Source organism: Mustela putorius, unplaced genomic scaffold (genome assembly GCF_011764305.1).
Source record: "Mustela putorius furo isolate JIRA1106 unplaced genomic scaffold, ASM1176430v1.1 tig00003875_pilon_pilon_pilon, whole genome shotgun sequence".
Taxonomy (NCBI): domain Eukaryota; kingdom Metazoa; phylum Chordata; class Mammalia; order Carnivora; family Mustelidae; genus Mustela; species Mustela putorius.
The window spans coordinates 116,573-188,504 of record NW_025422026.1 but is presented as its reverse complement, the minus strand read 5'-3'; the positions used below and the strand labels follow the sequence as shown (position 1 = coordinate 188,504).

At 44.4% G+C, this 71,932-nt stretch overlaps 2 protein-coding genes across 21 annotated transcripts in view; both read right to left on the bottom strand.

Annotated features, from left to right (window-relative positions):
- Positions 1 to 9,393, bottom strand: part of LOC123388122 (piggyBac transposable element-derived protein 5-like) — a 10,932-nt gene extending 1,539 nt beyond the window's left edge. The window contains exons 1-2 of the mRNA XM_045067263.1: positions 8,810 to 9,393; positions 8,019 to 8,212 (exon numbers count right to left, since the gene is read on the bottom strand). Of these exons, the coding sequence (XP_044923198.1) occupies positions 8,200 to 8,212; positions 8,810 to 9,129 (333 nt within the window). The 5' untranslated portion in view covers positions 9,130 to 9,393 and the 3' untranslated portion in view covers positions 8,019 to 8,199. The remainder of the gene's footprint in view (positions 1 to 8,018; positions 8,213 to 8,809) is intronic.
- A 23,763-nt stretch (positions 9,394 to 33,156) lies between these two features.
- LOC123388103 (conserved oligomeric Golgi complex subunit 2-like) lies at positions 33,157 to 64,856 on the bottom strand. 20 transcript variants are annotated; one of them, XR_006602647.1, is made up of 7 exons: positions 44,090 to 44,194; positions 42,375 to 42,478; positions 41,078 to 41,390; positions 40,022 to 40,128; positions 39,073 to 39,252; positions 37,297 to 37,424; positions 33,157 to 36,518 (listed from the first exon to the last, which is right to left on the bottom strand). XR_006602647.1 is itself a non-coding variant. In XM_045067203.1 (6 exons), the coding sequence occupies exons 3-6, from the start codon at positions 41,405 to 41,407 to the stop codon at positions 36,476 to 36,478; spliced, it is 522 nt and encodes a 173-aa protein (XP_044923138.1). In that variant the 5' UTR covers positions 41,408 to 41,461; positions 42,375 to 42,478; positions 64,729 to 64,856; the 3' UTR covers positions 33,157 to 36,475. The 20 variants fall into 20 exon arrangements, 9 of the variants coding, with proteins under 9 accessions (XP_044923138.1, XP_044923141.1, XP_044923140.1 ...); XR_006602651.1 differs by having other exon boundaries at positions 41,237 to 41,390; XR_006602648.1 differs by lacking the exons at positions 41,078 to 41,390; positions 44,090 to 44,194 and adding an exon at positions 64,729 to 64,856.
- Positions 64,857 to 71,932: the final 7,076 nt, after the last annotated feature.

The following is a 71,932-nucleotide window of genomic DNA, read 5'->3' as shown; positions in this document are numbered from 1 at the left end:
CCTTCCAAACCGTCTACAGCCTCAAACCACCGACGTGCGGTTCAGCACCCATCTCCAGAGCGCAGGATGCACGTGGCTTCCCGGCACCCTTCCCTGGCCGCTCCCAAAAGTCACCGTGGGAATGTCGCAGCAAGGAGGACAGGGAATCGATTTTTATCCTCTGGGCTGTCTTCCCTCGTAGCCCCTCAGGAGGCCCCACGCAGCAATGCCGCGTGGGCCCGACTGCTCTGAATCCACTTCCCCCGAGGAATCGGCTTTTCTTCAGCGTCTGTGTCTGCAAACCCGGCTCCTCTAACACCCCCCACCAAACGTACCAAGAACCAACTGGGGAAGAAGTTCATTTCTGGCCGACAAGCCTTTAATCCCTGAGAGCTGTGGCTGATGCGGGAGCAGCTTTTCTCCAAATGGTGATTTCGATACGAGGTCCTTTTGCCTGCCGGCCCCCAACATCCCTGACGTGTGGCTCCCAGGGGCCTCCCGCGGCCAGGCCTGAGAGTGGAGCCCACCCTTGGGCTCATTTTCCACCGCGCTGAATCCAGGCAGCGGCCCCGTCTCACTACAAAGGGTGCTGAGTAACGAGGTGCCGCCACCAGGAAGAGAGGCAGCAGGTCAGACAGATCTGGAGAATGACACTGGCCTTCAAGGGCCCCTCACAAGGGAAATACCATTAATTAGCAGATCTGACCAGATATACTGTGTTCCACATTCACGCCATAAGGATGGGGTTTCCTCGAGCCCTAGTCAAAGGAACTCTTTCACCCGAGATCACTTGACCAATCGGTGACTCAGTTTCCTTATACTAAAAATGAGGATAATAATACCTCACAAGATTGTTTTGAGGAGCACACACGTTACAAAGTGTTTAGAGGCACCTGGGTGGCTCAGTGGGTAAGCATCTGACTTCAGCTCAGGTCACGATCTCAGGGTCCTGGGATAGGGCCGTGTCAGGCTCCTTGCTCAGCGAGGAGTCTGCATGTCCCTCTCCCTCCCTCTTCACTTCCTGCCTCTCTCTCTCTCTCAAATATATAAATAAAATCTTAAAAAAAAAAACGAAGTTCTTAGAACACTATCTGCACATAGTACAGGACACACAAGCACTTGTTAAACAGATAAAAGGGTACAAGAGGCTGGCTTCCCTTCAGATTTCTAATAGGCTCCTGTCTGGGGGTCTCTAGCTCTTAGGAAGTGGGCAGGCCACAGAAGCCCAAGGTTGTAGAGTTCCTCCAAGGCCAAGTTCAGTTTTCTATGCAGGACAGAAAACCTGTAAAATACATCCCAGACTTGCTTCGCTGCCTTCCTAGTAGGGAATCCGTTCCCTCAAGAGTGGTCCAACCTCTCTTCCACTATTTGGGATGTAGAAAACGTTTAGACATTTCTCCATTGGTGCTGATTCCATCCTCATTTTTAACAAATCTAGCTGTGTGTTCATCTGGTCTTCTGTTAGTTCCTTTATTCAACAAACACAGAGGACTCACCGTGTCCTAACTGTGACCAAGACATCCAGCATCTCATCCCACAAGGGAAACATATTAGCAAATGTGGCAGCAAAGAGGGATGGGGGTAAGGCAGTGACATCTGAATCAAGACCAAACTAAACAAGCAGAGCCCTGCCATGAAGAACATTCCAGGTATGGGCCCCATAGGCATGAAGGCGGAAATGAATAATAGATTATGTGCAGACAGCAGGACAGGGGACTAAGGGGACACTGGAAAGGAAGGCTGCGGAGCAGCTGTCGGCATTGGAGGCCTTGCGAAGGACTCTGGAATTCCCTTTGGTTTCAGCCGGAAGCTACATGAAGGTTTAAGCGGGGAATCATCAGATTAGCCTATATTTGTAAAAGATCGCTCCTCTTCCACAGAAGAAATGGGGATGGGGTGGGGGTGTCCACGAGCCTAGAAGCTGGAAATGGAAGCAGATGAAGTTTCCAATATCCTGGCCAAGGAGTGAGTCTGTCGCAGTGAGAGTGTCAAGATTTGCAGTTCTAAACTTTTTAGTAAAGTGGCTTATTAAACACACAGCTAACTATTGCCCGGGGTTCCTACTTTTGTAATAAGTTTTTTTCTGAAACTCAAAAAGGGGAGAGGGGCTCTCTGCACCACGTGCCAGTCGGGGCGGAACATCATCGTCACATTACAGGGTGTTTTCAGAGCCTGTTATCCTTTTAGTACGACATCCCTCCCACCCCGAGACAACACCGTGCCTCTTTCCGCCAACAGAAGTTGAGTTTTTCCCTTTCCCTCTTCCTTCTTTTGAGGGCAGAGCTCAGGGCTTCTCCAGAGATTCCATCCTAAGTTCATAGATCTCACCGAGCCGACCACATTCCCCTCCCTGTGGGCGCCAGGAAACGCCGGAAACATCTGTATCTGCACCTGAACATGGGACCTTGGATCCCAGCTACAGTTACTTGTGCTGTGGTAACAAGGACATCATGTCGCGTTTCAGGACATTTTCGTATATAAGGCCTCGGGTCGGGATGCTCAGGGTAGGAAAAGGGTGGGTCCGCCCCTGGGCAGAGTGGCATACCTTCTCTCTCCTCCTGGCCTTTGCCCGAGTTGGAGATGCCCTGTTCCTTCCTCTTCACCTGAGTAATCATTATCTCTGCTTCCAGAAGCAGCTCAGGGGGCCACCTCCACCAGAGGGGCCACCTTCTCCCCAACCCCACTGGACCAGGTGGCCCTCCCCAGAATTCCTTATAAATCCCTGTTAACGTTGATCCCACTGCTTCCCAGAGGCTCTTTCTCCTTGTCTTTACTTTGTCTCTCCTGCTGGACCCCAGGAGACAGGTCTCACTCATCATTTTATCCCAGCAGGGTTCAGTATGTTGCTGAATTAACACATGGCATGTCCTGCACATCACTGGCAACTGGATGAACTGGAACACAGTGTGGCAGCATGTACTGAAGCAGGGATTCTCAGAGCACCAGGGGGTTCAGTCGGTGAAGCATCTGCCTTCGGCTCAGGTCATGATCCTAAGGTCCTGGGATCCAGGCCTGCACCAGGAGCCCTACTCAACAGGGAGTTGGCTTCTCCCTCTCCCTCTGCTTCTCCCCTCCCTCTCAAATAAATACATAAAATCTTTTCAAAAAATAAATTTAAAATAAATTAAAAAAAAATTAAGCAGTTGTTCTCAGCTGCAGGTGATTTGGCTCCCCAGGGGACATATGGCAATGCCTGGAGAAACATTTGGTTGATGTAACTGGAGGAAAGGGCGCCACTGGGCATTTGGTGGGGAGAGGCCGAATGGAGGTGGCCAACATCTGGCCATGCACAAGGCAGGCCTCAGCAAAACATCACCCAGTCCACGAGGTCGACAGGGGAGACCTGCATCTAATCTAGGACCTGGAAAACCTTTTCCTAGGTTTACATGCTCAAGGGAAATGTATCTGTCCATCAAAACCACAAGAATGTCTGAAGCAGCTTATCCTCAGAAGCCCCAAACTGGATGCCATGTAAAAGACCATTAACAGGAGAACGGATAACCGACTACAGTACCTACGTGTTGGAAGACAACAGACAATAACGAAATTTAAGATGCCACATACGCGACAACAAGAAGGAATCCACAGATGTCCTGAGGAACCGAACCACCAGAGCAAGGTAACAGGCAAACTTGATCGCTGATGGAAGAGAAGCAGGGGGCAGGTAGTGACTGACTGGGAAGGAGCAGGAGGGAACCTCTGGTGTGCTCAGAACATTCCTGATCCTCATCTGGGTAGTAGTTACACACAGCGTGCCGCATGCTAGGACTCACGTGCTGTGTGTGTGTATTACACCTCAGCAAGCTTTACCAAAGGCAACGGTCCTCTAAGAGCCCCAGCGGGCAGGAATCACACACTGGAGCAGGTCCTCCAAGCATGACTTTCTAAGGATTTCGGTGCACAGCCAGCAGGAGCATTGTAGATATGTTTCTGGAGACCTATTTCACCACAGACACCAAAAACCTTACAGTGGGTCCTTGATTCAATTCCGCTTCGGTCATTTTCTGCTAAGGATTGTGCTACAGATGTGCACACAGACTTAGGTTTCAAGAATATTTATCACAGCAGAACAAATACAAGAGGGAGGCAGCAAAAATACCGACCCAGAGGAAACTGTGTGATACCGCGGACTCATTAAAATCGACATTTAAAAATGTAAATGGAAAACGACTACAATATATTAATTACAATTAAAGAGCAGGTCACCCAACAAGGTGACACCTAAGATATATGAAGAATATACTCAATATGATTAGCTATGATTAGCTAAGGTCATGAGGGGTTATGGGATTTCTTAAAATTTTATCATTTTTTTCCCTAAAATGTACATATATTACTTATTAATAAGAAAAAATACACAATCACACTTCTTAAAAATAAAGGTGAGTTTTCAACTCTAAAACTGAGTACCAGGGGCGCCTGGGTGGTTCAGTGGGTTAAAGCCTCTGCCTTCGGCTCAGGTCATGATCTCAGGGTCCTGGGATCGAGCCCCGCATCGGGCTCTCTGCTCAGCAGGGAGTCTGCTTCCTCGTCCCTCTCTCTGCCTGCCTCTCTGTCTACTTGTGATCTCTATCTGTCAAATAAAATAAATAAAATCTTTAAAAAAATAAAATAAATAAAATAAAACTGAGTACCAGACCCCACACAACCCCCAGATTCCCCATGGATTCAGAGCCCTGCTGCTTGCAGAAGCGCTCTATCCACGCTCATCACAGTGGCTGAGACAGATTAAATAGAGATAACATTCCAGATTTCCTGTCTCTTATCCGACTGTGCAGATTGGTTACACAAATCCAAATCCATACATGCATTAGACCTCACTGAACTGCGTACGCCCTGAGAAAAAGTTACAAGCAATTCCTGTAAAAATACAAAAGTATTTCTGACAGCAAAAGTTTTCAGATGCTGTAAAGAAAAAAAAAAAAAACTAAAAAGGCACGACCTTCCCTGATTAATCAAGTCTCCCTCGAGAGAAGGCTACCACTTCCCCAGGTCATCACATCGCCTCAGACGAAACCATGTTTCTCTGTGAAGTGGAGGTGATCGCGGCTCTCTCGGAGTACTCGCAAAGGTTTGGCGTGATTATGAAACGGAACACTATGACCGGGGCCCGCTGGTTGTGGTGACCGTCATGCCCACAGCCTGAACACCACCTCCCTCCAGGAAGCTCCCTTCTCTGAATTCTGTGTGGTAGGGGCACGTGGCTGACTATTAGGGAGCACTGCATAAGGCGTACCCTGTCGCTCGCCCAGACGCCCAGCTCCTCCCGGAGCCACTGAATGCCATACAGAGCTAAAGCTGGGAGCAGGGGCTCACCGTGGACACCAATGACGAGGGCCCAGGTACCTCAGCTCACAAACCCATTACGAGCATATACATTTAACTCTAGCTTTAAGATGTTTCTCCTCTTACTTCTCAGTCAAAAAAGACTTTAAGCCGAGTAAACCAACAACAAACCCTAAGATAAAACATTTAACCATGTTAATTTCCAAAGCCCTATGGTCGTCTTCAGCTTCTCAAGGTCACACCTCCCTGCTGAATGATTACCGAGGGTTGCTGACACGGTACACAGAGAAAAAAAAAAAAAAAAAAAAACTCTTAGGATGTCCAGCCTCTAAGAGAAAAAGCAAACAGCTCAGAATGCAGCCAGCCACGGCAAAGGAACCACCGACAAAGCCAAACACAGAGGGGCCCCTGAGCATCTGGGAATCTGCCTGTTCCTTTGCCTCCTCAGAGGGAACGAGTCACAAGACTGCTCGGAATGGGAAATGAGAAGGGCAGAAGCCTGGAAACCAGCACGTCCTGAATTTCGTGCTGCTTCCAAGGAGTGAGCCCACCTGCTGTTTCAGTTATTTACACAGTGGGCAGGTGAGGCTGACAGCTTGAAGGGGTTATTTTAGAGGGAGAGCTGTAAGTCTGATCAGGAGAAGGTTCTGGACCCTGGGGTCCCAGCACGCATCTTCAGCTTCCAGGCTGATCCTCCCTTCAGACAGGGTTTAAGAGGCAACAGGGCAAGCATGGTCTTTGTATTTAAATCACCTCAAGGGGGCCCATATCTCCAGGCACAACCAGAAGCCAGGGAGGAGAGGGAAGGGGAGGGGGAGAGGGAGAGGGTACCTCCACTCCTATCTGCTGGCTGCACTTCTGGAGCGCCTGATCCAGGAAGCTAAATGCGTGGACAGAACAGAAGGAAGAATCTGGGAAGACTGGAAGACTAGAAGAGCTGCTCGCGGACTAGTCTCAACCTGAACCACAGAAACACCTCTGCCTCCCTCCCCTCCTCCCCTCGGCTGGGCACCAGGTGCCTCCCTACTCACTCCAGATGCAGATCCGAGCTCAGGGGTGCCCAGTGCCGATGCCTCTCTCCGGCGCAGGGACTCTAGGGCATCAGCGGGACTCCTAGACAGCACCTGTGATCTCTAATTTAAAACCAAAACCAAAATCCCCAACCAGCCCAAGCCAGCACAAGCAATACATATTTATGTGTAAGACACCTATGCACACATACACATTCACTTATCTACACACACACACACACACACACGCTTTTGCAGCAGAAAGCAGGCATGAAACCTGTTCCCTAAGTCCTTTGCTTTCCTCATCTGCTTCTAGCAGCAACAGCCATTTCTGCTACAGATTTTCCTATTCGAGGGTTGATCACAGATCCAAATGCCACCATCCTGTTTGCCACCGTTTCCTTCCCCACCGGTCTGCTGACGTCTGTCAGTGAACCAGGGAACAAAGATGGAAGACAGGCCCAAGCTGCCTTCCTAAAGTGGGGTTATATTTGACACTTTAATAAACCTCAGAGCCTGAGCCTCTCTGCTCTCAGACTGGCCAGGGTCCATCTCTCCCCCCCCCCCCCCCACCGCGGGGCACAAGGGTTTTCTCTGCCCGGCATCTATTTCCAGGCCCCATAAATCATATCCCATTGTTCCAGGCCATCTGAACTCATGCTTAATAAACCATCCACATCACCCTTCCGCCACCACCCCGAATTTCCCACAGGGAAAGACTGTTTCAAGAAGAAAAGGAAATTCTTCATTAGGGCTGGATTTTAAAAGCAAGCTTCCACAAAAAACCGGAAAACAAAATTGGGTATAAATACCATCCAATAACCACTAAATGTCTTTGGTTAAAGCACCTGCCTGCCTGTGATTCTCGGGTCCAGATGTGAGCTCAGTGCACATCCAAAGGAAGCAGAATTTGAACCTGATGCTAAATGACAAATGATCCTGATCTTCATGACCATGTAAGTGCCACAGTGGCTAGATTAAATTGCTCTGATGCAGAATTTCTCCCAAGTATAGGTTACTGAGAAACATAATATTGCTTGAAAATGTATTTAGGTGCGCTCATCCTTCTCAGACCAACACTCATGGCTCTTAGTCATAACCAGGCTTAAGCTAACACGATTCCCCTATTTTCCCCAGAGAGGGAGGGAAACAAGAGGACATGTCTCTCATGTTCCAAGATCAAAAACTGGATCACAGCACTCACAGCATCAAGTCTGCCAAACCAGAGCTCTGGGTTCGTACAATTCTTAAAGAGCTAATTGAATGGAAAAGAGCCCTCTGGGGTGGAAACCCTTATGACATTCTGGCAAATGTATGGGGTTTAAAAGGATTATGCAGTCACATCCTTTCCATGGGAGGTCTGCAGACCACTCCCTGCTGAGAGAGTCCAGCCAACCCAATCAGCCTACCAGCAGGCTGTGGCACAAGGTCCAGATCCAAGCCCAGGCACCAGCCAGGGTTCCCTTTGGCCTGCCCTCCTATGGTTGAACAACAATCATGGAGAGCCACAGGGAGAGCGGCATTGGGTCCAGTAGGGCCACTCTCTGGTCCTCCACAACACTGGTTGCACACTCTTCAACACAAGAAAATGGTGTGCAGAAACAAGGGCCTGCCACAGTAGGCTGTCGAGCAAGGAACAGAAAGCATCAGGGGACAGGGGGGACTGCTGGCTGGTCTCCACCTCTCCCAGAGGGCAGAGGCCGCAGAGCTTCTGCAGGCTAAGCAGAGACGTGTCAGAATTACCTTCCCAAAATGAAGGCAGTAAAGGAGGACTTCAAGCAGCCACAACTGCAAGCAGGCCTGCGACCTCCAGATATCAGGGGCTTGACCATGACCATGTGGGTAAGCAGAACACACAAGTGCCTTCTGGAGCCAGAGCAGACAGCTTAACGCTGATAACTGGTCCTCTCACTCTTCTCTGCTCTCAGCAAGTGATCCTGAAAGGGATGGACAAAGTTGGTCAGATTCACTGGAGAAAACATGAGCCAGTGAAGACGTCCCGGCTCGCACTAGGCCTCCCTCCAAAGGCTGGCTGCCCCACCCCTGGCACCTGGGTAACGCTGCTCTGGGGCCATCCACACAAAAAACGATTTACGTACCCCCCCACCCCGCAACAAACACACACACACACACAGACACAGACACACACACACACACACACACACACACAAGCTGCATCGGGCTTTAGGAACCTAACTCAAACGCACCCCTAACGAGCAACCCCACAGGTGTGACTGGGTTGGACACTCCCAGCAAGGGAGGGAAGGCCCCCCCTTGGGTCCTTGCCAGCGGCAGGGTGCCACCTGGGCCTCCGCCTCATCCTCTCCATCCGCGGGGAAGTCAGAGCGGCCCCCACCAACCACCACCACGCAACCAGACTGATTCTCCCACTTCAAATCCCCGCTGCCAGGGCCCCATCTGTGTGCTGACCTAAAAGCCGCCCTCAAGCAGCCGGCCCGCGGAGCGTCTGGAGTTCTCCCAGCCCGCGCTCACGCCTCCCCAGGCCGCCCCCGCCCCCGCGGGCCGCGCCTTACCGCCAGTGTCCACGAAGTGCGGGGGCGGGCGGTCCCGCAGCGTGGCACTCCAACCCAAGCTGGCCTCGTCCTCGTCGGACTCCTGCGCTTCGGGGGAGTCGGGAGGCAGCAGGGGGGCCGGGGCGCTCCTGTTCGGCGTCCGAAGAGGCGGCTGAGGAGGAGCGCGAGGCGGCGGAGGTGCTGTAGAAGGGGTTCCCGCCGCTGTCCGGGCCGGACTCGCGGAACACGTCGTCCCAGATGTGCAGGCTCTCGTAGCGCGCGCGGGCCGCCTCGAGCAGCGCCGGCGCCCTCCTCCGCGCGCTCCCGCCGACCTGGGCCATAGCCCCGGCCGCCGCCCGCGCGCCCGCCCCCCCAGAGCGCCTCCCAGCCCCACGCGCCGGGCACCGGGCCCGCGCCGCGGCCCGCCGCCCCCAACCAGCGCAGCCCTCAGCACAGCGCCCGCCGCCCCGCGCCCGGCCGGCCCGCAGTCTTGGCCGCCTCGGGCCCAGTGCCCGAGGAAGCGCCCTCGGAGCTCGGGCGCCGCAGGCTGCAGGCCGCCGAGGGACGCAGGGCGCGAGGACGGGAGGCAGGGGCTGCGGCCGGGCCCAGGCGCCGCCGCTACCGCCGCCGCCCCGCGCTCCTCTCCTCGGCGCCCGCTGCGTCCCCGCGCGCGCCCTCCCGCGGCACCCCGCGCTCCCTGGCCGACCTTCCCCGGGCGCGAGCCGCCAGAGACGGACCCCGCCTCCTCCTCGCACCTCCGGCCCGCCGGCCAATGGGGAGCAGGCCGGGGCGGGGCCCGCGCGGGGCACGCCCCACACCCCTCGGCCGAGCGGGGCGAGGAGAGCAGCGGCAGCGGCGGCAAGGGGGAGGGCGGCCGGTGGCTTCCTCGCCTGCGGGACGTGTGGCCCGGGACAGCCACCCGCAGGCCCCGCGCGGCCCCGCAGGGGGAAGGGAGGAACCGAGTGGGTGTCGGGGGTTGGGGGGGACGCAGCCGGTCTTCCCCCCGCCCCAGCCGGCTCACGGAGCGTGAAGCCCGCGCTCTCGGTCCCCTTCCGCAGTCGGTGGCGGCGGCGGCGGGGAGCTGTCCGCCCCTGTGGTTCTGAACCAGGCGCTGCGGAAATTCCAGGTAGGCGCCGGGCCCGAGGGTCACGATTCCCGCGGCTGCTGTGGCTGCTGCTGCTTCCGTGCTCCACAGCCGGCTGTGCCTTGAGCTCTTGCAAGCACAAGGGCTATCTGGCTTCCGGGAGCCTTGCTCTAATAAGGAGCCCGCCTCGCCGGTTCATTCCTGGGGTCAGGTGGTGACTCAGTTTTGCTTCAATACCCCTGTAATTTGAGGGGGTCAACAACCGATCTTAGTCATTCCTCCCGTCTTTGACCTTTGACATCTTTAAACTCAAAATATTCATTACCTTCCAAATATTAATTACTCTAACACCACCACTGCAACATCTTCACCCATACATTTTTGACACACTTGTCTGTTAAAATACGGCACAATCACCCAGGCTTCAGTGTTCTGATAAACAATAGATCAGAAAGGTTTCATCCATCCCTCTGCCTTGGCCAGGAGTGCGTGGCACTCATTCCATTGATGACGATACACATGATCAGGCGTTTTTTTCTTGCTCCTCTCTCTCCCCCACAATAATGCAATAAGTCACAATGATGGTAATTGGGCCATAAAGTCACTTGCACTCTGAAATAAAATAAATCCACAGAGATGTGAAGGGCTTGCAAATCCTACTGGGTATTAACTAAATAAGGATTACACGAAAGGGAAAGGCATATTGCTATTTCATGCATAAAGGATGCAGATGCATAAAGGGTGAAGATGTTGGGACCACCAGCTAAGGTCAGTTCTAACAGCAGGTGAGCAGCTTCTGCTCTCGCCCTCCCCTCGCAAGCCCCTGTTTCCTCCTCCCAAACCAGAGTCTCTGTACCAGCATGAATTCCTGATCATCACTGAAAGATGATATATAAAAAGGAAAGGATTCACATGACATTGCTTTGTATATGAATTGGCTGATATACGTGAAATTGTTTGCAAAGCATTTCAACTCCGTTGGAAGAATTGTGTCACAGAAAAGAACTGGTTTCCAGCACTTCTCTATACTGTGTTAACCAGGGAAAGATTCTGAAGAGAGTTCATACAGGTAATCAGACTTAAAAAGGTCAATGACACATAGATTGAAGACGAAAAGTAAGACTGCGTAGCTCAAGTTCAAATTCTGCAATTAGGAATTCTGTAATACTCCTGTAAAATTTAATGATATATATTTTAAAAAATAATTGAAAGGGATCAAAACACTGAAATACATAGGCAAGAACTCCTTCTCTTCTCCAGGCAGCCAATGAAAAAGTCAGCAGCTAAAGTGAGTGTGTATTTTAAAAAACAGTGGCTTGCTTTGCTACCCAGAGGAAGCAGGAAGTAGAGCAGTAACAGTTACAAGGATGGACACAGTCTTCCATTGTCCCAAATCTGCATTTGTATGGTGCTAATCCCAAAGAAACCTTAGAGTCTTTGTGCTTGTGAGCTCTCAAGTGCTTGTAGCTCACAGAGCATGCAACACTGGGAGAGGATTATATGGTCACAAAAGAAACAGACTGGGAAATCAAATTGTTATCCAAACCCTGGCCCAACAAAAATCAGATGGCTATGTCCATTTAGAATCAAGGGCTTAGCAACCAAGTGCTACTTTGTTTAAACAAATGTTTCTGACCAAGAACAGTAAAAATACTTCAGCTTTTAAAAACAGGTGGCTGATTCTCCTTGTGAAAGGAGGGGAGGAAAGGGAAGAAAACAACTGGAAAACAAAAACCAAAACTTTCCCATCTGCTTGACAACCTCCTACTCGATGCTATGATTATGGTTCTACATCATTAAGTTTTACAAGTAATGTCTGGGAGGATAATTATAGAACCAGCATTATACTGAGATCTTTTAACTTTGAATCATTTAAACACATCTTCTAAATAATACAACTTTGTAATACAATTAATTTTAAGATTAATATTGAGCGTTTGGTTCATAGTCTGCACAAAAGGCTCCAGGGTAGTAAGAACAATCCATTTCTGTAGTAGATTCCTTAGGCTTTGTTAAGCCAGAGAGGTTCATGCTCTTGTGAAACTGGGGATAATAGCCATATTTCATTGAGTCTTGGCCTCCTTTCCTGGTATAGTTTAATAAGAAACAAAAAAATGCTACCATTCAAACTATGATACAATGTTTTCTTTTCATTAATATTTTAATTTAAATGTATTCAAAAAGCTCTTTGGTAAGTATTTAGACAGATTTTTATCACGTATGGCCTTAATGCATACATAAAAATAAAAGTTAAAATTTTTGGTTAACGTTTTTCCAAACCTCACATTAAGAATCTCACTACTTTTATTTACTTTCTAACTGAGAGATTTCAGTGCCCAGATTTTTCTCACAATAGGTTCCTCTGAGCCACGCTTCTGTCATGCTGCACTTAAAAAATTATTATTAGACATATAGCTGACATTCAATGTTAAATTAGTTTCAGGTGTACAACATAGTAATTTGACAATTCTATACATTACTCAGTGATCACCACAGTAAGTATATCATCACATCACCATATAAACTTATTATAATATCATTGGCTGTATTCCCAATGCTGTACTTTTCATCTCCAGATGAGAACAGGAAATTATTTTATTTATTTTATAACAGGAAATTTGTACCTCTTAATCCCCTTCACCTATTTCACCCATCCCCCATCCACCTTCCCTTCCATAACCACCAGTTTGTTCTTTGTATTTAAAAGTCTACTTCTGTTTTTTTTTTTTTCTGTTCACTTGTTTCTTTTTTATATTCCATATAGAAGTGAAATTACAGGGGCCCCTGGGTGGCTTAGTGGGTTAAAGCCTCTGCCTTTGGCTCAGGACATGATACCAGGTTCCTGGAATCGAGCACCGAGTTGGGGTCTCTGCTCGGTGGGGACCCTGCTTCACCTGCCTCTCTGCCTGTCTCTCTGCCTACTTGTGATCTCTCTCTCTTTCAAATAAATAAATAAAATCTTAAAAAGAAAAAAAAAGGAAGTGAAATCATATGTTATTTGCCTTTCTCCATCTGACTTATTTCTCTTAACCTAATACCTTCTAGATCCAGCCATGTTGCCACAAATGGCAAGATCTCATTCTTTTTTATAGCTGGATAATATTCCATTATATATCTATATACACCATATCTTTACCCATTCATCTACTGATAAACACCTGAACTGCTTCCATATACTGGCTATTATAAATAGTGCTGCAGAAAACCTAGGAGGGCATATATCTTTTTGAATCAAGTGTTTTTATTTCCTTTGGGTAAATATCAAGTACTAGAATTACTAAAGCATATGGTAAATCTATTTTTAATTTTTTGAGGAACCTCCATACTGTTTTCCACAGTTGTTGCACCAATTTACATTCCCACTAAAAATGTACAGAGGCTCCTTTTTCTCCACATCCTGGCCAACACTTGTTCTTTCTTGTCTTTTTAATACTAGCCATTCTGACAAGTATAAGGTGATAGATCTCCCTGTGGTTTTGATTTTATTTTCCTGATGATGAGTGATATTGAGCATCTTTTCACATGTCTATTGGATGTCTGTATGTATTTTTTGGAAAAATCTCTATTAAGTCCTCTGCCCATTTTTCAATTGGATTATATGTTGGGGTTTGGGGTTTTTTGGGGGTTTTGTGTGTGTGTGTGTGTGTGTGTTCTTTACATATTTTGGTTATTAATCCTTTATTATATTTATCATTCACCACTATCTTCTCCCATTCTGTAGGTTCCCTTTTGGTTTTGTTGCGGGGTTTCCCTTACTGTGCAAAAGCTTTTTATTTTTTGTAGTCTTAATAATTTATTTTTGTTCTTGTTTCCCTTGCCTAAGCAGACATACCCACAAATAATGTTGCTAAAACCAATCTCCAAGTGATTACTGCTTATTGTCTTTTAGGAGTTTTATGGTTTCAGGTCTCTCATTTATTCATTTAATTTTTTTTTTTTTAAGTAAGCTTTACACTGAATGTGGGACCTAAACTCACAGCCTCAAGAATAAGAGTCACATGCTGTACAGGCTGAGCAAGGCAGGCACACCTCAGATTTCACATTTAGATCTTTGATCCGTTTTGAGTTTCTTTACGTGTATGGTAAAAGAATGTGGTCTAGTTTCATTCTTTTGCATATGGCTCCCCAGTTTTCCCAACAGTGTTTTTGAGGAGACTTTCTTCTGTTACATATTCTTGCCTCCTTTGTCAAAGATTAATTGACCATATAATTGTGGATTTATTTCTGGGCTCTCTATCCTGTTTCCATTGATTTATGCGTATATTTTCTCCCAGTACCCTACTGTTTTGATTACTATAACTTTGTAGTATATCTTGAAATCCAAGAAACTGATACCTCCAGCTTTGTTCTCCTTTCTCAAGATTGTTTTGCATGCTGCACTTCTTATAAAAGTATTCTGAGGTCATCCAAATTGCCACCCCTCCGTTCTGCTTGGTTTGATGCTGGTGGGGTTTCTCTTTTTTTTTTCTTTTTTATTTCCTTATCTGAGATTTTCATATAATAACCAGTTAATTTTCTTTCTTTAAATGGTCCTCAAAAGGCCTGTGGCTTGGCATGCCAAGGGATGTAGATGATCAGTTGTGCCCTAGGAGCAGTAACCACATGGCACAGGGTCAAGCTGTGGTAACTTTATAGGGACTTCCACCTGCTCAGCTTCAACTATAAGACAATTCCTGACATTGGAGATGTGAAAGAAAATGGGAGGGGAGGGGCATCTTAAAATCCATAAAATATGGCATATTGTCTCCTGTTTGTACTTTTACAACTTCTGATTTTGCAAAAGGCCAAGCTGCCGCAGGGAACAAAAATGAGGTCCTAAGGTGGCAGAGACTGACCTGGCCAGCCCTGTACTGCACAGGCTATGTGTTACTGGATCAGTATGAATGGAGAAAGCAGGGGTGAGTCAGGGCAGCTGCTGCCTCTCCCTACATTGCCTTTATCACCCACAAGGAGGGGGCCCAAAGCCAAGGAGGACCTCCTGGAATTGAGACAGGGGATGGGAAAAGAAAGCTGAACGATGCCACAGCTGCTGAACCATGACCAAAATATGGCGGAGAAGGCTGGAGGCAAATGTGCATGGTACACCGTGACATTTGGAGTCCTAGGTGACATAGAAGCTTAAGGATCCAACCTTGCTCAAACTGATTTTACATGATGATTTTATCTACTAATCAACCCAGAGATGCAGAGAATGAAATAGGGCAATACTATAGAAAATGCTTGAGAGAAATCTCTCTTATGATTGAGATAACCTGATATTTCCATTGATTCATTCATTCATTCATTCAACAATTATGTACTGAGTATTATGTATCAAATCCTCTTCTGAACACAGAATAAATCAGGAAAAAAAACCCCACAAATACCATTTTTATAGCACATGCATTCAAATAGAAGAGAGAGAACAGACAGTAAATAAATAAATATATAATATGTCAGCTGTTGATAAGAAGTCAAAAGTAGAGAGGGACAGAAACTATGTTGATTGTGATGGTGCTGGTGCTGGCTGTGTGTGCAGTTAGGGGAGATTACTCTGATAAGAAGACATTGGCAGATCCTTGAGTGGATTCAGAGAACAAGACGGGTACATTTAAGAAGAGGAAACAAGTGCAACCCCCCAAGGGAGGCACGCACTTGCTGTACTCTGTTAGACACTAAGGAGGCTGGTGAGCGGAGGCAGAGACAGCTGAGTGAAGAGGTAGGAGATGAATTGAGAAGGAAGTTGAGTGTTAAATTTTGTAAGACTGAATTTTGTATTGAGTGAAGTGGGGAGCCATTGGAGATCTTAGAGCAGAGAAATAACAAGGTCTGACTTTTGTCTTAAAAACGGATTGCTTTAACTGCTGAGTGGAAAATAAACTAGAACAGAGCAAAAATGGAATCCAGAAGACCAGATAGGAGACTATTACAATAACTCAGGCTATAGAAGACGGTGTTTTGGACCACAGTGGGAGTAACTGAAGTGTGGAGAACTGGTCAGATTTAGAATATATTTTGAAGATAGAATCCACAGCTTCTACCAAAGAATTAAATGTGGGCAGTGAAAGAAAGAGATGAATCAAGAATGACTCTACAGTTTCCTGTTTGAGCTATTGCAAGACCAGCAGAGCTCGAGAAGAATAAGAGCTTGGTTTTGAACATGTTGGGTTTAACTCATCTAGGTAGATCTGGAAAGCAGGCAGTGGAAGAAAGTTCAAAATCCAGGTCTGGACTGGAGGTGGAGATGTGGAGTCATCAGGAGACAGATGGTAGAAGAGGGACAGTCACCAAGGACTCAGTGTAGACAGAGGAGAAGTCTGAGGTTGAGTCCTGGAGCACATTCATACTCAGAGATCAGGGAAATGAGAAGAAACCCCAAGTGGAGGGGCTTGTCCTCACTCAGAAGGGATTGGAGTAAGGGTTCCACCCAGGTAAACTTAGTGGGATTCTGTGGGTCTTCTTTCCTTACCTTCAAGATTTATTTGACAGAGAGAGAGAGAGAGAGAGAGAGAGAGAGAGAAGGAGCACACACATGCAGGGAGAAGAGACAGAAGGAGAGGGAGAGAATCTCCATCAGATTCCCCGCTGAGCATGGAGCCTGACGTGGGGCTCGATTTCATAACCCTGAGCTCATGACCTGAGCCAAGATTCACACGCTTAACCACTTAGCCACCTACACACCCACCCAGTTTGTTTTTCTTTCTTTTTTTAAAATATTTTATTCATTTATTTATTTGACACAGAGTGAAAGAGAGAGAGAGAGAGAGAGAGAGAGATCTCAAGTAGGCAGAGAGGCAGGCAGAGGGAGAGGGAGAAGCAGGTTTCCTGCTGAGCAGAGAGCCTGATGCGAGAGTCCAAGACCCTGAGACCATGATCTGAGCTGAAGCCACCCAGGTGCCCTCAATTTACTTTTCTCAGTGAAGTCATCAGAATGGTCGGTCATCAGCTGTATCTGATGGAAGGTGTTCAGTTCTCACTCTGAACAAAATGGCTGTACATTAGAATCACTGGGAGAATTTTAAAAGCACACTTATATCCAGACCCTAATTGGATATTAATCTAATTGGTTCTACACCAATTAGATCAGATCCTCTGGAGGTGGGCACTCCTGTGTTTTAGTCGTCCAGGTGATTCAAAAGTGTGGCCAGTGTTGAGAAGCCCTGGCTTAAGGTTGGAGGAAAGAAGATGTGAAATAGTCAAAATATTTCACGAGAAGAGTGGAGATTCTGTCGGTCAGAGAAACATACTTGGATTTGTGGCTGAGAATTTAATGTGAAAGGGGCGCCTGGGTGGCTCAGTGGGTTAAGCCGCTGCCTTCGGCTCAGGTCATGATCTCAGGGTCCTGGGATCGAGTCCCACATCAGGCTCTCTGCTCAGCAGGGGGCCTGCTTCCCTTCCTCTCTCTCTGTGATCTCTTCCCTTGATCTCTCTCTGTCAAATAAATAAATAAACTCTTTAAAAAAAAGAATTTAATGTGAAAGCTTCCAGCGTCGTTGCTTTTCTCACCAACCACGTTCAGCTGCCAGGGGCAGACGTAGGGTGGACAGAGGGTTGGGTTTTTACCAAGGTGGGGTTTTATCAGGTATGTATGATGTATGATGGAGGTGAGAGTATGGGACAGGGATTATAGTTATGGGAGCGGACTCTGTGCCAGCTGCGGAGGCCTGTGAGAATTTGGGGGAAGGATCAAGAACCACAGAAAATGAAATAGGGGGACGCCTGGGTGGCTCAGTTGGTTAAGCAGCTGCCTTCAGCTCAGGTCATGATCCCAGCGTCCTGGGATCAAGTCCCACATCGGGCTCCTTGCTCGGCAGGGAGCCTGCTTCTCCCTCTGTCTCTGCCTGCCGCTCTGTCTGCCTGTGCTCGCTGTCGCTCCCTCTCTCTCTCTGACAAATAAATAAAATCTTTAAAAAAAAAAAGATTCTCTTCAAAAAAAAAAAAAAAGAAAATGAAATAGGTAAATGGCTTCTTCTGAGTGACTTAGATAATTAATACTTCTTGAAATAATTTAGTGCAGCCATACCCCTGCAAAGCAGCACAAACAACTCTGATGAGTGCTTCAATCTACCATTTCTTCCCAGGGCTTCAATCAATTGCTTTCAACTAGTGAACATTGAGATATTTAGAGCAAAGGAAAAAAATACATATTGGAAGTTTGCTTTTTTTTTTTAAGATTTTATTTATTTATTTGACAGAGACACAATGAGATAGGGAATACAAGCAGGAGGAGTGGGAGAGGGAGAAGCAGGTTTTTCCGCTGAGAAGGGAGCCTGACGCGGGGTTGGATTCTCAGGCCCCTGGGATCATGACCTGAGCCGAATGGCAGATGCTTAACAATTGAGCTACCCAGGCTCCCCTGGAAGTTAGCTTTTTACATTCTTGGAAAATGGGATTTTGTACATTTATGTCCTTTTTCTGTCCCCTTGTGGATATTTTCCCTCTTGAAACACACCCAACCCCTGCTCCACAGTTGTCCAGTAAAAGAAAGGGATCTGAGTGCCATCCCCAAAGTTCACTTGCGATTAAAGGAGAAACAATCCTGGGAAGCTGTTTTACACAAAAGAGTAGATTGCTCAGTTGTAGAAACTCAGGTATTATAAGAAAACGGGAGAGATATTCCTTACTAGAAGGGGGACCTGCTCAGCGTTTCTAAATTCACATTGGTAGATTGTTGAACTGTTGTAGGCTGAGTGTTAAAATCACATCTTTCCCTCCGTTTTCTTACAGAGACAATGATGGTTCTTCCAAGATTGTCTGTGAAAGGCTAGGCACCTGCAAAACCACACATTTGACCTGAGCCATCACCCAAGTAGAATGTAATCCGCTCTCAGATCATAGGAGAAAAAAAGAGAGAGAGAGAGAGAATCCCAAGAAGAAAAACACTCACGTCAGGATTTTCATCAAATTTAGTGCACGTCTCACCATTTATCTTCATTTGCGGTAATTTTTTAAATAAACACTAATGTCGAATTGCCCTGCGTTACAACGAGCAACTCAATTATCAGAAAACCACGAGTCTCCAACGTTTGTTCTAATTACTAAAGCAGAAGAGCGGACAGAGTTTAGAAAATTTTCAACAAGGCTTAAACAAGAGAGATTTTCCACTTTTTTCTAATCAGGTCAACATAGATACCACTTTCCCTACAACCTTGTAGGCAGTTGGTATTTTTTCAGAGATATCATTTGGTTCTTTATAGAAGGCTTAAAGTTGGAGGTCCATAAAAACGATAATCAACTTTTATGTGTGCCTTCTATAGGCCAGAAACTGTGCTAAATGAACAGTATCTAATTTAATCCTCCTAATAAGCCCTGTGAAGTCAATACTACTGACTATTCTCACTCCAAGGTGGGGCAAAGCAGATGCTTCGAGAGTTGAACTCAGTTTTCCAAGTTCATACAGCTCGTATATGATGGAATCAGGACTTGAGCTCAGTCTAATGCCAGGTTGGACCCTCAGTGGCAGCTACTGTGTAGTTTTTTTTGACCGTCACCTGCTTCCCTCCCCCACCCCCGCCCCCATCTCATTCCCATTTAGGGATAATCAGCCATACCTAAATGACAGTGGCCAGGCAGGAAGGGTGGCTACTGGGTTTAATTATTTATATCCAGGGGGAAGAGCCGCCTCGCCCCATACATTCTGCTTAAGCTCTTGCCCTGCCAGAGGAGTAGCCATCCTTCAAACCATCAGTGTTAATTGCTGGTGAGGGATGAATTAGGCGGCAGGGGTCACACACAGTTTACTAGTCATGCATATTTCTTTCAGAATACCTAAGTACCATTCCCTTGGAGATGAGAAGAAATGATGGGAGGGATGTTAAAAGGAACTCCCAGAAATATTTCTGGACCAGTCATGATCACTAGCCCTTATGATACTCTTGGAGTCATTTTACTGGTTCTTGAAATGAGTGCACTTGCCCTAAGATGGCTTGGCCCCTCCCAGTAATCAGAAGCTCCCAGGATGGGTCAAAGATTACTTTATTTGCTATAATTCTGCAAGTTGAATGTATCTCTCAGCCATTTCCTGAGAATGCTATTATGGGGCAGGCACAGGAGGATGACTATGGGACAGAAACATATCAGGTGAGAGGGATCCTATGCTTTTGTATGAAGGAGAATCCCATTCTCCTTGGTGATGGGAGTTTTCCTTCTGCTCTGACTCCTGCCCAGCCGGGATCAGTGGGGAGCCTCCTCCTTTGGGCGACACAGGTCTCTTTCTTTCTAAATCCTCTTTTTTTGGGCCAAAAAGCAAGACTACCCTTCTTTTCATCTTTCAGCTTTTTCATCCTGGCCAACGACACTCAAACACCCTCGCCCCCAATTTGGGCTGCTAGACTATGCCAAGAGGCACACATACTGGGTATATTACCTCAGGCCCAGTGTTTGGACTTCACTGAACCTTAATTGTAACATCTGAGAAGGGTTGGGGAGGCGGATGTTGTGAGGATTCATTAAGACAATGTTAAATTTTTATCACGGAGTCAAGGAAGATCTCTTGTTAGGAATGTGTTCAATCTTACCAGGATAGAGGGCAAAATAGCATTTTACATATATTTTTTTAATAAAAGTATTTCTTTTTTAAAAAATTATTTATTTGACAGAGAGACAGAGCAGGAATACAAGCAGGGGGAGTGGGAGAGGGAGAAGAAGGCTTCCTGCTGAGCAGGGAGCTCAATGTGGGCCTCCATCCCAAGACCCTAAGATCATGACCTGAGTGGAAAAAAGACGCTTTAAGGACTGAGCCACCCAGGTTCCCCGTAAAACAGCATTTTTTTTAAAGATTTTATTTATTAATTTGACAGACAGAGATCACAAGTAGGCAGAGAAGCAGGCAGAGAGAGAGGGAGAAGCAGGCTCCCCGCTGAGCAGAGAGCCCGATGCGGGGCTCCATCCCAGGACCCTGGGATCATGACCTGAGCCGAAGGCAGAGGCTTTAACCCACCGAGCCACCCAGGCGCCCCCGCAAAAACAGCCTTTTTAAACAATATTTTTATTTTTATTTTATACATATATATGTAAACATAGAATTGAATGTATACATATAAATATAATTTGTAAACACATTTGATATATATTTATGTTTATCCTAGGACGCAACACTGCCCCTCCTGAGCAGCGCAAGAGGGTGGGTTTTTACAGAGAATCACCAAACAGCTTGACCCAACTGAAGGGCCAGCCTTGCGCTGCTGCTTAAGAGAAAGCCTTGAGTTGGGAAAGGTTTGACAAATACTGAGAAAAACCAGTCAATTAATATGTTAAAAACACTACCCAACCACAGTATGAACCATTTAGACATATGGCTTTAATTTTGACTTTAGTCTCCAAAGCCTAGGGGTCCCTGGGGAAAGGGGGCAGAGGGAGAGACAGGACCAGCTTCTTCTCTGTGGGCCAGGTTTCTGGGGTTGCTCCCAGCCCTGCCCCCAGAGGGAAATGCCCCCACCCAGGGCTTTGCTCCCAGAAGGGCCCCTCCCCCAGAAAGCCTCTTCCCAAAGGGCCCTGCCCTTTGGGCCACACCCTCAGAGGTCCCATTATCCACCCCCAACCCCCCCCCCCCCCCCCCCCCCCCCCCCGCCAAGCACCGCCCTCAGAAGGGTTCTAAGGTGAAGTCAGTGTGCTTCTCTCTCACTGTCTAGGAATTACTCAGTTTTATTTTTGACTTTGTGTTTTTTGAGCGAAGTGGGTGGTGTAAGGACCTATTTTATATTTTTATATTTTAGCCAGAGGCTTCCATTGAGGTTACACAATAACCTTGTTGTTTAACCCTTAAGCTGTCCCTGCTCCCCTTCTCCCAGGGGACTTACTTAAAAACAAGTCCCGGAAATCAACCTCAGGTAACAAAGCCCAAATACAAGGGTGGGTCAGGCCAGGTAAAGACATCTGATCAGTGGAGGGTTGCATACTGTCTCCCTAGCTACCAAGGAGTATGGGTCCCGCCCTTTGTGAGTCTTTTGGGCGCCAATCCTAACCAAGGTGATAGGCTAGGTCAAATGTCTACTAAAAGGTAAGTTGTAATTCAATTGGTCACCTAGCATCACTGTGCAGCTTTCTCTGTGTGTTACAATTTCATTGGCCACCTGTGCATGACCAGGCCCAACCGCATGGCCTATGTCCTTAAAAGCTAGTCCGTAAAGGAGAGAGGGGTTGACTTCTCTGTAAGAAAAGCGGCCCTGGCTGGTCAGTTTGATTCTTGATGCTTGGTGCGAAATAAAGCTTTGTTTGACCTTCGCTTTGTATCAGTCTCGCTCTTTTAATCATGGACCCATTATTGGGGCATAACAGGTGGGACAGTGGAGCACGTACATAGCGGAGGGGACAGCCCACTGTGGGTATCCACCATTCCTTGCCTCCTCATTTGCATGTACTGCTCGCCCTGCCCGGTGAGCACAGCATGGAAATGGACACCTCGTGAGTGGTGGTCAACGAGACTCGCTGACCACGTGACGTCTATGACCGAGTCAACCGGAGCTCGCCTTCCCTACAGACCAGAGCTTGCTCTGAGCACCGGCAGGAGGCGGTGGCCTCTTGTGAGCAGCCCAGAACCCTGTCTTGTCCTTTCTCACTCATGTCACCTCCCTGTGTTAGCCAAGCCTTGGAAGTGGTGACTTAGGAGGGAAGGGAAAGAAAGGCAGCCCCCGGCTCCTGATCCTGTCAAGTTCCTTACTCATCAGGAAGCCGAGGGCGGCAGGGTCGGTGGAACAGGTGTGAGTCCCCAGGTGAGGTAAAGATGGCAGAGCTGGTCTTGTGCAGGATTTCCACGGTTCTGATAAGAAGAGGGCACGTGGGTGTGCCCCAGCTGTGGAATCCCTGCGTGAATTATTTAACACTGACATTGCACCCTGCGAAGATGAATGGCAAAAATCATGCCCATAATCACATTTTAAAATTTTTATTTGCTTGGAATGACATTAAATGCAAATAGAAAACAGCAGCCATGCCCCTTCAGAAGACAGACCATGGAGGAAATGAGCTTTCTATTTTAGTACCTTTAACAAACACTTCCTCCCTGTTTTTGCCCAAAGGGCCCTATATCTTCATTTTGCATGGGGCTTGTAAATTATGTAGCCAGCCCTGGGGACAGCTGTGCAGTGTCTCAATGACCCAGTGCGGGGAATGGCAGGAGCCTCCCTCCTTGATACAGTAGTATTACACAAGCCCCTGAACCTGAAACAGAACTTCAGGATAACGTCGGTGGGGGAGGGGTCCTCAAATTTCTGAGTCATGGGCTGTCGTAAACAAAATATCAACAGCCGGGTGGCTTAGGCAACATACAATTTATTTTCTCGTGGTTCTGGGCGCTGGAAGTCCAAGATCAAGGTGGCAGTAGGGTTTGATTCTTCAAACGTCTCTCCTTGGCTTGCAGATAGCTGTGTTCTCCACTCTGTCTTCAAACGATTGTCCTTCAGTCTGTACTGTCTGTGTCCTAATCTCCTCTTCCTGTAAGCACAACAGTCCTGTTGGCTTGGTGCCCACCCCCAGTGAGCTCGTTTTCCCTTTATCACCTCTTTAAAAATCCTGTCTCTGAATACTGCCACATTCTGAGATGCTGGGTGTTAGGACGTCAACGTAGGAATCTGGGGGCATCCAACTAAGCTCATAACAATAGTCAAAACTGGATCCGAAACTGAAATTTAGACACATTTTAAAATGCTAAAAGTGTATATATATAATTTTTGTGGTAGGCCTGAGATGGTTGGTAGGCTGAGATGTATTTGTAACCTTTGAGGGAAACATCCTTTGGAATGATCAAAGAGAGCTTCTATGTAATTCCATACATCCACAATTAAACCCCAGAGCTTTCTAATTTGGAATTTGGCTGTTTTGTGCTTGGTGGCAACCAAAACCAGCCTAGGGCTTTTCTTTTGTTTTGGCAGAAAAGGAGGAGGCAGAGGACTTGAGCCTTTAGACATCTTGCTGCTCTTTGGTTTAATCATGCTTTACTGAGTTGCCCGAAACTAATTAAGCTCTTGGCTCTGTAGAGGAGAGATGATGTTCATTACATGTCATTGGCCACAATGTTCCTTTTTTTAATTGTTGTTAACATTTGTGTTATTTTTCAGTATAAGAGACAAGCTTTATCTTAGTTTGGGCCGATGTAACAAGAGCACCATAAACTAGGTGCTTTAAAGACATACTTATTTCTCTCAGTTCTGGAAGCTGGGAAGTCTACGATCAAGACCCTGGAAGATTCCGTGTCTGTTCAAGTGCCCACTTCCTGGGTCACAGATGACCATCTTCTCCCTATAACCTCCAAGGTGGAGGAGGCGAGGGATCTCTGTGGGGTCTCTCTTATGGAGACACTAATCTCGCCCATGAGGACTCCACCCTCATGACCTAAACATCTCCCAAGGACCCCATCTCCTAGTTATGTCCCTTTGGACATTGAGTTTTCAACTTATGAATCCTGGAGGGATACACTGTCTACAGTGAGCTTCATCAAACATCTTTTATGTTCAAGGCACTGTTTGGCAAAATTAATCATTTCCTACACATCCTTTGAAGCAAGAGTATTTCTGCACTTTGCCTTCCTTTAGAACCTTTCTCTAGAGAGGATCCTAAAAAGTTCAGAAAAGACGCAGAAGAAACCTGCTGGTTAGCTCGTTTTCCACAGTAGAGCAGAATTCATTTTGAAGCAGGTTAATCTTAGAAATCCAGGCGAAGACAATTCGCTTGAAAATCATCTCAAATGATCAGTTTTGTTAGTATGAGTAATAGTAACTATAAGATCAATAAAACAACTTTTTGTTCTACTGTGGGCCTACTGTACCTCAGAGCACCTGAGTCGAACCATCTCGTGATCCTTTCAACAGCCCACTGAGGGTCACACTGTCTTCTCCTCCACGTTATGGATGAGCCTTAAGTCTGGGCCAGAAATGACACAACTTTCCCAAAGTCATATTGCTACTGAGGGACCAGCAGGGATCTATGCCCACTCTGGTGCCAGAGCCTGTGATTGCAAACGTGGGCTGCACTAGCTGTTCAGAACAAAGGACTGTTCATGGGGGTGACACAGCAAACCCGTGAGACCCACCACCCTTTCCCTAAGGTCATCCCGGTACAACCTGCAGTGATAGCCCGAGTTAAGCATTTGAACTTGGTGCTGCAGAGGGCATGTTTTAGGGACAAGATTGGTGTTAAGGGGGTCTAATGAATCCCAGAGGGAATGGAAGGAAACAGGACTTGGGGAAATACCTGGGTCCCTGGAGCAGTGATCTCCTTTTATTACTGTGCACCTCTCTTTCATAAAAATAAATAAATACATAAATACATACATACATACATACAAAAATATTTGCGGACATAGCACCAATTTAAGCAAATTTTTGATAAATTATAGACTCCACTAATCTACTAAATTATTATGCACATTATAAATGACATGCAAAAGCTAAACAGTTAAATGGATGACATGAAATACGAATAAAACTTATAATATTTTCTTCCAGCCCCTTACTGGACTATGTCTCAAACTCCCTTTGGAGAAGACTTTTTAAAGATTTGTTTATTTATTTATTGAGAGAGAGAGAGAGACAACACGTGTGTGCACATGTGAGTAGGGGGGTGGGGCAAAGGGAAAAGGAGAGAAGCAGACTCCCCATTGAGCACAGAGGCCTCACTAGGGCTCAATCCCATGACCCTGAGATCATGACTTGAGCCAAAATCTTGAGTCAGACATTTAATCCACTGAGACACCCAGGTTCCCTGGAGAAGACTTTTAAGAAAGAGATAGGACACTTGGATTTATAGCAATAATTCCTAGAATTAATCTTTAAAAGTGGGAAGATAGAAATGTTTTTTTAAATTTTTAAAGTTTTTCTTTATTTATTCATAAGAGATGGGAGGCAGAGGCAGAAGCAGGCTTCCTGCAGAGCAGGAAGTCCAGAGTGGGACTTGATCCTAGGACCTGGGATCGTGACCCGAGCTGGAGATAGACACTGGAGATACTGATAAACCAAACTTTAGGGAAAAATACTGAACTTTACTGGGAAGATGAAGCAGAACAACAGCATATGGCAGCAACATGAGTTTTAGATAGCTGTTGGTCACCCAGAAGGCTTAAGGTGGAGAGAAAAACAAAAGGCTGTAGTGACCCAAAATTGTCCGAGTTGTGTAATTTGACCCAGGAACTTCTGGGTGACATAAAGATTTGTTTATTTATTACACGGACAGCGCCATGTGGGGACAGAGCGAGGGGGAATGAGAGTTCCATACAAACGTGTGAGTGGCTCTTCTCCCATCTCCAGGGGGGAAGGAAGAGATTGGGTTTACTCCAGTAAGCATGGTGATGAGTTGGTGAGGTAGGTTGACTAGATGTCTGGACACCTGAAAAAGCCAGCTAAGGGGGCTTCCTGGCCATCTTGTCAGTGTCTTATTGAAAGCTTGTCATGTGCAAGACTTTCTTTTAACAGGTTGCCAGGTGAATTGATGTACAAATCAGACTACCGGCCGCCATGTGTCATTGCTCAGGTGGTCCATGACACAATGTCCTGCAACTAAGGGGATGCACTTAGCATTACAGACATCGTTCTGTCTTTGTTATTTTTGAAATTTAGAAAATATCTTATTAATTTGTTCACTCCAAAGAGGCAATTTATTGCTTACTATGACAGTCTTTTGGTAGAGGACACAAAAACTGCTTTCTTTGTTATGAAAATCAATGTGTTACACCAATTTTCTGAAAGATGGAAATGAAGTGCCTCCTTCCAGCTGGGTCAGGACATAAGTGTACCCTATGTATTGGTTTTTCAATAGAGTCCATTTACAGAATGTACATGTCTCTCAATACAGAAGACATTTGCTCACATTTATGTGTAGAACATTCCCGAACCTGGTCCAGGTTGCGGATGAAACCGTCACTCTGACTGGCAAGGCATAACGAAGAAGAGTTTTCCTGTAAACAATATGTGGTCATGGAAGGAATCAGCACTGCAATTCGTGGCTGATTCCAAAGGCTCTAAGAGGTGGTAGATGCACAGGCAAAGTGGTGACTTTTGCAGAGGAAGCAGGCTGGGGAGAGATAGCAAAACAGAAGTTTGAGAGGGCCCTAAAATCTCCTCCTGTGGGATTATTGGCCATTGAGCTTGAGAAAGGCTATGGTGAAAACTTGAAAGAGCATCAGATCAAACCCTTGGCCACTGGAGGTTGAAACTGACATGAGCAGCACTATCTCTATTCTTGACCCAAAGCCATAGGATGACAAGCTTTGCTTTTTCAATGTGGCCTCATGTCTCTATACTCCCTTATAAAGAAATTAATACAAATAAATGCTGAGAGTGTAAAGTGTAAGCAGAGCTCCCCTTGGCCATTTCCTAAGTTTTGTCCACTCCGAAGTGAGTATCACTTTGGTGAGTGCATTGCAGGAAATGGCCTTAATAATCAATGGCAGACCTCCACTCCAGAGTGACATAAAAAGCAATCTGCACCTCCTTCCTGATTTGTCTGTAATGAAACTTGCTTTCCTCAGGTCCCAGCATTTGAGGCAGATAAATATGTTCCCTTTCGTTGGCTCTTACTCATACTTCAGCAAGATTTCCCATGTGCTTTCCTTGGCTGGCTGGAAAACTGGACCACAATTTATGGCATCTAAGGGGACAGGCACGTAGAATTCCAGTGGGATCCCAGAACAGAACCTAATTGGAGACTAGAGACCATTGCGGTGCGAAGCTTTTCTTTGAGATTGAAAGAGGTGCATGTTATGCAAATATTAGCAAGTGTAAGTTCACACTGTCTATTGAAAATTTATAGACTCATTATGGTCAAGAAGGCTGGAAGAGAAGTAGTTTTTGGGAAAGATGCAGGTAAATTCAGGGAGGTGGCAAATTACCCCAGGGAAAGTAGAATGGCTAAAGAGTATGGCCCAAACTTTTTAAAAAGATTTTATTCATTTATTTGACACACAGAGAGCCAGAAAGCACAAGTTGGGGGAATGGCAGAGGGAGAAGGAGAAGCAGGCTCCCTGATGAGCAGGGAGGCAAATGTGTGGGACTCGATCCCAGGACCCTGGGATCATGACCTGAGCTGAAGGCAGACACTTAACCGACTGAGCCACCCAGGCGCCCCCTGGCTCCAACTTCCAAAGATGATGGTGGCGCCTGGGTGGCTCAGTGGGTACCCGCTGCCTTCGGCTGGGAAGGAATGATCGAGATCAGCAACTGTCCTTGATTCTCTCTTCCTGCAGGAAGGTACTTGTGATGTGGTGCCCAGGACTTTGGAGACAGACAAAAAGATGCTTGGTGCCCTCCTTGCTCTGCCGCAGGAAGGCATTGCAACACCTTCCAGAGGGACAGCTGCAGGTGCCCTCCGGCTCTACCGGGTGCAACACCTTCCAGAGGGCAGCTGCAGGCACAGGGTCAGTCACCAGGGTCAGGGGAGGCACTCAGCCACGTACCCCTTCCACCATCCTGCTGGGTTTGGAAGAGCGCTATCAAAGTCCCTGCTGCCAAAGGACCATCCAGAGTGACATGTCCCATGGGGCACGCTGGCATTCCTTTACCCCTTCAGGTTATTGGCAGCAAGGCTGGAAATTTTTTAAATTGCCTGGGAAAATGATAGCAAACGGCTCCAAAAAGGAGTTTCAAAACGCAGACTTCATACTATGTTTTGAGTACATTTCATTCATTTGGCAGGTACTGACAGGGTGCTTAAGTGCCAGGTGCTGCTGCATTAGAAACGGACTTGAGAAGTTAACAGGAGGGGGCTCCAGCCCTCAACCAGCACAAAGTGGATCAATGGATGCATGTGACAGACAGAGCACTGTGACGGGGAGTACTAGGTGCTCTCATAAGAAGGGTGTGCTAGGAGCTAAGGGAACACTCGGGGGGAGCCAGCACCAACACTCGGGGAGAGCTGTGGGAAATATGATGGATGCAGATGGCTCCAAGGGAAACCAGAGAACTGCTCAGATCCCTGCTCCAAGTGCCCGCCGCTTCAGAGTGGGGGCTGGGCGAGCAGGGAGCTGGGGTGGGCGCAGCGATGCCTGAGTTCCGACCTGCAGCCCCTGCGCTGTTTCACCTGTCCCTTTAGGAGTACAATGACATAGGATGTCACCAAGGGAGGATCTACCCCTGCATCCTGGTACTGGGAAAGCACGCGAGGGCTGCGGAGCTGAAAGCAAGAGTTGGTAGTTCCAGCAATGTGTGCAGGGTTTTAAAAAACTATACACGGGAAAATATCCGGTCTTATTTGCATGTGTTTGTATCATGCACAATTTTTAACTGCAATCCTCCTTTTACCTTCTTCCCTGTTGTTAAGACTCTCCTCTCCTCACCGCTGTCTTTGTCCCTATAATACATGTTGACAGCCTGGTGCTTATCCATGAGCTCATTCGCCTCTACCCACGCACGCATGGGGCTCTGTCACTGTTTAACAAATATGGGCTCATTTTATCTACCTCTTGATCTAGTGCTTCCCGGTTAATAATCCCTCCTGCATAACGTCCTTCTGTTTTTATCTTCATTTTTATAAAGAATGGCTGCTCACCTTTTATCAGGTGCCTTTATTTTTTATCAAATACATTTATTGCTATGGTCTTAAGAGTTTTTTCACAGTTAATTTAGTGATGAGGTAAATCTTATTGATTTTCTGGTTTTGAGCTCCCTTTATTTTCCTGGAATGAATCCAAGTTGGTCTCAGGATATAGTCCTTTGATAGATGCCAGACTTCTGTTATTTGCTAACATTAGTTCAGTTTCTGTTAACTAATCTGTCCTAAGCCAGATTTGTTAATAGCTTCCCCGTTCCTCCCTCTCAGGTTTGGGTATTAAAATTGTGCTCAGCTTCATCAAGTGAATTGACTTATTATTGTTTAATTGCCTGTTGCCATTTAACAGTAGAATGACAGTTATCCAGCTGCAAACCTGTCTGATCTTGGAACTCATCTTCTGAATTTTCCATTCTTGAATCATTTGGATGATTTTGTTTTCCTAGGAAATCATCATTTCTTCTAGGTTATCAAATTGATTAGTATAAAGTGCCTTGCAGTTTAGTGATTCTTTTATATTATGCATTTGCTTTTATATCTCTGTTCCCAATCCTTATCTGTTTTGCAACTCTCTCTCTCCCTCTCTCTGTCCCCTCCTCCCTGAAACCCCCCTTTCCCTATCCTCCTTCCCTCTCTCCCCACCTCCTCCCACACCCCTTCTTCCCCCTCTCTTAACCTTAATAGGACATGTGAAGTTTTTTTTTTTTTTTATTATTTCATAGTCTTTCATAGAAACAACTTTGAGTTTATTTGCCCCTCATATTTTTTATTAGTTTAAAAATTTATCTTTATTATAATTACTTCCTTGCTTTTGATTGAGCTGCCCTTTTCTGATGGGTTTAAATGAGTAGTTTCTTATATTCAAATAATGTTTGAAATTGAAGACATTTGACACTAAAGTCTCCTTAGAGTATAACTTCTGGTGTCTTCTGTAAGTTTTGGTATGAAATAATCTCCTTTCCATTGCTTTCAAGATTTTCTTCAGTTGTCTTATGATTTCTTCTTTGACTGAAGACTGTATTTCTTAACTTGTATATAGTTTCAATTTTTTGTTACCAGGTTATCTAATTCTGATTCTACTGGATTGTGATCAAAGAACTGTTCTTTAAATCTTTAATTTGGAAGGCTTGTAAAGGTTCCCTTTGTTGCCTAGTATGCAATTAATCTTTACAAATATGGCTTTTCTTAGGTGTAAGAAAGAAATGTTTTCTGAGGGAAATAAGGATGTCTATTTTCTTTTTTTTTTTTTAAGATTTTATTTATTTATTTGACAGACAGAGATCACAAGTAGGCAGAAAGGCAGGCAGAGAGTGAGAGAGAGGAGGAAGCAGGCTCCCCGCGGAGCAGAGAGCCCGATGTGGGGCTCAATCCTAGGACCCTGGGATCATGACCTGGGCAGAGGCTTTAACCCACTGAGCCACTCAGGCACCCCAGGATGTCTATTTTCTGTTTTTCCCTCCTTCTAGTAGATACTTGTTTTTCCCTCCTTCTAGTAGATACTCCCATTTGAAAAGCTAAAATTTTACCTTGTTATTGCATTTTTAGAGTCTTTAGGTATTATGTTGTTAGATGTATACCTGCTTATACCTTTTACATCTTCTTTCCAAACTCTGCCTTTAAAAATGTCCCTCTTCATCTTAGTACCTATAACTTTAGACCCAACTTGTCTGCGATGAATTTTGCCATTCCGGCTTTCTCTTTTGCATGGTATCTCCTCACCTGACACATTCTCAATCCCTTTTGCATTTTAAGTATGTTTCTTGAACAGCATGGATCTGTAACCCCCTGATAGGCGCTTTAATAGAAAGTCAGTCTGTACACATTTAAATTAATGATAAACAGTCATGATTTTATTCCTCCCATCTTATTTTGTTTTTATTTTCCCCATTTTGATGTTTTTAATCAAGTTCATTCTTTTTCTACTTGATAAATATAGAAGTTCTTTGCATTTTTTGATGACAGCTTAATTGAGATATAATTCACAGGCCATAACACTCACCATCTAATGTGGACAATTTAATGGCTTTCACTATAGTTAACTATACTATACTGAACTACCTACACATTTTCATCATCCTCAAAAGAAAACTTTAGCCATCACCATCAGTCTTAGGCAACCACTAATCTACTTTCGGTCTCTGTAGATTTAGCTATTCTGGAAATTCCATATAAATCAAATTATGCAATATGTGGTCTTCGGTGACTGACTTCTCTCAATCAGCAGAATGTTTTCAAGGATCCTCTGTGTCGTTGCACATATCAAAATTCTATTCCTTTTCAAGGCTGAATAATATTCCACTGGCTGGCTGGATCACATTTTATTTATCTGTTCATCAGTTGATGAACATCTGGGTTGTTCTCACCTTTTTGCTATTATGAATAAACCCTAAACCTTCATGCACAAGTTTTTGTGTGGGCATAGTTTTTTCACAGGAGTGATATTGGTGTGTCATATGGCAACTCTGTGTTCAGCATTTTGAGGAGCTACTAAACCGTTTCTAATGTGGCTGCGCCATTTTCCAAGCCCACCAGCAATTTACAGGTTCCAGCTCTTCACATACTTCCAACACCTGCTTTTGGGTTTTTTGATAGTAGCCATCCACGTGGGTGGGAGGTGGTATCTCACCATGGTTTTGATTTGCATTTCCCAAATGATTAGTGATGTTGAACATATTTTCACGTGCTTATTGTCCCATATATTTTATATATACCTTATATGTATCTTTAAATATATATTATATATTTCATATTTTATTTATATTTAAATACATATTTAAGAATGTAAATATATTTACATAAATGTTTATATAAATATATGATAATATAAAATATATTTATATATACATTTATATATTAATGTATACATTTGAGAATATTGGAGAAATGTGTATTCAAGTTCTTTGCTCTTTTTTTTTTTAAAGATTTTATTTATTTATTTGAGAGAGATTTATTGAGAGAGATCACAAGCAGGCAGAGAGGCAGGCAGAGAGAGAGGAAGAAGCAGGCTCCCTGCTGAGCAGAGAGCCCGATGCGGGGCTCGATCCCAGGACTCCAAGTTCATGACCTGAGCCGAAGGCAGCAGCTTAACCCGCTGAGCCACCCAGGCGCCCCTCTTTGCTCATTTCTTAACTGGGTTGTCTTTTTATTTGAGTTGTAAGAATTCTTCACACAGTCTGAATGCATGTTCCTTATATATGACCTGCAAATATTTTCTCCCATTTAGTGGCTTGTCTTTTGACTTTGTCAATGGGGTCCTTGGAAGCACAAAACTGGGACGTTTTGGTTGAGTCCCATTTATTTGTTTATTATTATTTTTTAAGTTGCTTGTACTTTGGTGTTATGGCTGAGGAGCCGTTGTTAGATTCAAGACCAGTAACATTTACCTTTGTGTTTTCTTCTGAAAACTTTATCATTTTATTTTATTTTTATTTTTTAAAAGATTTTATTTATTTATTTGAGAAAGAGACAATGAGAGAGAGCATGAGCGAGGAGAAGGTCAGAGGGAGAAGCAGACTCCCTGTGGAGCTGGGAGCCTGATGCAGGACTCGATCTGGGAACTCCGGGATCATGACCAGAGCAGAAGGCAGGCATTCAACCAACTGAGCTACCCAGGCATCCCAAACTTTATCATTTTAATGCTTACATTTATGTCTTTGATGCATTTTGGGTTATTTTCTCTATATGGTGTGAGGCAGGACTCCTGTTTCATTATTTGCATGTGGCTGCTTGGGAGTAAAATACTGTTCTTACCCTCATTGAATTGTTTGGCACCCTTGTCAAACATTAGTTGACTGTAACTTATTTTCCTTTTTTTTTACCCCCCATTGAGGCATTTCACGTGCCATGTATATTATATTTCTAGGAAAAAGGAATCCCAGGATTTTCCCTCCTGCCTGGATTCTTCCTTCTTCATGGTGCATGATGCCAGAAGAATTTTTCCACGCAGTGAAACCAAACTGAGGGGATGGAAATATTCTGCCACTTTTCTAGATCTTTCAGTTATACAAGTCTAGGGCTGGTCATGCCACACTTGTTTAACTTGCCCGTGAGGTTCACAGCAGTTTTCCCAGCTCTGTGGTCATCAATAATTTCAAATTTGCCAATGTACTCATGCTTCGTCATCACAGTGAGGAAACGGGATGATGACTTTGGTGCAGGGCCTCCTAAGAACCTGGCCTTGGCCTCCCCTTTCAGCAGTGTTAATGTTCTTGAGGGCATCTGTGGGACATTTGTTCACACTGTTACTGCAGCATGGAAAGATGGCAAAAAAAGCTTTTTTCCCTTTTATTAATATTTGGTCTTGTTCTCCTTCCCTTTCTCATAACCAAATGCGTATTTCCCCTCTGTCATTTGAAAACTGCATACTGTTCTCCAGCTGTTTTCCCCAGAACGAGACCTTGTGTATCAAGAATCCTTATTTCACGGTTATTATACACAATCTTAAAGATATATGACTGTCCTCTTATTTTACACATGCATACACACGAAGCACTAAATACGGACTTTATCTGAATGGCTAAATGTTGGCCAAGACAGAAGCCAGTTGTAGTGGGAACTTCTAGGATAAAGATATAGTCTGAAGTTTTTGTTCTCTAAAAAAAGCCTTCATGGGGCGCCTGGGTGGCTCAGTGGGCTAAAGCCTCTTGCCTTCAGCCCAGGTCATGATCCCAGGGTCCTGAGATCAAGCCCCGCATCGGGTTCTCTGTTCAATGGGGAGCCTGCTTTCCCCTCTCTCTGCCTGCCTCTCCGCCTACTTGTGATCTCTGTCTTTCAAATAAATAAAATCTTAAAAAAAAAAAGGCCTTCATATTTTATTAAAAATTTTAGGCGTCTGAATTCAAAAGGTTAACAATATAGTACAAGAATAATAATAATAATAATATATCATCTAATAATAATATAATAATAATTTTTCCTGCATAGTCACTGCTGCACACTAGTAAAATGAGATGTTTCTTTTCTTTTTTAAAGATTTTATTTATTTTATTTATTTGACAGACAGAGATCACAAGTAGGCAGAGAGGCAGGCAGAGAGAGAAGGAGGGAAGTGGGCTCCTCGCTGAGCAAAGAGCCCGACATGGGGCTCGATCCCAAGAGCCTGAGATGACCCTAGCCAAAGGCAGAAGCTTAACCCACCCAGGCGCCCCGAGATGTTTATTTTAATTTGGGATTATGGAGGGGCAAGGTGTTTTTGGCCCTCCTGCTGAAGTAGGGACTCCTGTCAGTATTGTCTCCAACTTTTTCCCTAATAGTAGCTCTGGAAGATGAAGACGTCCCTCCATCTCCCAGACATGAAGGTTTGACCAGGACATGGGATGGTATAAGCTCATTGACATAGTATCATGAACTAAGCCCTGGTTTATTGGTCACAGTCATTCTCCAAGTATTTTTAGGAGTAAACTTCAGGTGTTGCCCTTACTCTAATTTTTCTTTCTGAGATTTCTGACTGCAATTGCTACTTCCTGCAGTCACTCGAGGAGAAATGAGGCATGTGGCAGCGCAACAGTGTGTTTTTCTTTCAAGATGACAGTATCACTCTTGATTTCTGTATGCATCTCGGATTTTCATATACGAACATGGATTTTGGTGTCTACCCTGAGGAGATGATACGTACGGTGTGAGGTACACTTGTATTCTCATGACACGTCACCTGGGTTATCCAGAACGTTCTGGGCCCGGCAGAAAGGCAGAAACCCGGGTGAATTCCTCATTGTTCCAGCAGGCTGTCAGCCCTCAAAGGCCTTCTGGATGTGTTTGTGCATCGCAGTGTCTGCTGTGTAAGATACAGAAAGAGCACAGTAGTTAAGGGGGAAAATATTTAGGAACACATTTTCCAGGAGGAACCAGGATTCAGTTTGGGTGACTCTTGACCATTTTTCATCTTCTGATGACTGAAAGTGGTAGTTAGTCTACAGTCATGGTTTTAACATGCATTTCGAATGTAATGTTAGTTTCCATCAACATAAAACTATAAGAACTGTCTTCCTAAAGGGCATTCGTGTAAGGCCCGTTATTTTCCAGCTTGATTAATGAAAAAATTTTTCTGTAATGCTTTCTTCCTACTCTGTATTAGTTTTCAGGACTGGATTGAAATTGATTTATTGTGGATAGGGTTATACCTGCTCCTGGAATTTTTTTCTGTTCCTGGGTTTTTAAAGGTGGCAGAGTTGACTTTCTGATTTTAACTCATCTTCACTAGATAAAGAATTCACAAATAGGACTTTTTCTTGAAATAATCATAGCCTGGGGGCGCTTGGGTGGCTCAGGTCATAATCTCAGGGTCCTGGGATCGAGTCCCACATCGGGCTCCCTGCTCAGTGGGGAGCCTGCTTCACTCTTTGCCTCCCCCTCTGCTTATGCTTTCTCTAATAAGTAAATAAATAAATAACCTAAAAAAAAAGAATTTGTATTTGACTGGAGCTTCATGTGGAGTGACAGATCAGCAGAAAGACAGAGGGATATGAGACAGGAAGCAATGAAGGAAAACACAGAGGCGCACAGTACAGACAGATGTTCCTCGGCTTATGACAGCCTCGGCTTCTAATAAACCCATTGTTCAGCTGGAAATCTCTTTAGTTGAAAATGCATGGAAAACACCTAAGCGACTGAACATCAGAGCTTAGCCCCGCCAACCTTAAATGTGTTGAGAACACTTACAGTATTGCACAGTTGGGCAAAATCCTCTAACACAAAGCCTATTTCACAATAAAGTGTCTGGTATCTCATGTAACTTACTGAACACTGCACCGAAAGCCAGAACAGGACGGTTCAAGTGTGTTGGTTGCTGACCCTCGTGATCACGTGGTTTGCCTGGGGGCTGTGCTCGCTGCCCCTGCCCAGCATTACAAAAGAGGACCCTACTGTAGATCGCCAGCCTGGGAAAAGATCCAAACTAAACGCATATCACTTCTGCACTATTATAAAAAGTCAAAAATCCATAAACTGAACCAAGGTGAAGTTAGGGATCTTCTGTACCAGGTGTGTTAGGGAAGGTTAAGCGCTGTCTGGCCAGGAACCATAGTGGTATGGGGGAAAGTTCCACAGTAGAAAGTTGTACAGCGGAGAACCACTAGGACTCAAGCACCAAGGGTCACAGTTTGCGCCAGGAAGACTGGATGTTCCTCTGTGGGCGATGAGAAGCCACGAGCGACTCAGGAAGGCTGCAGAGCTCTGGACAGGTGGGACAGCTGAGGGCTGCAATGAAGAGGGACAGGTGGAGCTGGGAGACCAGGTGGGGAGAGCCCACTACCCTTGAACAAAAGGTGACAAAGGTCTAGACTGGGATGACGGAGATGGTGGAAGGTAATGGGATATTCATGAAACAGAACTAGAAAGCCATGGAAATGAAATAAGAGAGGGAGGGAAAACCAAACATGACTTTAATTGCCATCAGTATAAAACGTGTTGAATTAAAATGAATTGGTATTTCTTTTTTTTTTAAAGATTTTATTTATTTATTTGACAGACAGAGATCACAAGTAGGCAGAGAGGCAGGCAGAGGCAGAGAGAGAGAGAGAGGGAAGCAGGCTTCCTGCGGAGCAGAGAGCCCGATGCGGGGCTCGATCCCAGGATCCTGAGATCATGACCCGAGCCGAAGGCAGCAGCCCAAACCACTGAGCCACCCAGGTGCCCCAAAATGAATTGGTATTTCTAGACCAATGATGACATCACTATAATGGAAGGAAACCAATTTTGATTTTGAACCTGGTTAAGGAGCAAGTATAGACAAGAGAAAAGCAGAGGCTCTGGAGTCACACAAATGTCACCGTTAAGATTCGTCCCCACTCTTCATTCCCTTTCCCTGTAAACCCAGGCAAGCGACACCTGCCTCACAGCACTGGTAACAAATAGGGAAGAGCACACGTTCCCACGTTCCCGGGTCAGACAGGACAGCCAGGGATCAGCGGCACATGAGGAGGTGACAGGTAGTCACTAAACTGAGCTCAGGTGCATACACAGCAGTTTACGTCACCTTGAGATGGCTCCTCCTGTGACCTCTCGAAGAAGACGGCAGTGGTGAGGAACGAACTCCAGGAGCTTACTAGCATACATGATCTTCAGGCCATCCGGATGAGACTCAACGATCTGCTCTACAATCACCTAGCAGAAGGAAGAGCGTTTTATTTTTATTTATTTATTTGTTTGTTTGTTTGTTTGTTTTTAAAGCACCTAAAAGAGAAGTATGAACTATACACTACAGAGAAAAGAATCAAGTAAACCTTAAAAATGCACTTCGTCCTTCCTCCTCCCCACTCAGTATGCTTTCTAAACAGGAGGTAAGTAACAACGGCACGAAAATCTAGGTCCCAGGATTTGGGAATACTGCTCCAACCCTGGGGGACACAGAGACTGAGGGACAGAGATTGGCCTGAAGCTAAAACATCACACACACTCATCTGCTTCCCTTCTGAGCTTAAAAACGAAATACTGTATCTACAGACAACAGCTCTGTACCATCTTCACCCTGGCCTTATCCTCTACCATCTCCAGAACAGCGAAAGGGCTGAGATGGAAAATGACGGAAGAAAACACATCTTATTTTGCTTTAGTATTTTTTTTTTTTTTTGGTGAGGCTGAGTTGCAGGAGGTGAATGACAAGCATACAAACTTAAAATACAAACGTGGCCACAGTTCATTTAATGACACGGAAACGTAAAGTACTTCCCTAATTTAGCATATTAGATTCAGTTCAATGTAAAGGGCATAAATTAAATAACTAAAATATTTTCATTTAGTGACAAAGAATAATGTGATCTTTTTCACCCCCACAGAGAGAGCTATGAACTATAATAGGATATGTACAAAGAACTGACAGATCATTTACTTTTAGTAGTCCTAATGAAGCTGAGAAGATTACTGAAATTAATCCTTAAATTTCACTTCTATCACTGGGATACTGTCCCGTTTTAAAACTGGAAGCCTTTCATCCTGAAGTCATGATGGGTAGCTTTATACTTACCAGACAGAAAGAACACTCGCACTGGCAGGTGACTGGAAGAAAGCCCTCAAACGCTGAGACTGGCTTCATGACTTCTGTCAGCCTGAACTAGATGAAACCGATGCTCTCTAAATGGGAAGCTGCTTATTGCTGGCGGCCTCACACGGTGCAGCCCATACTCCGGCCGCTCAGAGGCAGGATACACTGACTCCCTGTATTTAACTGTATCCTCATAGGTCAAGAACACTGGGTAACCAAGTTCCAGACTTAAAGGTACTACCCCCGCTAACTCGCCCTTAAAAGCCCTTTATCTTTGAATATTCCCTCCCTCCCACCTTCCTAGCCTGGCAAACTCCCCCATGGTCTTCAAGACTTAGGCCACATCAATTCTGTGAAGATGCCTCCCCTCACGGACTTTCCCTGCGCACAGAGCTGTCTTCCAACTCCTCCAGTGGTCACGGGCGCCTTAGTGGGGTCACGCTTTTTGGCAACTTCATTAACGTATAACTTATGGAAATGGAAATTGACCTGAAAATGTTCTGATCTGTACCTTCTTCCTAGGCAAGTCCCTCACCCCTACTAAATTAAGATGATCCCTGAGCTATGGCATCACTGGAAGAGACCAGAGCACATGCCTGATTCCTGCCATGCTGATGGGCACCAAGCGGGACCAACCTTTTCTTACAACCAGAAGAGCAGGAACTAGGAGCATCTTCAAGGAAGAGCCCTGAGCTCTCTCGCACCCAGTCAAGAAACGAAGCCAGATTAGATGCTCTGTGTTTGCGGAATGAGGTGCATGGGGGCACAAACCTCATCCATGTACGGTTTCACCAGTAGTTGACCGACTAACGCCTCTGCATCCCGTGTCTTGTCAATTGTAGCGTAAGTCTGGAGGCAGTGCCGTATGATGTCCACATTGGAAGTCTGAAGCCCTTCTAGCAGCAGGCCTCCCAGGGACTGCTGCAGCATGGCCGTAATGTGGGCTATACGCTGCAAGAACAGAGAGACCAGGAAAGAAGGTCCAGGCACAACAGTTTCTAAAAGCTCAAATATATGTGTATAATTTATATACATATGTGTTATATATATGAAGCGAGCCTCTAATTCTACCAGAATATATGTAAGATTAAAATCCCAACATTTCCTAGAGAATAACAATGAATCTCTTTTCCCCATGATTGCTTTCTTTCTTTCTTTCTTTAAAGGTTTTTATTTATTTATTTGTCGAGAGAGAGCACAAGCACACAAGGAGGCACAGGCAGAAAGAGAAGCAGGCTTCCTGCCAAGCAAGGAGCCCAGAGGCAGTGGCTTAACTGACTGAGCCACTGAGGCATCCCCTCCCTATGATTTCTTTGAAAGTAAGTCGGCTTCATCAAAGTGAAGTTTAGACAATTACTGAACGACAAAAAGTTATTTGCCTCTTAAGCTACGGAGTAAATCTGACAAACGTGCATTTAAACCCAGTCAAGGGCTTTGGATAAATGAACTCTGACTACATCATATGATGTGTCAAGTTACATGAAATTCAGAATTAATTTTACTTGCATAGTTTGGAGACTACGCTTGTGTCTATACACAAAATCTATCTAGTGTGACATAATGGAAGCAGGGTCCCAAGCAGGAGACACTGAAAAAAAAAAATTCAAAGCTAGCTTCAAAATCCTGTAGAGTAGCAATTATCAGGGGGCAATGCTAGGTCAAACCAAAATCATCCAGGAAATTCGCAAACAGCAAATTGAAAATCGAAACCAACACTTACTTGTCTTACTTTGTCCAGAAGGTCTTACTTTGCTCTGAACAGCATGAAACTGTAACTGGTTAAATTCTGTGGCAATTCTCTCCAAAATCTGTCTAGTCCAGAGAGGGCTAGTAGAGACAATTAGAGAAGTGTAATTCCCAAAGTTAAAACCTGCCACCCCCACCGCCCCCCATGCCTTACAGCGCTCAGGCACCTGCACCTGCACGCCATCAATTTTCAGGACAAACTGTCTGTGCAGCAGGCCCCAGGTGCGAGGGGTGAGTAACGGGAAGGTCGTAGAAGCCACCGACACAGCCTGGCCCGGGCCACAGGGCCCAGGCAAGGGGATGGAGCTATTTTAGGTCAGTGTGGTTACAACTGCATGTTTCCATCACGTTCCTCGGGCTCTCCCATTCATGCCCTTCTTCTCCCTTCTTCTCCCATTCTCTAACCCCCTCCTCTCTCTTGCCCTGTCCTACCGTTCATACCCGAATCCCCCTCTTCTTCTCCACCTGCCTCATTCTCCCTCCCAAGTACCTCCCCAGTACCAACTACTGCTGTCTCCTCAATCAGCTAAAACTGACCGCCTAGCAGCAACCTTGGAAATCGCTTAGAGCAGCGGACTCCAAGTTTACATTTACCCAACGGCAGAAAGAGCAAGCTCGGTGCTCCGGGAGCTTGTGAGAAATCACTCACAGTGCATCTGCCATCAAGTGGACTGGATACGCTTCCCTCTTGCCCCCCACATTAGAAAGTGTCAACACCATTCAAAAGGAAGCCGAACAGTGAAAGAAAAAAAAAAAACCACAACAAAGGCCCCAAAGCCCCTGCTGGGCTCTATGAGGCATCCCACATCTGAGGATGGGCAGTCAGGTAGTGAGTAAACACACTGTAAGGAAACCCAAAATGTCTGGAGATCTGCCACGGTGTGCCCCGTCCCAGAGCATCAGAACTGGTGTGGAGGGAAGGCAAGCGCTCTGCACGACCAATCCCAACCTCTACTGACTGATCCCATGCGCATTTCCTATTTATCCTTATCTCCGCATTTCTGGGCCTGGCAGAGCATGATGGATTTACCGTGCGCTGACTGCTGCTCTGGCTTTCCTGACTCTAGAGCTCAGAGCTGCTCTTCTGGAGAAAAAAGTCCTCCAAGGTAATTCTGAGCAAGAAAGCGCACAATGTCTGTTTATCAAGGACAGTGTTGCAAAGGGACAGGATTGTAGACACAGAGCTCACTGAGGTGTTTCTATCCGAGGAGCACAGCAGCAACAGCAAAGACGGGAAGAACACTGGAGGGCCAGCTCCCCAGGGGCCGAACGTGGACATGGCTGGAGGGGCTGCAGGCGCTGCCAAGGGCCGCAGCGAAGCAGAGCCGCTGGAGACACACGGGCTGCAGAAGGGCCGCATACAGACTGTCTGCTAAGTGTGGACGAACGGAGGCAGAAGCACGAGTGCAATGGGCTAGAGACACAAGCACAGTGGAGGCTGACCACTTAGTTGAATGCCTTGATGTGAAAGGGGGCAGAGACCTAGGACCAGAGAATCGCTTCCTTTGGGATGTGTCCGTTCTTAATCTCCATCATGAGACATGTGGAGCATATGGCCTCTCAAGTGCCTTCCAAATCTAAAACCTTAATTCCTAAAATTTAGAAAACTAACTCTGCCTGCAGGGGGAGGGACTGTTACCCTCACACAACAGAGCACGCAGAGCACCAGGCGACCTTGACGCAGGCAGCCCAGCTGGTATGTGCAGGACCAGCCCGGGCTACTCCCACTGCACCACTGTGCGTCTCATGGTGCTGACAGGACCTAACTACTCATTTTTTGAGTCACTCATCTACCCTGGCTGATTGAAAATTCACACCAGGAAGGGAACAAGACAATAACAGTATAACAAAGAGAGCCATCATCTTTTTCCTATTTCATAAGATTTTTCTTTCCTGTTTGTAAATTTCAACTGGATGTGTCCTATACTGTTTCATAATAATATAATGCTGGTGTAAAATACATCAATGGTAATACTCTGGGCATGTCTAGGAAAAAAAATGAGATGGAGAAAAACCAAGATGAATGGTAGGTATGCCTTAAAGATCAACAGGACTTTGCTAGTCCTCAGGGAAGGTGATTCCAAATATACTTTTCCACTGCAAGCATAATGACGTGTTGGAACTGTGGTCTATAACCAAAGGGTTTATAGGAACGTGTTATAGATTTCAGCATTTCCTGCTCTCCACTCTCCTGGAGCTACATTCTAGCCACAAACCTGGATTTTCTTCCTGTTCAGAAATGAATTCTAACTAAGCTGTCCCCGCCTAATTAGACTGGATGTGAAATATTAATTTATGCGCTACTTAGTTAAAAAAAAAATGCTTACCTGCTTGCTTCTAGTGCAGAGGTTTCTTTAGAACTTTGTGAATTTAAGATTTTTTCAATCTTTTCAACTGATCAAATAACTTGTATAAGCCTCAACACACACATCTATAAAAATAAAAATTAAGCAAACAAAAAATGTCACCATCTTTACTCTTAATCATCTTTATTTCCCATGCTAAATGCAGGAAAATATAAGACCAAAAGTTAACTTCAAATATATAGGGCATGCTATATTTTGAATATTTCTATGAAACACAGAATTATCAAGAATACAAATCTTAGTTCTAGAATAAGCATACTTCCATATTCTATTGCAAGTTTATAGAGAAAAAAAAAAAACCCTAGACTTTGCTTTCTCATATTCTATACTCTTATTTCTTCTTTTACCCATCCTGAATCTTTCTATGGGCTTTCTTTCCTATTTTTTAAAAAAGATTTGTTTATTTGAGAGAGAGAGAGACTGCATGTGCGCGTGCAGGGGAGGGGCAGAGGGAGAGAGAGAATATCTAGCAGACATCCTGCTGAGCACAGAGCTCAATGCGGGGCTCAATCTCATGACCCTGAGATCATGACCTGAGCCAAAATCAAGAGTCGGACGTTTAACCAACTGAGCCACCAGGCGCCCCTCCATTTGTTTTCTTATGGCCCTTTATTCATGTTTTAACTTTGGCTTCCGATCGTACTGACCCTCTCAGTTTACATGTGCATATACCTATATGCCCAAGCACCAAATCATTAAAGACCTTTTACACTACAAATATTATCAAAGAGGTTGAGGGACATTATGAAAACTCTCATCCTTAAAGAACAAAAAAATACAAAGTCATCCATTCAATAAATAGTTACTGAACACCCCTGGGAGCTCGACGTTCATTCCGACAGGGGGTGGGGGAGGAGGGGGACACGAGAAAATAAAGCAAGAAATACACCCTGCTCTCATAAAGCTTACTGTTTTGTCTGGAAGCGCATGACAAGCATTCTTTGGACAAAAGTTGTGAGGAGATCCAGAGGCGAATTAAACAGAAGGTCCCTCAAACAGGCTTTCTCCCCACTGAGATTTTAACAAATATGCTAATAATACACATAGAAAACATTGTACAGAGCAGCAGGCGAGAGTCAGAAGCCCAGACTCCCAATGCCCGCTGTGCCCCTACATCGTTAGGATCATGAATGACATCGTGGGCACTTTAAACTGGAGATAGCACTAAGGGGCACACTCCCAGGGTGAGCCCTCAGATGTACAGAGCCGTTGCCTGTCTCACACACCTGAAACTAAGCCAACACCGCATGCTAACTACTGGGAATCAAAAAAATTAAAGTGAACACCAGAACATAAAGAACACAGGATCAGAAAATAACAACAAACCTACGGCAGAATCCTGAGTTTGCTTTGGAAAGCCCACTTCTCCCCTAGTCTCTAATATAGGCCTATTTTCTTTACAGGGCCACTGACAATTTATACAGTCATTAACTGTCAAGCGCTGCACCGACAACAGTTATCACTGTTTCTTGTTCTGGAAAAATTGGGTGATCTTGAGTTCGTGTGGGTACCTCTAATATTCTGTCTTATTATTTCAGGTAGATAACGTGACATAATGCATAAAATGCACATGCGTGAGAGCTTTGAAAAAAAGCTGAATAGTGCTGACAAGTTCGCGGAGACAAGAGGAGAGGGCTTCAACTGGCATGCAGCATAAGAAATCTACTGGAGGGTACCTTTTTCTTCCTTATGTCCTCTTGTTTACACATTCATTCATCTACTGCCCGAATTCCTTCACTGACAGATGACCTGAGACTCTTTAAAAGAATAATAAAGAAAACGGGGCACCTGGGTGGCTCAGTGGGTTAAAGCCTCTGCCTTCGGCTCTGGTCATGATCCCAGGGTCCTGGGATTGAGCCCCGCATCGGGCTCTCTGCTCAGCAGGGAGTCTGCTTCCTCCTCTCCCTCTGCCTCCTTCTCTGCCTACTTGTGATCTCTGTCAAATAAATAAATAAAATCTTAAAAAAAAAAAGAATAATAAAGAAAACGTATTACAGACATTGTTTTGTCACATTATCAAGTTCCTACATCTCATTCAATTCCACAGAACTTAATACCTGTGCACCAGTACTATGCAGATATTGACAAAAAAAAAAAAAAAACCAACATGATATACCAGACACAGTTACTGTTGAGGGGACTCATGATCTGGGGGCATAATGACATGAAGGCAGGGTCGCATGGCCAGAAGAAGAATGACACATATACAGTGAAAGTTATGGGGATGAGGGGGCTTAGAATGGAGAACAGATAATATGAAGCAAAGTACAGGAGAGTCTGGAAATGTGATGGGGCTCGAATCGGACTCTGAAAGCCATGTGTACACAGCTGCTGAGGTGGGGAGGGGATGGGGAGCAGATGTAAGTGCAGACACACTCAGGGGCAGGGTCAGACAGGCACACAGCCATGTGCACTGCAGGCTTCCTTCTGGAGAGAAGCAGAAATAGGAATGGAGGGCCAACTTCACTGAGATGAGGTCTTTAGATTCTGCATATTTTGGAGAATGAGAGAATGTCAAAGCACTGATGCATGATGATGAAATGTGGGTATGGAAATACCAGGAATCAAGAATGAAGAACAGAAGACCAGAAAAAGGCAGAGCGCAGAGGTGGAGAAACATGTCCAGAAGCTAATGAATAAAGAGATAATTAGGAATTAGGGCCAAAACAAAGGTTAACAGAAACAACTAGAATGAAGTAGGCATATCACAAAAATTCCACAGGAAGGTGAATTAATTCACTCCATCAACATTATGAAACACCTCCTGGACATCAGTATTGTGGCAGCCCACAGGGATACAATGAAGACAGATATAGTTGTAACCCTCAGTGGTCAGAGAATCTCACAGAACAGCTTCAGAGTTGGGACCAGAAAGGCAGGTCAGGTCTGTGGCTGAGCAGGACCAAAGTGGCCATAAAGACAGGCCATGGAAAAGGGAGGGGATATGGTGATGGCAGGGGGTGAGGTGGGACAGGAGCCTGTGTGAGTAGAGCAAATCTGCCTCCAGGGAGGGGGTTTGAGAGAAGAGTGGGAGGCCAAAGGAAGGCTAGGCTTGGGAAACAACGCCACTATGAGGCCCTGGGAGGAAGAGGCACACCAAGGAGGCAGTGGGAGAGCCCCACAGCGGCTGGTGTGGAATCCAACAGCGGACCACAAAAATCCCTTCCATTCCAAGGAAAAGTACCTTTAACAAGATTTTGTAAAATTCAAATGAGACATAAACCATGGAAAGTATTGGCTACCTCAAGGCACAACTCAAGATTTTTACCTCTTTCACGAACTCTTTCCTGCCTGCCCCTCCCCTAGGCTTCTCAGCACTGATATTTCTGTTACTCTGCATTTTTCTTGGTTCTAACCATGTACTGTGTCTTCCCTTAAATTATGTTCTCCTTATATTCTCTCTAGGATGCAGGCACTGTCTTAGGGGAGGGATGCACGAGGCCACTCAAGCTAGAGGAGACACACAAGGAAGGATGGGACCCTGATGCCAGGGTTCATTCCAAGACCCTGAAATCAAGACCTCAACCGAAGGCAGACGCTTAACTGACTGAGCCACCCAGGTGCCCTAGCTTTCTCTTTAAAATATAAACTATAAACTATAAACTAAACTTTAAAATATAAAATATAAACTATAAACTAAAATATAAACTTTAAAATATAAATATAAACTGGCTGGTTCAGTGGGTTAAGGCCTCTGTCTTTAGCTCAGGTCATGATCCCAGGGTTATGGGTTCAAGCCCCGCATTGGGCTTTCTGCTCAGCAGGGAGCCTGCTTCCCTGTCTCTCTCTCTGCCTGCCTCTCTGCCTACCTGTGTTCTCCGTCTGTCAAATAAATAAATATTTTTTTAAAAAATAAAATATCAATTACTTTTTAAAGAAACTGACATATAATGGACACATGTTAGTTTCAGGCGCACAACATAAAAATTCCATATTTTTATCTGTTGTGAAATGATCACCCTAAGACTAGTTAACATCCATCACCAAACATACACATTTTTTTCTTGTGCTAAGAACTCTTAAGCTTTAGCAACTTTAAATATATAATAATATAGGGCACCTGGGTAGCTCAATGAGTTAAGGCCTCTGCCTTCAGCTCAGGTCATGATTCCAGGGTTCTGGGATCGAGCCCCACATCAGGCTCTCTCCTCAGCAGGGAGCCTGTTTCCTCCTCTCTCTCTGCCTGCCTCTCTTCCTACTTGTGATCTCTGTCAAATAAATAAATAAAATCTTAAAAAAATATATATTATATATATATAATATACTATGCAGCATCAAAAGAAATGAAATCTTGCCATGTGCAATGATGTGGATGGAACTAGAGGGTATGCTGAGTGAAATAATCAGAGAAAGACAATTATCATACAATCTCCCTGATATGGGGAATTTGAGAGGCAAAGTGGGGGGTGTGGGGGTAGGGAAGGAAAAAAAATGAAACAAGATTGGATTGGGAGGGGGGCACCTGGGTGGCTCAGTGGGTTAAAGCCTCTGCCTTGGGCTCAGGTCATGATCCCAGGGTCCTGGGATCGAGCCCCGCATCGGGCTTTCTGCTCAGCGGGGAGCCTGCTTCCTCCTCTCTCTCTGCCTACTTGTGATCTCTGTCTGTCCAATAAATAAATAAAATCTTAAAAAAAAAAGATGGATTGGGAGGGAGATAAACCATAAGAGACTCTTAATCTCACAAAACAAACTGAGGGTTGCTGGGGGGAGGGGTGTAGGAAGAGGGTGGTGGGGTTGTGGTGGACATTGGGGAAGGTATGTACTATGGTGAGTGCTGGGAAGTGTGTAAGCCTGACAATTCACAGACCTGTAACCCTGGGGCTAATAATACATATTTCTAATAAAAAATAATAAAATAAATATACAATAATACACAGTATTATTTACTACAGTCACTATGATGTACATTACATCCCCAGGGCTTATCTTATTAACTGGAAGTTTATACCACTGGACCCCTTCATCTATTTCCTCCACAACCTCGCCTCTGGCAACCACCAATCTGTTCTCTATGACTTCATTTTGTTTTGTTTTTTTAGATTCCATATGTGAGGGAGATCATACAGTATTTCTCTTTCTCTGTCTGACTTATTTCACTCAGCACAATATCCTCAAGGTCCATCCATGTTGTTGCAAATGGCAAGACTTCCTTCTTTTTATGGTTGAGTAATATTCCATCGTATACACACATTTTCTTTATCCATTCACCCCGTTGGTGGACACTTTAGTTATTTCCAAGTCTTGGTTGTTGTAAATACTGTGATACTCACTACCGTGAGTGTGAGTCTTGCTGGCCGCTAGAGCCAGGTGATCTAGAGGTATACCCTGGGTAGCAACTGCAAACCTCGGGGCATCATACGAGCATTCAAGCTGCTTTCCAGGAGATACCAGAAAGCAGAAGTGAGGCAGAGGGACAGCGCAAAGATGGTACCCATCAGCTCCATCTTTGGAGAATACCTTACTAGGCTCCTAGATCCATGTTAAATTAGATGCCTGCCCCTCAGGGCTTTAAGATAAGCAAATGAGCCTCTTTCACAGAAATCTGAATGCATTTCAGTCTGCTGCTTCTGTGTTGAGTTCCAGGGTGGGTCAGTCTACTCACGCAACTGCTTTAAGAACTGTTTCTCAGTTTGCTATAGCCTTGTGGGTTTCATGGGTGCAAGCTCTGATGGCTTTCAAAGCTGGATGTTTGGGGGTCTTGTCTCTTAGATGTACGTCTTGAAAGTTGGGGTGCCAGAAGTGGGGCTCAAACCCTTTGCTCCTCAAGGAGAAGCCTGGGGTTGTGAGTACCCTCCCAATCCCAGGTCGCTGTACCAGGGGTGGGGTTTATGGCAAGACTGATTCTTACTTCAACATAGGTTTTTTTTCCTTACTCACCTAATGTGTAGGAGTCACTCAGCTAGTTGTAGGGTTTTTTCCACAGGAAATTTTTCCATATGGAGCTATAGATTCAGTGTGTATTTCATAGAAGAGATGAGTTCAAGATCCTTTTATGCCACCATCTTGAATGGAAACCCTAGACCTTATCTATGTATATGTGTACACACACACACACACACACACACACACAAATATTCATGCTCTTCTAAACTATTTCCCATCTAGGGGCACCTGGGTGGCTCAGTGGGTTAAGCCTCTGCCTTTGGCTCAGGTCATATCTCAGGGTCCTGAGATTAAGCCTCACATCAGGCTCTCTGCTCAGCTGGGAGCCTACTTTCCCCCCTCTCTCTGCTTGTCTCTCTGCCTCCTTGTGACCTCTCTCTCTCTGTCAAATAAATAAATAAAATCTTAAAAAAATAATAAAAAAATAAAAAGTTAAAACCCATTCTATTAAAAAAATTTCCCATCTAAAAATATAACTTGAATGTCTTTACGTAAAATACATACATTTCTATTAATATTTTATGTGCATGCTGAGTGTCCCATTGAACAGATGTTCCAAATCTTTCATAACCTATTTCCAAGTATTGTTCTCACAGGATTAGCTATCCTGTGTTTCCCCTTTATAATACTGTGATACCCCGGTAGGCTTATATGCTTAGAGGCAATAAATTACTATCTACTTCCCCTGTGACTCTGCTACTCCATGACCTGTTTAGTCAGCAAGAATCAGATGTGATGATTCCCAAACTAGTTAAGGATACCTACACTTACTTCGTAATTATATAGCTTCATTAAACACTATGTAAGCCAAAAAAATATGACTGCAAAAAAAAAATCACTGTTCTTTTGAAAACTAACACAGCTACTTTGGAAAGATTTGATACAAAGAAATCAATAAGAAAATTTTTGCTAAGTTAGGTATGGGTGAGATGACCACATACCAGGTAGGGAGGGAGTGATCACAGGATTCTCACTCAATTCAGTTAAAGAAACTGAAACTGAATGCAAAAAAAGACAACATAGAAAGCTTTTTAAAAAAAGATTCTTTTTATTTATTTGAGACACAGACAGACAGTATGAGCAGGGAAAGGGGCAATGGGAGAAGGAGATTCCCTGCTGAACAGGGAGCCCAATGCGGGACTCCATCCCAGGACCTCGAGGTCATGACCTGAACCGAAGGTAGATGCCTAACCTATTGAGCGACCCAAGTGCTGTGATAACTCAGAAATCTAATCTGCAGGCCAGTTTCCAGAGAAAAGACCTGGCACTGTTTCAATGGAGAATAAATGTACATATATTTTTTCCAAATAAAATACTAAAAACTGTATGTACCATTCCCTAAGAGTACTTGTTTAAACTGACTTTCTTAGTTAATCAACCAAAGACTGACCCTGCTAGTGTCGGAGAGAAGGACTTCATACCAAACCGTAATTTCACAGTCATCTACAGAAAGTCACCTGCTTCTTACACTGGTGACCAAATTAGCCTGGACCTTTCTCTCCTGAGACCATCTCAGACCTTACATCATAGTTATGTAGTACATCACAGGAGGGGGTCTCGGTTCATAATCCTGGCCATCCTACTCACCAACTGTATACCTTTAGGTCGATCACTTTCCCTGCCTCAGTTACACATTGTTGAAGTTCTTGAACTTCATGATGGCATTCTAAATTGTATAACTGGGGTGCCTATGTGGCTCAGTTGGTTAAGCATCTGCCTTTGGCTCAGGTCATGATCCCAGTCTCTTGGGTTTGAGTTCCTCATCAGGAGCTCTGCTGAGCAAGGAGCCTGCTTCTCCCTCTGTCCCTTCCTCCTGCTCCCGCACTCTCTCACTCTCAAATAAAATCTTAAATAAATAAATAAATAATATAACTTAGCCTCAGTGAACAAATGCTATTAGGTAATATTAGTACTCAACTTACCATTTATACATTTGTTCTCAGATAAACAAAAGTTGCATAACACATGACTAAATAACTCGGAACATCTGTGAATACTGGGTTAGGCAGCGTTTGCTGTGAAAAGCAAACCCAAACTCACAGTGCCATAATAGAGACCCATTTCACTTAACCAAGAATGGTTTTACTACTTTAGGAATGGTTTTACTTTATAGTGTAGATTTCCCAAGTATTCAAAAAGAAAGTATTTACAACCCATACATTTACAGTCAACTGATTTTTCACAAGGATGCCAAGACCATTTAATGGGGGGAAAACAGTCTTTTCGAGTGCCTACTACTGGGACAAGTGAATATCTACATGCAAAAGAATGAACTTGGAAGAGCAACTTCACACATACACAAAAATATAACTCAAAATGGATCAAAGATTTAAATGTAAGAGTAAAAACTGTAACACTCAGAGAAAACAGGTGAAAATCTGTATGACTTTGGATCGGACAAAGCTTTCTTAGACATGATACACAAAGCAATAAGAAATATTAGATAAGCTGAACTTGATCAAAATAAAAACTTTCGTGTGTCAAAGGACACTACAGAGAATGTGAAAAGACAACCCACAGAATGGGAGAGATTATCTGCAAATCATTTGTCTGACAAGGACCTAATAACCAGAATATGCAAATATACTCTTAGAACTCAACAACAAAAAGACAAATAACCTAATTTAAAAACAAGCCAAAGACTTTTGAATAGACATTTCTCCAAAGATGATACACAGACAGTCAAGAGCACATGTCGGGATGTTTGACATCCTTAGTCATTGGGGAAATGCGAATCAAAAGCACATGCAGATGCCACATCACACCCACTAGGACAACTATGGTAAAATAAGAAAAAGAAAAAAAAAAGGAAGAAGAAAAGTGCTGGCAAGAAGGCGGAGAAGCTGGAACCTTCCTGTATTGTCGGTGAGAATGTAAAATAGTGTGGCTAAGGCAGCAAACAGCTCGGTAGCTCCTCAAGAAGTTACACACGTACAATTACCCAGCAGTTCTACGTCTAGGGCTATAACACCAACAGAACTGACAACAGATGTTCCTGCCACAACCTGTACATGAATGTGCACAGCAGCGCTGCTCGTAACAGCCAAATGAGTATATACCCAACGTCCATCAACTGATGAATGGATACATAAAATGTGGAAGAGCCTCTTACACAACCATAAAAAGGAATAAACTGTTACATGCTACAACACGAGTGAAGTCTGAAAACATTCTACTCTCAGGTTAAAGGAAGCCAGACACAAAAGGTCACGTGTTATACATTCCACTGATATGAGATGTTCCAGAAAAGGCAAATCCATAAAAACAGAAAGTAGATTCATGATTGCCAGGGAATAAGGGGAGGGGAGAATTGGAACTAAGAGGTTTATTTTCCGGGTGATGGAAGCATTCTGGAATTAGATAGAAGTGACGTATGTACCATATACACAGTAAATATACTAAAAACCAGAGAAGAGTACAATTTAAAATGGCAACTATTATGCTTTGTGAATTACATTTTGATGAAAAATGAAACAACTTAAATATCAACAAGTTAAATGCTAGGATACATTAAAAAAAATCCAAAGTAACACTAATCACAGGAACAATGGAGTAGCTACATGAATTTCAGACAAAGCAGATTTCAGAGAAGGAAAATTATCAGGCATAAAGAGCAGCATTACATAATGATAAAGAAATCGACTGACCAAGAAGACACAATTATCCTTAACGTATGTGTGCCTGATCAACACAGGTGAGACACAACCTAACAGAACTGCAGGGAGAAATAAACAATTCCATTATCACAGCTGGTGACTTCAACACTTCTCCATCAGTAATGGGCCGATCCAGCAGCAGGGCAACAAGGATCTGACAGATGTGGACATTCAGTCCAGACATGGCACACTCAACACCACCATCAATTACCGTACAACAGACGTACACAGACAATTTTGCCCAGTAATAGTGCAACACACATTCTTCTTAAGCTCATATGGAACACTCATCAAGACAGAATAATTCTTGGCCACAAAACACAACAAATTTTTAAAAATAAAAATTATACCAAGTATGTTCTCAGACCGCAATGGAATTAAAAATCAGTAACAGAAGATAGCTGAAGAAGTCCAAAATACATGGAGATTAAATGACATACTTCTAAATGACAGGAGACCAGTCTCAACAAAATACAATGTAGCAAAATGTGTGGAATGCTGCTTAAAGGGAAAATACAGTACTGAATGCAAATATTAGAAAAAAAAAGATTAAAGTCAATAATCTAAGCTTCCATTTTAGGCAACAACAACAAAATCAAATCTAAAGTAAGGAGGGGCTCCTGGGTGGTTCAGTTGGTTAATCATCTGCCTTTGGCTCAGGACATGGTCCTAGGATCCTGGGACAGAGCCCTGCATCAGAGCTTCCTGCTCAGGGAGGCTGCTTCTCCCTCTCCCATTCCTCCTGCCTATATTCCCTCTCTCACTGACTCTCTCTGTGTCAAATAAAATCATAAAAAAAAACCCTAAAGGAAGTAGGAAAAAATAAAAATTAGAGCAGAAATTAATGTAATTAAAACCAGGAATTTTTTTTTTAAATCAATAAACCCCAAGTCTGTTTCTTTGAAAACATCAATAAAACAGATACACCCTTAGCCAGGCAAACAAAGAAAAAAAGGTAGAAGACATAAATTACTAATATCAGATGAAAGAAGGGAGGGCTACTGCTAACAATCCCAATCACTGTAAATTCAACCAAACATTTATGGAATACTACACAATTCTCTAAAATCTCTTCCAGAAAGTAAAACTACAAGGAATACTTCCTAAATCATTCTAGGAGATCATTATTACCCTGACACCAAAACCAATACTACAAGAAAAGAAACTACAAACTAGTATCTCTCATGAACACAGACACAAAAATCTTCAACAAAAATTAGCAAATAAAAGCAAACACTATATTAAAAAATTATACACCAGGATCATGTAGGATTTATTCCAGGTATGCAACATTAGAAAATGTTCAACATTAGAAAATTAATGTGATCCATCATATCAACAGAAAAAAAAATCACATGATCATATCAATGAAGGGAGGAAAAAAACACTTAACAAAATCCACACTTCTTCATTATTAACCCTCAGGAAACGAGGAATAGGACTTCCTCAACTTGATAAAGAATGTCTCCAAAAATCCACAGCTAACATGATATTAATACTGAGAAAATAGAAGACAGGGAATCAAGGCAAGGATGTCCCTCCTACTACTACTATTCAATATTATACTGGAAGGCCAAATTAATGAAATAAGGTAAGAAAAGGAAACAAAAGGTATACAACCTGGGAAAGAATAAAACTTTGTTCACAGATGACATGACTGTCTACAGAAAATACAAAGACTTCACACCCCACACCCACACCCTCCTGAAACTAGTCAAGTGATTATAGCAAGACTGAGTGATACACAGTTAAAATACAGAAGTCAATTGCTTTCCAATGATGTATCAGACAAAGGGCCAGTATTCAAAATTTATTAAGAATTGATCAAACTCAACATCCAAAAAACAAAAAAATCCAGTCAAGAAATGGACAGAATACATGAACAGACCAAAGAAGACATCCAAATGGCCAACAGACACATGAAAAAGGGCTCCACATCACTCAGCATCAGGGAAATACAAATCAAAACCACAATGAGACACCACCTTACATCAGTCAAAATGGCTAAAATTAACAAGTCCAGAAACAACAGATGTTGGCGAGGATGTGGAGAAAGGGGAATCCTCCTACACTGTTGGTGGGAATGCAACTCTGGAAAACAGTATGGAGGCTCCTCAAAAAGTTAAAAATGTAACAACCCAACGACTTAGCAATTGCCCTATTAGATGTTTATCCAAAGTACACAAAGTGATTTGAAGGGGCAAAAGCACCCCAATGTTTATAGTCAAACTATTGAAAGAGCCCAGATGTCCATCAACAGATGAATGGATAAAGAATATGTGGTGTACACACACACACACACACACACACACACACACATTACTCAGCCATCAAAAAGAACAAAATCTTGCCATTTGCAAGAACATGGATGGAACTAGAGGAAGCCAAATACCATATAGTTTCAGTCACATGTGGAACTTAAGAAACAACAGATGAATATAGGAAAGGGAAGGAAAAATAGAAACAGACAGGGAGGCAAATCACAAGAGACTTAACTACAGGAAACAAAGTGAGGGTTACTGGAGAGGGGAAAGTTGGGGTATCTGGGTGAGGGGTATTAAGGAGGGCACTTGTTGGGATGAGCTCTGGGTGTTGTATGCAACCAATGAATCACGAAATTCTAACCATGAAACTAAAAGTACACTATATGTTAACAAGATTGAATTTTAATTAAAAAATTTAAAAAGTCAATTGCTTTCATATATACCAGCAATGTACAAGTGGAATTTGAAGTTAAAAACACAAGACCATTTACATTAGCATACCAAAAAAAATTAATACTTAGGTGCAAATCTAACGAAATATGCACAAGATCTATGTGAGAAAAAGTATAAAATTCTGATGAAAGACAATAAGCAAGGTAAGATGTGAAGTGGAAAGAAAGTCCATAATCTTGGGTAAGAACACTCAATACTGTTAAGAGGTCAGTTCTTCCCAAACTGATCGACAGACTCAATGCAATCCCAATCAAAATGCCAGGAAGTTATTCTGTGGATACCAACATGTTGACTCTAAAATTGGATGGAAAACTGGAAAACCAAGAGTCGCAGAGTAGTCAACAAAATATTAAAGAGGGGGAAAAAAAGGAAATTGAGGATTGCCACCACCCAATCTCAAGACTTACTATTAAAGCTATAGTGATTAAGACAGAAGGTGCCTGGCAAAAGAGACAGGTGCTTGGAACAGAGTGGAGAGCCCAGAAAAACATCCACACACACAGGCAAAGGCAACTCAATGGCAAGGACAGTCTTCAACAAATGGAACAGAACAATGGGACATTGATAAGAAAAAACAAACAAATGAAAAGAATAAAAACAAACTTTTCACACCTTTCACAACACCTAAACGTAAAATGCAAAACTTCTTAAAGATGACACAAGAAAAAATGTAGGGATCCTTGGATTTGGCAATGACTTTTCAGATATAAAACCAAAAGCATGATCTACGAAAGAAAAAATTGATGAGAGAGACTTTGCTAAAATTAAACTTCTCTGTAAGACACTGTTAAGAGAATGAAAAGACGGGACACCTGGGTGGTTCAGTTGGTTAAGCAGCTGCCTTCGGCTCAGGTCATGATCCCAGCGTCCTGGGATCGAGTCCCACATCGGGATCCTTGCTCCGCAGGGAGCCTGCTTCTCCCTCTGACTCTGCCTTCCACTCTGACTGCCTGTGCTCGCTCTCACTCGCTCTCTCTGACAAATAAATAAATAAAATCTTAAAGGAAAAAATATAGAGAGAGAATGAAAAGACCAGTCACAGAGTAAATATCTGCAAAACACATCCATGGTAAAGGACTTAAAATAAGAAATATAATATAAAGATGTCTTAGTAGCAACAAGAAATCAAACCTAATTTAAAAATGTGAAAAGAGCGGTGGCTGGGAAACCCAGTCAGTTAAGCATCTGCCTTTAGCTCAGGTCCTGGGACTGAACCCCACACTGGGCCCCCGGCTCAGCAAGGAGCCTGCTTTTTTCCCCTCTCCCGCTGCCTGCTGCTACCTCTCCGTGTGCTTGTGCTGTTAATAAATAAATAGAATCTTTAAAAAAGAAAAAAAGGATCTGAAAAGATGCTCAACTTTGCATGTCACTAAGAAATTGCAAATTTAAACAAGGTACTATTACATATCACGTAGAATATAAAAAATCCAAAGCACTAGTAATACCAAATGCTAGCAAGGATGTGGGACAACTGAACTCTCATTCACTGTTTGGTCAGAATGCAAAATGGGAGGCACTGTGTGAGACAGCTTGGCAGTTTCTCACAGAACTAAACACATTCTCACTATAAGATCAGTAATTGTGCTCCTTTGTATTTACCCCAAAGAGCTTTAAACCAGTGTCCACACAAAAACCTGCACACGGATGTTTACAGCAGCTTTATTCTCTGAAGTGCCAAAACTTGGAAGCAATCCAAATCTCCAGTAGGTGAACAGTTACACTGTGCCACACCCACACAATGGATTATTCGACAATTAAAAGATGAATTATTAAGCCACAAGACTTCAAAGAACCTTAAATGCATATTGCTAAGTGAAAGACCAGTCTCAAAGGCTAAATACTATATGATTCCAACTCTATGGCATTCTGGAAAAGGTAAAAATTAACCAACATTTTTATTTTTATTTATTTTTTAGGTCATCTCTATACCCAATGTGGTGGCTAGAACTCAAAACCCCGAGATCAAGAGTCAGATGCCCTAGCAACTAAGCCAGCCAGGTGCCTCTGAAAAGGTAAAACTCTAGACAGTAAAAAGATCCCGGGCTGAGGGGTGAGGGAGCAGGGTGCAGAGAGAGGAGAAGAAACAAATAGATGAGGTACAGGGGTTTTCAAGGCAATGAAACTAGGCTGTAAGATACCAACAGTAGGTAAATAACATTATACATTTGTCAAAACCCACAGAACTATAGAAAGAGGAGTGAACCCTAATGTAAACCATGGATTTTAATTAATACTGTATCAATGCTGGTTCATCAGTTGTAACACATGTACCACAACAATGTAATACATTAATAATAGGAGATAGTGAAGTTAGAAGAAAAATATCTTCTCTTTGTACTCAGGGGTATTTCCTATCTGAACCCAGTTAAAGTACAAATCCCCCAAAAGGCCAGAAGTTGAGAGATCACAAGAGGTGTTGGAACACAGGAAAATAAATGAGCAAACCAGACAAGCTGCAGGTAATTAAGAACCATTGACCATGAGAGAAGCAGTGACATCACTCAAAATTAAAACCAAGTAGAGTTTAAAAGTTTAGCTACTTTACTAACTAGCTGCAATCAGGGATGGCAAACAAAGACTAATTCAAAGTAACCTGGGAATTAATCATTTAAAACTTACCAATAATCTGAAATTAGTAGCTTTAATGCTATGAAAATTACATGGAATTTGGAAAGATTGAAGTTCTCTAAGCTGCCAAGAAGTAAAACACTCCTTTCCAGATACATGGACTTATAAAATCACTATATACTATCTCCATGAGAAGCAGAATCCCCCAGAACCATCACTCTGTAATGATGAGAAGTACTAAGAGGGCATATGAAATTTATGAGCTCTGCCCTGAAACATGTCCCATTTCATCAAGACAAAAAACCAAAATAGTTAAGCACTAATCTGCACACTACATAGGGGTTGAAAGACATAGAAAGTTTATGTGAGCTCACGTATGTGTGTGTTTCCAACCATTCTTGAAAACAATGGGCAACAGAGATGAATAAATGTCCCTGTATATCCCATAAATATTCCTCAAATATTTATCATGCAACTCCAGCTCTGCTCTAAGACCTGGGGACACAGTCATGAAAAGAAAAGACAAGGTCTCTGCTTTTAAGGAGCAGATATTCTAATGCAGAAATGAGAAAATAAATATGTAAACAAACATTAATGAACAGTGATCAAATAGTGATTAATGCATAGTGATCACAGCTAAAAAGAAAACAGGACACAGTAAAGGTCTGAGTGAAAAATGGGATGTATTTTAACTTGGATGAACCAGGAAATATAGAACAATGAGTTGAGATCCAAATGACACAAAGGAGCTAGCCACAGGAAGTGTGGGAAGAGTGTTCCTGCCCAAGGTATCAGCATGTATACAAAAATGTCCTTGGAGCTCTTCCCTCCAGCCCCTGCTCTCAAATCTCTGACCCAGCTAGGTGGGGACATAATGTAGGACTTGTGTCTCCCAAAACTCATTCTAAATCTTTGTTCGGCAACTAAATTATTCAAGCTTGAGAAATTAAAAACATATGCTAACAAGATCTTCCTACCATCTACAGAGAGATCATCTTAAAAGCATCATGAAATAGTATCACTGAAATTCTAAAAAACTTCTGTTCTAACATTTTAATCAATTTTATATCAAACTCCTTTGTTGAATTTATATACCCATTTGACATATTTATGAAGAGACAAAAAAAAAAAACAAAACCCTACATTCCGTAAATGTATTTATCCATCTAACAAATATTTGAGTACCTAATTACACTCTGTTCCAGCTGATTTCTTCTCTCTATCTCTTTTTTCCCCTCAATTTAACACCAATCATAATCTATGTAGGCTTTTAGTTCGCTTTTCAAAATTAATTTCTTGAGCTATTTAAAGGAATTATCCAGTGCTAGAGTTCTCAACACTGGTCACACATTAGAATCACTTAAGGAACTTTTTTTTTTTTTAAGATTTTATTTATTTATTTGACACAGAGAGAGAGATCACAAGTAGGCAGAGAGGGAGGGAATCATGCTCCATGCTGAGCAGAGTGTCCCATGCACGGCTCGATCCCAGGACCCTGAGACCATGACCTGAGCTGAAGGCAGAAGCTTAACCCTCTGAGCCACTAAGGCACCCCCTCACCTGAGGAACTTAAAAACAAAAAGCCCAAAGGGCACCTGGCTCGTTCAGTCACTGGAGCGTGCAGGTCTTGATCTCAGGGTTGTGAGTTCAAGTTCCATGTTGGGTATAGAGATTACTTAAAAAAAAAAAAAAAAGAAAGAAAGAGCCCAAGCCCCAGTTTGTGATTAATTTGTTTAAATGTTTCAAGAAATTTGATGCTAAATGTTGTAAGACTAGTTAAATAACAAAAAGATATATTTACATAATACTTCTTGCTCTCAAATTCTGAACAAAGAACTTACTAATAATCAATAACTTAGTAGGCCAACATTTTATTTAAATAAGTTTTATAGTACTACAAAGGGTGAATTAGAAAATCAAAAGCAAGGAGAAATGGGCATGGTGTGAACATGGGGAAGCAAGAGAAAGCAAGCAAGTATGTGACCGGGAAGCGAATGCTTAGCTCTGAGATCCTTCTCCGAGAGAAGGACAGATTAAAACCTAAAAAGAAAGAAAAGAAGGATCCCATGCACTCAAGGAAAGAGAAGTCCCCCAACATCCCTTCTGCTTTTTCCAATATAAACACACAGCTGGGCCGACTTACCACATCCTGGTTGGTACCGACTTTATCAACTTTTCTAGTTAGGCCAAACTTGACCGGTCAATGATGGACGGGCTGTGTGCCAAGTGTACCAGTTGTACAACTGACTGTGTAATGGCTGAAACTGAGAAACCGGGGTGAAAGTATCAAGAGGCTCTAAGGATTGTGAAAGAGCCAAGATTCAAACGATTACCACATACACACAAGACAAACTGCAGATGACTGCTCAGTACGGAAGTAATTCAGAGTGTTACACTGTGGCATCAGCTGACCCAGACCCAGAAGATTGCTGGAGTTCCCATCATGGACATCTCTAACCATATAGACGACACTGAGCGAATGCCAGATGATGACAGAGCCCCTCACTCCTATGTCTTAATAGAGTTCCTCAGCTCTTCTTTACCAACTTTTCCTGTTGCCAGTTCATACAAGCAATTCTCCTTACCCAGTTCCTCTGTTCTGAGCTATGGCTAAAGACACTTTTTAATGTTTTGAAACTGATTATCTTGTCTTGTACCATTTTACTTTTTGTTGCATCTTTTTATAAATCAGATGACCGCTCACAAGACCAAAAAAAAAGGAATGGAAAGGAAAGATCAAAAGGGAGGACAACAACAACAAAAAAACAGTTATTTTTTGCCGGGAACCCTTCTTACAAGTGCCAATCAGATAAACTTTATCTGATGTTACATCGTCACAACTCCTCATCAGGGAAAGTAGTTCACATAAGAAAATTTCTCTATAAAATGAGTTCCAGGCTTACATTCCATATTTGGCTAATTAGAATTTCATTACGATGTCTGTCTCAAACTGATGCGGAAGAGAATGGAATCTTGTCATCAAGACGTGACATCAAACTAAGAACCCACAGGGTAAACACTCAGCTCCTGTGATACAAAGACAGCTCCTGGGGATGGGCGACCCTGCGCAACAGTGGCTGACCTGCGGGCCTGCGGCTATCTGCCATCTGTCACTCTTCCCTCTGTCAGCTGCTATCTCCAGCCGCCGTCAACAAAGTCCACCTCAAACAGCCATCACTTCCCTCTGGTCCTGTTTACCGTAGCTAAGCTCCAGGCCAGGCATCCAGATCACCAGCCCTGTGGGAACTTCTTCTAAGGTAAGAGGTGGCCCTATTGGTGAAATGCAGGTGCCAAGGCATACGGACATTGGGCCATCTTCTGCGCTATTCTTAATGTTCTGATTGTCCCACTTCCCTCAGTTCCCACCTGTGGCCTCTGGAAAGGAACATATTACAGTAGGATTTCCAAGAACTGATGCATGGGGGTCAGGAGATCTGGCCTGTGATTGGCCCCAACTAGCTGTGTGGCTTTAAAGGAAGTCATCACACCTCAGGCCTCAGTTTCCTTATCTGCAAGCCAGGATGGACTAGAGTCTTTTCAGAGGAGCCGGCAAAGATCACATAGATAAGCACCACCTCATTATATTAACAAGCAAACAGAAGGCCGGAGGCAAGTGATTTGCCCCAAGCCAGACATAAGCAGGCAGAGAGCAGAGCCGAGGATGGGACCCACATCTGCAGGTCACAGCTAATCAGCCAGCACAGTACAAACAGATCTGAGCAGCTGCTCATTCTTCCCCTTTTCCGTTTTGTCCATCAGAATGCATGCTCCCTGCAAACAAGGATACACAGGACCTGCTTCCTGTGTCAAAATTCCCAGTTCACCCAATTAGAACAGGGAGGAGCCTCAAGGACTTACCCCCCCCACCCACACACACACGGCTCTTTTACCTATGGAACATGAGGGTACATACATTCACCGTCCAGAGGGCTCCTGCCTTCACTTCTCATGGAAAAGGTCATCATGTGCCTACCCGGGGTGCCAACGAAGCCACAGGTTCCAGAGAGGAACTGACACAGAGAAGTTCAAAGGAGGCAGATGGCTCAGTGCAGAAACAAACTGTCTACCAAGGAAAACTACCCCATGGGGGACTGATTCTCTTTGAAATACATTCGAGTGCGTGGGAAAATGGTTTTTCAAGAGCTGGTTGACTGACCAGTCACCTGGTACATACAAGATGACATCCGCCTTCTGACAAGAGTGGCTTGCCTGCAGTGTAGACCAGGGGCCAGAAAGACAAGGAAGGCGCATGGAGACTGGGTGAGAAGCTTCTACAGTGTGATGGCAAGGGCGCACTGCAAAGGTACGAGAAGAGATGGAAAGAAGTATATGGACTCAAGAGGTTTAGGAAGCGAAATCCACAGGACTTGGTGTGACAGACTAGATTTTGGAAAGGTGACAGAGTAGGAGTTGACTTCTGGTTTCCCGACTTCAGGCTAAACGGATCAAGTGTTTACTGAGAGAGGCAATAGAATAAGAAAGGTGGTTTTCAGTGGAGGAGGGTGCTCATGAATTCCGTCTTGAACCTGATGAGTCTGAGGGGCCACAGACACATCCGAGAAGAAAGGTCAGCAAGTCCGATACACAGAACTGGTGCTCAGGAGGTGTGTGGGCCAGAGACAGGAATCTGCCTGACCTGCTGATAGGTGGTCATGAAGCTGCACAAAAGGTCATCTAGGGAAATAAAGGAACACGGGGCTGAGCCCATAATCAGCATTCAGTGGCTACCAGGAGCATGACTTTGCACAGGAGACACATCAGAGAGGTAGAAGAAAGACAGGAAGCAATGCAGAGCATTTGGTCTACTGCGATGTCGAGTAAGGAGACAGAGAAAGGTCAGGTGCGCTGACTTAGAAACAGTTTTGGTAAGAACTCTTTAGTGGAACGACAGGGCCTGAAGGGTGGAAGGTGGGAAAGTCAAGTCAACCCCTGAGCACTGGCTCTGATGCGTGACAGTGACAGGGCAATACCTAGAGGTGGGGCAGTCAAGTGGGAGAGGATCAAACAGGAGTGCGTGATGGGAAGGAGTGCAGGGGAGAGGATCCTCGCAGGCTCCTGGAAGGGCGGGAGGGCATGGACTCCTAGCCAGAGTGGAGACTGAACCTGAGGAGGAAGGAGAGCCCCTCCCTGTACCAGGCGAGGAGGAGAAGGGGACAAATATAAGAATGGGATCATGATCAGCAGGATGGAGGAGGTCCCATGGGATGGCTGCTAATTTTTCTGTACAACTGGAGATGAAGTCATATGTTGAGATGGAAGAGGAAGGCTACATGTAATGTCAATAGCACACCCATGTAAATGGTCTAATTAATCTGTTATGCCACTTTCTCCCCCTACTACCAATACCTTATGTCCTGCTCATCTATTAGTTGGCTGTCAACCCAAAGGATTTTCATATTTCTAAGCTGACAAAGTATGATGTTGCCAGAGCCTCTGCCCCAGGTGACCCTTCCCCATCTGCCATTCCTGCACTTTGATCACCTACCTCTTTTGCATACCTTTCCCCTTCTATTTCTCATTAGATCTCATAAACATGACTTTTTAAGTAGTCTCCTGCCACCAGTCAGCTCGAACTCAACAGATATGACCATGCAACTTCCTGCTGTAAACCTGACTGCAGCTCTACCGTGAAGACTGCATCAATGTGGACCCCTCAATGTATGCAGTGTCCAAGGTGCAACCCGCAGCCCCACCCCATCTCCCTTTCTACCATCCCAGTCTCATTCCAAAATGTGCCAAACAAGACACCTATGTAGAAATACAACCCCGACAGTAAGCTCTCCACTCATTTCTGCCTCGGAACTGTAACTTAACAAAACATCTCTCTGACGGAAACACAAATTGCAAATAACCTTTATCTCCAGCTTCCACATAGAAGATCAATAACCACTTTACACAGAACAGCTGTTCCATGTATTTTCCTTCTATGTATGAAGGGGTCACGTTCATTAACACTACAAATTGTACATTATATTCAGAAATTTCAGAGCCTTGAAAGAATATGGAATTGCTGGCATTCTAGCCACTTTCCCAGTTTGCTCTCTTCCTACCTCTAAGTACTACTTTAGAACTGTTATTTTGAGATTTCTATTTTCCGAAGCTGCTTTGACCAAAGGCAGTCTGTCAGCTCAGAGTGAGAAAGATGGCGGGGCGAGGAAGTGTGAGAAAATGCTAGTGTTAGGCCCAAAGAAAGCCTGACGAAGTCCAAAGACAGACAAGCTAAAGAGACTTCCGTGCTTTGAGATTCTTTAAGTCTGTGTGTGTGCCTTTTCTTCTTCCAATGACCTCTATCCTCATCACGTGTCCTTTGTTAACAAAAGGTTTCTGGATCAGAGAATTCACTCTGTGCTCTCCTTCAGACACTCCATTCAATTTACACCTTTTATTACAGTGGCTTAACATCACCATACAAGAACAAGAGTACAATATACCTTCGTCTAGGCATCCCTACATATTAAAAATGATATGGCCACACCGCAGAGGATCCAGACATAAGCACTTTTAAAGCCAGAGTTTGGGAGATGTGATCTGAATGCAAGTATCAAAAAGGAACTAGCTGGTTAACCCAAAAAAGAAAAAAAAAATATTATGACTTGAAGCCATAAAAAAGTAAGAAATTCAAACTCTTTTCAGAATTTTAGGTACCTACAGAGCCAAAACTTTTTAACACTGAAACCAGCTACTAAATCCCAATCCTTAGAAATTAAACATATACATTTTGATAGTTTAAGTACAGACCCAAGGGGATACAGAAAACAGATAAAGCTCCTCCTGGCTCTGATTCAAACCTTGGGACATTTTCAAGGCTATGTCTGATGAACCTTTCCTGTCAGTAAAGTCTTTTCAGTTTAAATTTCTATTCTGTAAGTTTATATCCTACAGTTATCTGCTGCCAGCTTCAGGCTGACCTCACCAAGAGAAGTAGGGCAACTTTAGAAAAGGAGCTTGGTATGCTTGTAGTAATGGACCAGAACCAGTAAGGACAGTACAGTCTTTCAGATTTCTCATTCCGGGAGCGTAAGACGAAAGTCAGGCATAAACGTTAGGTTAAGTGCCTTTTTGACCCAATTCCTGGTAAGTACGTGCGTTCAGAGATGTGTTCAACACACAGTCGCTGAGCTTCTAGGCACCAAGGCACTGGGAGGCTTCTGTCAGGCCGGGGGAGCGGCGGTCTGAATGTGCCGCACGGTACCAGAGGCGGGTCCTACGGGTTCGGGGCTTTTACGTTTAGCTCAAAACCACTTGCCCTGAACTTTCAGGCCTTTTCATTCAATGTGCACGATTTCACAGGAGTGCTTTCTCCAAGCTGCACCTAGCCCACCCGAGGCCAAGAGACTCACTGCGAAGTGCAGTGAGGTCCCCGCCGAGGACCCGTCCGGGGCGGGGACGGCCCAGGAAGCCCGCAGGAGAAGCCCGAGGAGAGGCCCCGGAGGGCCAAGGAGGGCAGGCCACCCACGGCCCGGCTCCGGGGAGCAGAGCCCAGGCGCGCACCTTCATGAACTCGTCCTTGTCGAAGCAGAGCGTGCGGGCCCCTTGGGCAGGTTCATCCTACTTCTCTCCCGCCGCCTCTCTCAGCACCGACACTCGAGCGAGGAGGAAAGGTAGGAGGCTGCGCTCCCCCCGACGCTACGGGTGAAGCCACAGCGTTACCACCGCACAGAAGGCACCCGCTTCCTCCAACATGGCAGCGCCCGCTCCACGGCCAATGAAAGAGGACGCCGCAGGCCCGCCTCCGCCTGCCTCCGCCCAGAGAGGCGCGGGGACGGCTGCCGCCGAGCCAGCAGGTGATGCTGCCCCCGTGCGGCGGAGGGCGACACTACAACCTCGCGTACGTTTCTGCGGGGCAGCCCCGCCGCTGGTGATGCCGGGTGAGCGGGAGAGGGGAGGGCGGGGAGGGTCAGGGGCGCTCCCTCTCCACCTCGCCCTTTCCCTCGGAAAATCGGCCTGCGAGCCTCTTCCAAGACCTTCTCCCGAGATTGTCCCGCAGGAAGCATAGCCGTGGCGGGATGCTGGCCCTTTACTTCTGTGGCCGGTTGTCCAGAGTTGGGGGCGCGTCCCCCGGTGTCAGGCGTCCGGTCCCCTGTGCGCCGCCGCTGCAGCCGCCTGGGCGCGGAGGCCTCTGTGGGAACCCGGCTTCCGCCCTTAGCCCTGGCATCCACCCGCGAGCATGGCTTCTCCCCCGCGGAGCTTGGTTCCAGCGATCTGTAGGGAGGAAGGTGGTCAGCTGGCAGCCTCGGGTTGTCTGGGCAGCTCCCAGCTCCACTTTGGCTCAGCTGCGGGGCGGCCACAAGTTTGAGTTCTCAGAGCTCTTAAAGAATCACCTCGCTACTGGCCGGCCGACAAAACGCAGCCGACAAGTAGATGTGCGAGCATGTTTATGTCCAGTCAGCTCTAGAATGGGCGGAATGGTGTGTTTTGTGGCTAGCGTTGGTTCGATCGCCACACCTGCCCCCAATTTCCGAGACCCCCTCCTCCTCCTGCCATCCACCCCACATTTATTTTGAGATTTTTCTTTCCTCTTCCCTTGCTCTTTCTCCCACTGTACTCCCCTTTAGTGGGAATGTCACGGTCAAATGATGATTCATTTCTCTTTTTTTTCTCCGTGAGACTCTGACAGCTCAAACCACAGATCTTACGCGCGCCCTTCAGGCTGCAGCTTTGCTGTAATAGCCCAGGCCTGGGCTGCCCCTCCCAATGCTGTGATCTCCCAGAGATAGCACATGCAGTCCTTAGAAAAGGATGGGACACAGCAAGACAACGGCTTACAGTGAGTCTTGCATTCGAGTCACTCCAAACGGGAAACTGGTCACTTTTTTTTTTTTTTAAAACGTGAGTACAGGGACGCCTGGGTGGCTCACTTGGTTAAGCAGCTGCCTTCGGCTCAGGTCATGATACCAACGTCCTCGGAGTTCCACATCGGGCTCCTTGCTCAGCAGGGAGCCTGTTTCTCCCTCTGCCTCTGCCTGCCATTCTGTCTGCTTGTGCTCGCTCCCCCCCTCTGATAAATAAATTTTAAAAAATCTTTAAAACGTGAGTACAGAATCTGAAAGCAGTGGGCCTGGCAAGGCCTTGTTGAGGAAAACATTCCCAGTCAATATCCAGAGACTATGACAGGTAGGATGAGAGCTGGAATCTTATTTGGAGAATCAGAATAAATTGCCAGGGGAGCAACTATGAAAGTGCATTCTATGCCCTGTTGTGGTCATTTGGATATAGGGAATGAAAGCCTCATTATTTGGTCTTTGTTTATTTACTCTTATTATGAAAATTCTCAAGCATACACCAAAGTGTGTAGAGCAGAAGGATCCCGGCCCTTCCGAGTACTTATCACTCTGCTTCCCCAACTGTTTCATAGGCCCCTCCTCCTTCTACTGCCCCCAAAGTGCCTGTATTTTTGTTTTTTGGGGGAGGGGGGAGGTCTGGAATATATTTTAAAGTAAATCCCAAAACATCACATCATTCCCTGCTCCCCAAATACCTTGGTTTACACATCAAAGAAGGAGGAGGAAGGGTGGGAGGAGGTGAAGACTGAGAAGGAGGAGGGATGAAGAAGAGAGATTTCCGCACATGCCCACTATGCCAGAATCAATAGGTCTAATAAGCTATTCTGATTGGCTCTGAGAGGCATGACTTTTAGCCCAGGGCCACAGTGCTCATAAGCGACAAGGGCAAATTCAGGCAGCGTAAACAGCAAGGCCCACACTCATCACCAAGGCACCGAGAGGGGGGGCAAGGGTGCCAGACCGACGGAACAAAGTTGTCTGGGAACCCCACCTGCCCTAGAAGTCCAGATGAGCGAGTAGTTGAACTGTTTTTTACCTTCATTGTCATTCCTTTCTGAAATTATTGCCGGCCTTTGGTAAAGACATGAACCTGAGCTTGTGCAGCTTGGGGTACTGATCTTGGGGTTGCTGAAGAGAGTAGGTGCCAAAAAAGAATGAAAATCCCTGCTGCCTGTTCTCCTTCCGAGAGTCAGGAGGGAATAGTCAAGACCCCATACAGTGCACTGCCACTTGGAGCCCTGGCTGTGGCAGTGGCGTGGCCCACCAAAGCCAGGAGCAACAGGCAAGACCCCAGACCCCAAATGCTAATGGAACACCCTGGGGAGGACGAAGGAAAGGCAGAAAGTCAGCGGAAACCTTCCCAAAGGACATTTCCCTCAGTTTCATCTGGGAGCTGACATTCAGCTGGTACACACCCCTTTAGCCACACAAAGTTTGGTGACTAGCCTCTGGCCAGAAACTGCTGTGTATCTCCCTACCCTGAACCCTTCCCAAGATCCCTACCATGGCCTCACGATCCAGGCACTGGGCGTGTAACACTTGACTCTGCAGGGGTCCCCGGGCCAGCTTTTGGTTAGTTAGTTGTCCGCGCTGTTAAAGATTTGACTACTGTTACATGTTTGACTCTCATTTTTGGTGATGGTACCTATTTCATAGGAAATAGAAGCTGGAATCCAGGAAACAGGCTGGAAGATGAAATTAAAAAGTGGATACAAAGCTTCTAATCAGAGCCAGACACAATCGGCGATCAACTATATCCCAGTCTCTCCCCTCTCTTCTCTGATCTGTAGTTTCCTTAATGAAGAATGAGACTTTAAGTTGACTTCTTTTTATCTTCAAGTCTCTCTCTCTCTCGATTCCCTAACTTGCCTCTCTTGCCTTCATTTCATCCTAGAGCTTGTGCCCACGACTTCTTTTCTAAGTAAATATTAACCCCCTTTGACTCTGAATCTCTGGAAAATTCTCAGTTCCCTATTTTTGCTGGCACTGTGTGACAGGTCTCCTCATTTCTCCTTCCTACTCCTCTCTATTTATAGTTTTCACATTTTTTTGGCAGGTTGGCTACAGAACACTCAAAAATTGCAAAGAGAAATATTGTGTTCTGGAAATTCGTTTGAGCATTTTTTTCCAATATCGTCCTTATGCTCTTCTGATCCTCTCTTGAACTGTTGGACTAAAGCGGCTGATGCTTCCACCAGCAACCAGTCATCCTGTCCACTACTGTGGGAACAGAGGGTTTCTATTTGGAACTGCAGACTGAGCCTAAAGTCTGGTGGCCCTTGGTGCCAGGATAGCAGGTATGGGACGGGTGGGGACATGGAGGACAAGCATCATGGTAGAGGTCTCTATTCGACCAGGAAAGCTCACAATGAGCCAACAGGACCATTTCAACATCTTCTGTATTTTCCTTATAACCTGTTTCATTCCAGAGTGGATTTGAGATCATTTAGTTTGATTCTTAAATGTTTCCCATTCCAACCTGAAACAGACTCATCCTAGGGGCTCCCAAATTCTGCCTCATCTTCCTAATCAGTTAGCACCCCAAATTGGGTATGATAGTGCCCAGAACATTCTTCCATGTGTATTTTATAACAGACTAGTATTTTATTAGTTTTTTTTTCAAACTAATAAGAATGATAAGGGTAACTTTTTTTTTAAAGCATAGGCAAAATCACGAAAGACATTGAAATGAACCTAAAAGATTATAGTGTCTTCCAAGGGAAAACAGGTGTTGTCTCATGTACCCTTCTGAGCTGACCAATTCTATGGGATATTCTGTGCCTTTCTTGTCTTTGAGCTATTTTGCAACTCTATAGATTGTACATAATTGATGTGGATGCAGATGATCTTGTCTAGCTATATGTAAATGAATTTTGTCCACTGGAAGTACAGTTGACCCCATTTCTTTTGGTAGAGGCAGTTTTGCATCCATTTGCATTATATTTGCATATCTATTTGCATCTATCAAAGCAAATTCGTTTAAGTATTACTGATTGTATATGTGTCTGCCTTGAGATTCTTGCTTGAAGTGGTGGTAACATCTTAGTGGTTCCCGAGCTAAGGAATGAATTAAACAAAATCCCTTCAGGCATTCATCTCATATTTGTAAAATGGTCCTTATTTAATCTTTTCAAGAAAATGATACACTAGCAAACCATGACAAGATTCTGGTAAATGAAAAGTGCAATGAAATCAAATCAGAATGAATTTTAGAATTACCTTTCAATGTGGTCCACGCCATGCCAGAGGCAGAGAATGAATGAATCTCAAAGACATGGCTTCTGGCCCCCAGGAGTTACAATAATCTGTGTCAACATTGGTGTGCCTGAGAAATGCATGTGACTTTCCCATCAGGGTTTCCCCAGGGGTTCAGTTCACCTTTCTCTTCCAAGCTACCCTCTCTTGTAGTGATATCAACTGTGCCCTTGGTTTCAGCTCCCATTCCCTAGCCAACATCTCTCCCACACGACCATCTGTTTCTTTCCTACCCACCAGGCCCGTGTAACTGACTACCTACTCATGCTATTTCATTGATGTCCCACCTGTGCCTCAAAACCCAGCATGTTCAAAAACTTGATTCATCATCATTTCTGAAAGAATGGCTTATCCTCTTTTGTTTTGTTTCTTTAGAAATGATTCTACCAATGCCAGCAGCATGCACCAGAAACCAGGAAGGAATCATACAGCTGAGCCAACCTGCTGTACTTTAAAACACTTGACCACAATTCTCCAGTGGATACTCAACCCTGGCTTCAAACTCCCTTGTCTCTCCAGTGAGTTTGCTTTCCCTCTAATGGATGACCATTTCACACCTTCAATACTTGCCTCAACAATCCCTACCCCCACCTCTTCTGAACTATGTCACCTCACTCCCAGCTCCTGTCCTAGGGATGAGAGAGCAGAAGGCAAGCTGAGGACAAAGCAGAAATTGGCACCCTACACCCTCTCCCCATGCCATATGTGTAACATTCCTCATGCACTCCCGGCTGCCCTAAAGGAAAAACGATGCTTAACTGATAGAGATCCCAGTCCTGCAGGACAGGAGTCTCCCTCCATCTACAAAATGTCCTAGCGACTTACAAGGAAGGAAGAAGCTTTCTCATCAATAGCCTGACTTCCAGAGACCCATACCTCAGTTTCCGGAAGCCCTAACATCACCCTCCCCCCTTCATAAAATTGAGGGAGGCTAAGGGGGAGGGAAGTGTAATAAAAACTGAATTTCTTCTAAGCCCAAAGCCCAGTGACAAGGATGTGTGATAGGAGGAATGTAACATATCTCCAGGAAAACTCCCGACTGTCTTCATGCTTTCCCTCATTAGAGGCAAAAACAGCCTTGACTTGACAATAACCAGGTCTCCCTTATCCTGAAATTCTTCTTTAGCATATGACAGTCCTTCTGGACACCCCCTTTGTCCTCACCTTCCTCAGCTCCCAGTCAACCATGCCTCTGTCTGAGCAGCTCTTTCTGCCCTTGGGTCCTGTCCCTGTGTTTTAATAAAACCACCATTTGCACCTAAGACGTCTCAAGAATCCTTTCTTGGTCATCGGCTCTGGACCTCACCCCACCAAACCTCACCTGTGTTCCAAAACTTCATCACTAGTGTCACACTTCAAGAAAATAAAAGCCCCTTGTGCAGGAATTCCCTTATCTTACCACCACCCAATCAGATCTATACCTACATTTGTATCAATTTTTAATTTGTTTTTAGACATTTACTCAACAAATATTTAGTCAGTACCTACTGTGTGCTACACACTGCCCTGAGTGTTTGTAAATCTGTGGCAAACGACACAGAAAAGTTCCTGGCATCATGGAATTTACATGGTAATTGGAGAAATGTACAAGAAACACAGAAAGAGTTGAAGACAGAGCAGGTTTATTGAGAAGAGCAGACATCCCCAGCTGGGGTTTGTTCTTCCTTGTGCCTGGGATTTGTTCCCTCCAGCCCTCTCCAGGACTCCACTCCCAGGGTCAATATCAAGTTCTCATTCCAATGGATCCTTCCAGTCAGAAGACAAATGACCTTTTTCTTAAAAACAAAAGGAAAAAACCCAAAACAAAGACTTCCTTTAACCTTCTATCTTCCTATAACAACCTCCATATTTCTCTCCCCACCTCATTCCCAGCATAGCTTGTAAAATATTTGTCTACACCTGTGGGTGTAGGGTACCATGTCCCCAAGGGTAGTTGAAAAATCTCTATAAAGAATCCTTATGTGCAGATCATTTTAAGGGAGTCCATTTCCAGATCCATACTCCATGTGTGCTCTGTAGGATAGGTGATATGCCCATTCTTGGGTCTGATATCAGGATACTCCTCTCCTTCCTGGAAGATCAAGACACTCCTCTCAGATCTTATTAGAGTGTAGGACTTGGGCTGATAACAAAGTTGAAATACCAGTTTTGTTTCAAATAATGCCCTTCTGTGGGCAGTCCTGGGGCTCCACCTTTAGGGCTTCCTCTCCTTATTAAGGTAAAGGTTAACATCGGAAAGGGGATTTGGGCAGATGTTGGAAGTGCTTCTGACATCAGAATAACAATCAGTTTTGGTTAATGACACTCATTCCTTCATATTTAAATTAAACAACATATTTTTAGGGACATAATAGGAAAAAGCACAAGTAAGGATTTTAATGGTTTCATTCCATTCCAGTGTGGTTTGGGAAATAAAATAACAGAAAATGAGACTGTTCTGCTTTAAAAAAAATCAACTTGTAGCAGGTAGATGTTATTCCAATGAAGTCGATCCTTTCCTATCTCATTTTCTTTTTAAAGATTTATTTATTTCTTTGGTAGACACACACACACACACACACACACACAGAGAACACAAGTAGGGAGAGCGAGGGAGGGAGAAGCAGACTTCCTGCTGATCAGGAATGTGGGCCTTCATCCCAGGCCCCTGGGATCAT

Coding starts and splice junctions, on each gene's coding strand:
- LOC123388103 (XM_045067199.1), bottom strand. CDS start 39,438: ATGGGGAAAAGAGATTCATTGTTATTCTCTAGGAAATGTTGGGATTTT. Junction 37,425..39,072: donor TGAAACCGTACATGGATGAG/GTTTGTGCCCCC, acceptor TCCTTCTGCTAG/GTGATTGTAGAGCAGATCGT. Junction 36,519..37,296: donor ACAGGAGGAGCCATCTCAAG/GTGACGTAAACT, acceptor TCTTCATTGCAG/CCCTCAGCTGTCCCACCTGT.